Raw genomic sequence first — 72089 nt, 5'->3', positions numbered from 1 at the left:
GACTATTGTAGTTGCATTAAAAACTGGCAAGAGAAAAGAAGTTTGAAAGAAATACCTCATAGCACTAAGGAAGTCTTTTCTCACAATCTCTCAGGCAGACTTGAAAAACCAAGATGTATAACCATCTGGCCCTGGACTCTTGTCTTTCCCCTACCTAAATAAGGCTTCCTGGATTTCTTTGTCTGAAACCTCACCAATCAGAACTCTATCAGCTCCAGCAGGCAAAGATTAACTCAAAAGATCGCTTAACCAGTCTTGTTGACAACCTTTAACCAAAGGATCAATTGCACCAATGAGTTTTTTTGTAAAACTCCAGTAGAACAGCTGCCATTCCATCGAAAGTCTCAAGAAACTGCCCATCATCATTCTTGATAACTCTTATAGTGTTGATTTTCTTGCGGGATTCAACTTTTTGATGAAAAAATTTTGTGCTAAGATCCCCTTCCTGCAACCAATGAGCCTTAGCTCTCTGCCTGAAGAATTCCAACTCTGCTATCCCAAGTCCAACCAAGTCGGCCTGAATTTTCCTTTCCTCCTCAATGCCAAGGTGATCAACATTAACAAGATTGGATAATTGAATATGCTCTAGTTTAGCTCTCTTAGCAACAACCCTAGAAGAAATATCAGAATAATGTCTCTTATTTAGATCCTTTAAAACTGGCTTCAGCCTCTTCATTTTGCAAAATAACACCTGCATAGCATTCCCTCTGCTGCAAGCTTGCCAGGAACTCATCACACTGCTTAAATAGTCTTCACTAGCAGTCCAGCAATTGAAAAACTTGAAAGGCTTTGGCCTGTGAGCCTGAGTACCTTTATGTGTCCAGATAATTCCAAGACAATGATCTGACACTCCTGGAGCTTTGTATTCCACAAATGACTCTGGAAATTCAAGTAACCACTAGGAATCATCTGTTTTGGGATTCTCTCTTGCGTGCTTGTGGGTTGCAATTACAAGGACTTAACTGGGAGAGCCATCTTGGTTGGATGATTAATAATTGGAAAGGCAAGTCCTTGTTGATTCATGTTCTCAAATTAGCATGGACTGGTTTCGTCTATTTTACATGGGAGGAGCGGAATTATCGTATCTTTAGAGGTTTGTCGCGTTCAACGGATTCAATTGTAAATATCATAAAAGGGGCAGTTAGGATTAAATTGTATAGGCATAGAGTGGATAATGTAAATAGACAACTTTGTGTTGACTGGGGGCTTATATAGCTGGTTGTACCTGTGTTTTTTTTTTGTAGCAGTTATTTGCTTTCTTTGGATAAATAAATTTGATTATCCAAAAAAAATATGGGATATAGTGTAGTTACTTATTCAATTAAGCCGAAGAATTATGAGACTTGTTCAACTATTTGTGATATGATTTTCTCGTTATTGCAGACTATGATCTTAGCAGCTTCAGATACAACAATGGTGCACTGACATGGGCTATGTCTTTGCTACTCGACAACAGGGATGAACTGAGGAAGTTACAGCAAGAACTAGACATTCATGTTGGAAAAGAGAGACTGGTCCATGAATCAGACATTAAGAACTTCTACCTTAAAGCAATCATCAAAGAAACACTGCATTTATATCCCGCCGGACCTCTTACGGTGCCCCATGAATCCATGGAAGACTGCACTGTTCAGGGCTACGACATTCCTACCGGGACCTGACTGTTCATCAATCTTGCTAAAGTTCATCGCGACCCACGAGTGTGGTCCGATCCTTGTGAATTTCGGCCCCAAAGGTTCATAACAACCCACAAAGATATTGATCTTAAAGGACAGCATTTCGAGCTGATTCCATTCTTGAGTGCTCGTAGAATGTGTATCGGAGTTTCGTTTGCCGTTCAAGGGTTGGAACTGGTACTGGCTAGTGTGGTGCAAGGGTTCTCATAACTCCACGCCTTCCTTCTTCTCGCTATTAGCCTTTTAAATGATTTTAAAATTTGTTTCACTCAAATCATGGATAGTTCAAGAAATTTAAAAGCTCATTCTGATAAACAACTTAAAATTTTAAAAGCTCATTCTGCTAGATCAATCAATAATTGATAATATTTATTATTTTAATTAATACATAATAATAAGTTAATTATGTAAAATCAACGCTCTCCACCAGTTGATCCTCCCCATCTCTTTATACGGCTTTCAGCTTCTTCAGTCTGCATATGAGAAGATCTGGATCATAGCTTTGCTTTGAATTCAACAAATCAGAATTAACTAGAGAAGAGACACTTAAGTTGGATCAAAGTACTAAAAGACAATAAATCATATGATATAAAACATACAAAAATATAAATGTGGTAGAAATATTGTATAACATGAATTAGATATATATCTATTTATTAAATGCAATAAATACAAGAACTATCAATATATTGGCAGGGATACTTACTTCCTTGTTCCAGTTGGTAAGTGCAACCACCAATACCAAGATTAGAGTTTGCAAACCAATACCCGCAATCATTCCTGACCAAATACCCTGCATCGTTTCACAAGTAAATTATAAAGATATGCTCTTGAATTCTATTATATTCTCGAAAAAAAGATTTTGTTTCAAGTCTTGTGAATGAAAAAAATAATGCTGAACGAGTTTTATCCTGTTTCAGAGTTCTAAAATACTAGAAAATTTACCATAACCCCAAAGCCAAATGTGAACCCAAGGAGTATGCCAGCAGGTAATCCAAATATATAGTAACACCCGATGTTTATGTACGCCACAAGTGATTGCCATCCAGCTCCAACAGCAACACCTGAAAACGAATCAAACAGTTATGTTACTTGGACTCGAATGTCAGTATCAGATACAAGATAGATATTGAAGAGTGGGGAAAACATAGCCAATGCTCACCTGATAAGACCGGTTGGAGGCTGTTCAAGAGGACCGTAAATCCCAATAATAGAGCTAGCTTAGTAGTTTCTTCGGCAACTGCATTGCTGCTGGTGAAGAGGTAAGGGAAGTAACCTCTGGTTGCAAACACCACAATCATGCAAACAATCCCGATGATCACAGATGTCATCGAAACAACCAGCACTGAAAATTTAGCAAGCCGAGCGTTTCCAGCTCCAAGTTCATTTGATACTCTCACACTGTTGACAGCATCATAATCTGTTAAGTTCTCAGTTCAATTATAAGAGTTCATATTTAAAAAAGTTCTGCTTCCAGGAAGAAACAGGAAAATGAAGAGAAATGCACCTTATAGCAGCATTGAACCCAATTGCTATCATTGCATCCCATCCATTTATGTTCATGCTGGAAATAGGAGAAAACGAAAGTTGAGAAAAAGGTAATTTCTACCAATGCTAATAACACTTCTGTTTCAATTTTGTTTTCGATTTCATGTTCGAAATTATCGCAGATTAAACCGTTAAGAGAGACAATGGAACACCTACCAAATGGAAATGGCATCAACTGCTATCAGAGGGTTTGGCAGGAGACCTGTCATGACTATCAGCACCATTAAATACCAAAACTCCAAGCTGCAACACATTTTCCACAACTGTTGTAAATATCGAAACCTTATATATGATTAATATGAACATAAAGTGAAGGTGGGAGAAGGAAAAAAGGAAACATGCCATAACATGATAGCAGAAGCCAAAGAAAGCTTGACAAAACCAAATAGATCTACAAATGCTAGCCATGAGAAACCAGACCAAGCACCATCCGACTTGGTAATAAAAATGTACAACAACTGTCCAATAACTATGAGCCACCACGATACGTTCAAAGTTACAGCCGCACCGATCAAGCCCCAATCGAGCTTAAGCATCAGCAGCCAGCTGAAAAAGGCATGAAGAACCAACACCAGTGCTGAGACCCAAGCCATCACCATAACTTTGCTCTGAGCTTGTAAGAACTTTTGTATAGGAAAGTTCATGGCATAAGCAAATAACTGTGGCATCATCCATATAGCAAACTTACCTGCATCAAACAAACTTACGATGTTACTAATTTGTAGATTGATTTTCAGTCAAATTTCTTTCATTCAACAACCTGCAGCATCAGAGATTTCAGTGGTTTCCCCAAACAGTTTAAGAATTGGAGGAGACCAAATGTAAATGGGAGAGATTAAACATGATGTAATCAATAGAATAACCCAAGATCGCTGCATGTAAACGCCCAGCATCCTTAGCCTCCCAGCACCATATGCTTGACCACATAAAGTCTCCAATGCGCTCCCCATTCCCAACTGTGACAAAATCAAATCGAATAAGACCATCATTTCTACAAACCAATCCAAATATACTGAAATCAAAGAGACGTACCATAACACCGAAAGCAAGTCCAGCTATAACAGAGTTCTCCACAGACACTGCAGCAAGGTCTAGTTCAGTAAGTTGGCCGGAAAAAGTCTGGGTGAGGGCTCCCAGTGAATACTGACAAATTGCTGTGAAAATTGCCGGCGCGGCAAGATGCCATAATCTCTTCGACTCGTATCCGAACTCCTTAACCCAGTAAACAAGCGTTTCGCTTTGGTTGCTATCATTGTCATCACCGTTGTTGAGAAGTGGAACACTGTCAGCAGCCATAGCCGCGTTTTCCGTTGAAAGCTTTCACTGCAAATGAACTAAACTAAACGTTTACAGTGACGGGTACTCAACTCAAATCTCAACCGTGTAAATTATCGTTGAGATGAGAGAATTTGTTTGGGATTTTGTTGTTTGTTTAAATAGGAACTGTCGGCTGGAAGATGTGGATTTTGCCCTCAACAATTTGTTTGAACGGTGGTTCTTAAGAGAAATCTATGTTTCAAAAATGTTAATATCATCACTTTTTAGATACCGAAACCAAAAGATAAAATAAAAAAATTGGTGATGGGTGCAATTATATCAAACCACCAGCCGCCATTGAATCAAAAAGAGCATTTAAAAGAAAGGTGATTATTTTAATATATCATGTTAGAATAAAAAATCGACTTAAATTTAAAACTTAATCAATTAATTATTAAAAATTTAAATTCTTCAAATAATTTATGTTATATTTTATAACTTAAAATTTATTTCTAATCTATAAAATTACAAGTAAAATCTGAACACTTCAAGTTCCCATCTTTTTCTAAAACTTATACTTAAATTTTTGAATTTTAATTTAATATTTTAATTCAAGAAACATTTAAATAAATATTTAATTTTAAATAATATCAGATTAATTATTTAAACCGATTATGTTAAATTTGTATAGAGACAAATACGTACAGGAATAGTGCTTAATCATATATCATCAAATTATTACATATACATCCTTTTATGTACACTTATAATGTAACTAAGTATCTAACTAATCAGCTAACGAGCCTAACTAACTTCCTCAAGTTGGTGGGTAAAAAATATATTTTATTTTGAAACCCAACTTGGACAATAAGGAGTGATGTTGATGCATGCCCAACGCTTTGGTGAAGATGTATGCTTGTTACTCTATCGTTAAAACATGTTCAGCAATTATTTGTCCATCTTAAATTTTTTATCTAATAAAGTGACAATTTATCTCAATATATTTTGTACGTTGGTGGAAAATAGAGTTGACAGCAATCTACAAAGTCAGGGGTGATTTATCTCAATATATTTTGTACAAAGGCTAAAAAAATAGCGTGATCGGTTAAAGAAGTGATCGATTAAAATTTAGATCGGTTATATTATATCATTTAATCGGAAATATTATCAAGCACAATAACATATTAGGTAGCGCTTATATAATGTAATAAGTAGCGTTTATATAATAAAATAGGCATTTAACCGGTATATTTATACCGGTAGCATTACAAATTTACTTATTGCATTATAATTATTGGTTTCGTTGTTTTTTAGATCGATACAATTTTAAATGTATCGACACTTTATGCTTGCACCTCGTTGGGCATTCCTAATTCATTCTGGAAAAAAGTATCGACACAAACTATAAAGGTGTCGATACATTATTTAGACATATTTTCTCATAAAATCGGTATATTTATACCGGGTACATTATAAATTTACCTATAACATTGTAATTTTTGTTTCGATGTTTTTGGGATCGATACAATTTTAAATGTATCGACAAGTTATTCTTGCACCTCGTTGGGCATTCATTATGGACAAAATGTATCGACACAAGTGTCGATACTTTATTCTGACTTATTTTCTCATAAAACCGGTAAATTTAAACCGGTTTCATTGTAAATTGACCTATTACATTATAATTATCGGTTTCGATGTTTTTGTGATCGATACAATTTTAAATGTATCGACACTTTATGAGTGAACCTGTTTGTGCTTTCTTTTGGAAAAAAGTATCGACACAAACTTAAAAAGTGTCGATACTTTATGTTGACCTGTTTTATAACTAACCGGTATATATATACTGGTTACATTGTTAATTTAAATATTACATTATAACTATTTGTTTCGATGTTTTTGGGGTCGATACTTTTTGAAAATGTATCGACACATATTCTTACATATGTATCGAAACAAATCTTTGTGTTTACTAATTTTGTCATTAAAAAAGTATATTTTTACCACCTACATTGTAAATTTACCTATTACTTTAAAGTTATTGAATGTTTTAGTTATTGTACATACCTGAATATGTCCTGCAAATTTAATGTTGTACACACCCTCCAACTACCACTACCAATATCACATCCTATTTAAAGCACCACTGAAAACATGTTGTTCAATGAACCTTTACTTACATCTCCATCAACTCCTGTTGGGACCACTGAAATTGCACAACAAAAATTTTGTCATGGATCATATTGATGCAGACAATGTTAAGCCAACCGATGAATGCCATGAAGTACATAATGTTGATGAATCTGACATATTGGTTGGTAAGCTCTTCTCTTCACGTGATCAAGCTTGGTACTTTTATAAGGGATTCGTACAAGAACATGGGTTTAGTGCACGTCGGGGAACAACACGGCTTGACATGGAAGGGAATGTGAAGACACAAGAATTTTGTTGTTCGAAAGAAGGGTTTCGAGAATCAAAAGTCAATACCGTTGATCGTCAACGTGCTCATAAGCCAATCACAAGAACAGGATGCAAGGCTAGAGTCATAGTTATAACAACAAATGCAAACGATCAGTGGGTTATAAGTAAGTCTTATCAGAAACTTAATCATGCATTGTGCACACCTACTATGACACAATTTATACGTTCTAATAGAGCTGTAAGTAAGGTTGATATCGATGAGGCAACAACATTGAAAGAGGCAACAACATTGAAATAGGACATTTGAAATTAGTTTTTATTCTCGTACGGAAACTCTAAATTGCTCATACAGAAAATTCGAGACCGTTGGACTTCCATGTCGCCATCAACTTCACGTTTTAAAGCACTTGGATTACACATATTTGCCCGGGTCTTTGATTCAAAGTAGGTGGACCAAAGATGCGAAGGCTTCTGTACCCAGTTTTGTTGATTTGAATGTGCTTCAAGAAATAATGCAAATGGTAAGGTTTGCTTCTCTACGTGCAACAACAAGTATGTTATGATACGCTGCATCAAAGACAAACACGTCTTTCAAAACCGCAAGAGATGAGATGAAAAGACTAGCAGAAGAATTTGAGAACTCGTTTGGTTTGAATGATTCAGTCAATCGAAGCAGTGTCTTAAACAACGTTCACGACCCTCAACAGAAACAACGCAAGCGAAAACAAGTAACAAAGAACAAGGTCAAGAAGAAGATTAGGCGATGTGGGTTCTGTAACGGTGAGGGACATAACAAACTAACATGTCCTCAAGTCAAGCTGGGTTTGAATACAAGCACGCAGTCTACTTTAACTAATTTTTTTTAAGACGGAATAGAATGGTTATGAACCTCCAGCACATGATGTTAGAGACATTTGGTTATAATTATGTTTTTCGATGTTTTGGGGATCGACAATTGTTATAAATGTATCGAAACTTTATTGTGCACTTGGTTTTTAAAATATAGTTTGGACAAAATGTATCAAAACTTGATGTATTTATGTCGATACTTCATGTATACTTGTTTTCTCATAAACCGGTACATTTAGACCAGTTCCATTGTTAATTTACCTATTACATTATAATTATAGTTTTCGATGTTTTTGGGATCGACACTTGTTATAAATGTATCGACACTTTTTAGTGCACTTGGTTTTGAAATACATTCTGGAGAAAAAGTATCGATACTTGTTATATTTGTGTCGATACTTTTTGTATACTTGTTTTCTCAAAAACCGGTATATTTAGACCGTTTACATGAATAATTTACCTATTACATTATAATTATGTTTTTCAATGTTTTCGGGATCGACACTTGTTTTAAATATATCGACACTTTTATGTGCACTTGGTTCTGAAATACATTCTGGACCAAAAGTATCGACACTTGTTCTATTTGTGTCGATACTGTTTGTACACCTGTTTTCTCAAAAACCGGTATATTTAGACCGGTTATATTGCTAATTTGCCTATTACATTATAATTATGGTTTTCGATGTTTTTTGGAATCGACACTTGTTATATATGTATCGACACTTTTTAGTGCACTTGGTTTTGAAATACAGTTCTGAGAAAAAGTATCGACACTTGTTAGATTTGTGTCGATACTTTTTGTACACATGTTTTCTCAAAAACCAGTATATTTAGACCTTTTACATGAATAATTTACCTATTACATTACAATTATGTTTTTTGATGTTTTTGGGATCGACACTTGTTTTAAATATATCGACACTTGTTTTATTAGTGTCGATACATTTTGTACACCTGTTTTCTCAAAAACTCGTATATTTGAAAAAGGTATGTAAGTGTTACCTTAGAAATACATTATGGACAAATTCATTATGCACATTATCACTAATGTTGATATTTGAAAAAGGTAAGTTGTTACCTTAGAAATGGAATTTGATGTTTTCTCCCGATGCATCCATTGAGTAAGTTGTTTTTAGGATGGATAGAATTTCGGTTTAGGAATAAAATTTACATTTAAATTCAAACTATAATTATAAATGAAATGAAAATGAAATGCCATGTTAAATTGAACATGGAAATTGCATAATTGATTCATACTGTGTAATCAAACCAAAACATACATACACAATAAATTTATAGATAACAATGTTCAAATAATGTACCTACAACGAAATTAATCCGATGGAAAAGGGTTATCGCTAACGAAGTCCGGAACATTAGGCGCCTTCAACAAAATTTCCAAATACTTGTGTATTTTACCACCTTTTGCTGAGAACATAAATAAATAATTTCAATTATCAAAGTAATCAGGTGCAATTTTACTAACAAGAAACTAATTTTTTTTATAAGGAACAAGAAACTAAATGAGCATAATCAGGAATAAATTTGTGTCATACTTAGAGCATCGTCGTCCGAATGGGAAGCAGCGTCGAAAGAATGTGGACATATGTAATTGTTTATCTAATAAAAAACATAAATTATTAATCAATCAATCTATGAACAACTGTTTAACTATGAAAATATGGCATGAATGTAACTTACCGGATTATGAATCATTTTTCGCGGTGAATCATCGACCAACAGTGTATTTAGGGCGTTAAAATCAGTAAACTCGTTCAAAACATCATTGAGATCTTTACAGTAGGTAAACTTATCTTCTGTTTTGCACTTACTTTGATCCTGCTTACAAACAATCGAACATAAATATGTAGGAATCTTAGAGAAATTAAAGTTAGCAAAGCGTAATGACAATCATCTTACCCAAACGAATAGAAAGTGGTCAGAGAACAAACGTAGTTTATCAAGTACACGGTCCATGTTATGCCTGAGATTGTAATCAAGTTTGAATGTTAACATTTAATTGTATATTAACGATTTTGGCTATAGTAATTTGAATTGCTCAATAGTTCTAACCTCATCTTGGATGACCAAATGGCAACAACAAAATTCTGTAAACAAAATTGCATAAATTCATATAATCCATTTCTGAGGATAACATCTGCAACATGAAGAAAATGAGATTAAAGTTGTACGCTTATATGTTAAAATAATGGATACAAATTAACAGAATTGAAACCTTTTGGATGTCTTGGGATGTAGGCAAGGACACCATTGACATAAAAAATTACTAGTTTTCTTGCAAGCGGCGTTGTAGACACAATATACTTCTTTGGATCATCATTATCATCATCGTCGTCGTCGTCGTCATCTTCATTGACCGCTTGGTTGTCCACATATGTTAAAAGAAAAATAAAATACATTTCAGAACGTGTAAATGTTTAGAAACATAAATAATTAATTACCTAACTCGTTTGACGTTGTTGCCGTAATTCGTCACGCAACATGGAGACTTCATCGTGCAATGATGAAATATCGGCTCGCATTCCGCTCACAAGGGAATCAATATGCTCCTGAAAATTGACCATGTATTCCATCACTGTTGTAATTGTGACATCCTGTCCAACTTGAGCTTCTGGAGCTTCTTCTATCATTGCGTCTCCCATTGGTTGGTCATCTTCATTGTCCTCCATCTCTAGATCTAATCCGACATCCTTGACACGTTTCCAACCGACTTTTTCAACAAAATCATATCCCGTTTTTTTAACAAATAACATATCAATCTTGCGGGTTAATAGAATAGGGGAGTCAAACGAAAAATCAACTTCTTTTTTATTCAACAGATGGGTGATGACACATCCATATGGTTGTGAAGTTGAAATTGATGTTCCCTTTGTGACTATATATACAATTGTATTAAAAATCAGTTTAGCAATGTTTGGAGCCGTTTTGGCTTTGGATTTATACTTTGCTATCCACCAATAATCGTTGTCTCGAAGCATTGAATTTTTCCCCCACTAGGCCGAATAAACCAAGTCAGCATTTTGTGAAACACTCTGTACTCTAGATTTAGGTGAATTGGGCTATTTCTAGCAACCCGTTTAATTGTAGACCAATCTACATCATTTTCATCTAAATCCCCTTTATTCGCTACACCTAAACCCTTCGCAATAGTTTCCGGAGATATATATATCCTTCCCCATGACATGTGTATTAATTCATATTATATTACTCTTATTAGGCTCATACTCGAAGGAAGCATTGTTGTAGAAGACTCTAACTAGGTTGGGGTAATATTTTGGTTCTACACCAAGGAATTCAAGCCAACCCCAAGATGTAAACGTGGATTTAAAACTAAAAGCATATTTATCATCGAACAAGAAACCCAAGTCAATGAGACGTTCGGGACGAATCCTCCTTACTTTAAAACTAATTTGCATCTTTCTTTCTCCGCATCGGATCTAAAGTTGTCAGTTTTGAACGACCTGATTTCCTCAGAAGGGGCGATTGTTTGAGAAGGAGGTTGTGGTTGAGAAGAGCTGGGTTGGGAAGAGGTGGGTTGAGAAGAGATTTGAGAAAGACCCCGCTTCTGACGCTGACGTTTTGGAGCCATTTTGGGTGTGGATGCTGTTACATTGGAATAAAAACACATTAAGGGAAAAAAAGACTAATCTGCAAATCAAGTAAACCCTAATTTATGGCAAAATATCAACAAATCTACCTGAATATATGATCGTAACAGTTATGAACGCTAGTATTCATCGGAGTCGATGTGTTCTTTTCTGTCTTTAGGTTTAGGGTTTTTCGATTTGGAGTTTGTATCATATTTATAATAAATGAAAAAAACGAGTAATTTAAAAAGGTATCGACACAAGTTAATAATGTGTCGATACATTATGATAACCTGTTTTCAATTTAAACCGGTATATTTAGACCATTTATATTGTTAATTTACCTATTATATTATAATTATAATTCTGGATTAACATATCCGGTATCTATTTACCGGTTTTGTCATTTTGAGATCGATTTTATCATATTTTTACCTGCTATATTGTTCTGGATTGATACATTTTCATAAAGTGTCGACACTTTTTAAGCGCTATAACTTCTTTTCTTTTAAATTCATAAAGTGTCGATACTTATATTAAATTTTCGACACTTTCAACATATCCGGTAACTTTTTTCGGTTTTGTCATTTTTGAGACCTGTTTTATCATATTTTTATATGTTATATTGGTAAAGATCGATACATTTTAATAAAGTGTCGACACTTTTTAAGCACTATAACTTCTTCTCTTTTAAATTCAGAAAATGTCGATACTAATATTAAATTATCGACACTTTCAATATATCCGGTAACTTTTTCCGATTTTGTCATTTTTGAGAACAATTTTATCATATTTTTACCTGTTATATTGTTATGGATCGATATATTTTCATAAAGTGTCGACACTTTTTAGTTTAATTTCATAAAGTGTCGATACTTATATTAAATTATCGACACTTTCAATATATCCGATATCGTTTTACTGATTTTGTCAAATTTGGGACCTGTTTTATCATATTTTTACTTGTTATATTGTTGTTGATCGATATATTTTTTTAAAGTATCGACACTTTATAGGCGCTATAACTTATTCTCTTTTAAATTCAGAAAGTTTCGATACTTATATTAAATTATCGACACTTTCAATATATTCAGTAGCGTTTTACTGGTTTTGTCAATTTTGAGACCTGTTTTATTATATTTTTACATGTTATATTGTTATGGATCGATACATTTTCATAAAGTGTCGACACTTTTTAAGCGCAATAATTTTTTCTCTTTTAAATTCAGAAAGTGTCGATACTTATATTAAATTATCGACACTTTTAACATATCCGATAACTTTTTCCGGTTTTGTCATTTTTGAGACCTGTTTTATCATATTTTTACCTGTTATATTGGTAAGGATCAATACATTTTCGTAAAGTGTCGACATTTTTTTAGGCGCTATAACTTCTTTTCTTTTAAATTCAGAAAGTGTCGATACTAATATTAAATTATCGACACTTTCAATATATCCGGTAACTTTTTCCGGTTTTGTCATTTTTGAGACTAGTTTTATCATATTTTTACTTGTTATATTGTTGTGGATCGATATTTTTTTTAAAGTATTGACACTTTATAGGCGCTATAACTTCTTCTATTTTAAATTCAGAAAGTTTCGATACTTATATTAAATTATCGACACTCGACATATATCCGGTAGCGTTTTACCGGTTTTGTCATTTTGGGACCGGTTTTGTCATATTTGTACATGTAATATTGCTATGGAGCGATCCATTTTTCCATTTGTATCGACACAAACCGACAAGCTAAGTTTACCGGTTGCCAAATTTTTTAATATTTCTTCATGATTTAGACCTACTACATTATTATTACTCAACATTTCCGGTAGCGCTAAACCGAATATTGTAAATATATTATAATGTATCCGCTAACACCATATATTAACCGTATATTAGCCTACCTTTCCGAAGACAAACTCACAAAGTCAGTTTGTTGTCATTGTACAAATTGGATGGTCCCAACTCCAAGTTCAGCGAGAAGACATTATAATTAGGGATAGTTATGGGTCAGGTTAAGTTAGATTTTCAGTCAATTCGATTCGATTAAAAATTATATACCCTCCATCAGAATCTAATATGACAAAAAATATACATCATTCACTTGACTCGATTTTTTAAAATAAAATCTAAACCCTAACCGATCTGATCTAAAATAATACATTTATTAAAAAAATATTACTTGTATTCAATAAAAATATGAATTTAATTAAAAAATAATATATAGAGGGACATTATTGTAATTATCTTTGAATATAAATGTAAAATTATATGTTTTTCTTAGGTCGGGTCGGGTATTTTTCACCCAAAACCTAAACTCGACCTAACCCGAACACAATCTCTAAAAAAACCCCTACTCAACTCAATCTGAACTTGAATTTAAAAAAAACAACCCAATTGAATATGATTGGGCTGGAACGCATCAGATTCAAGTGTCATCTCCATCCCTAATTGTAACCATATGATTTATGGCCACGCTATGTACTCTACCTCATATGTAAATATAAATTATTAATTAATAAATCATTAACATTTTATTTATCATAAAATAAATATTGAGAGTCAACCATTTAAAAAAAAATTATCTTAAGATAAAATGTTATTGTTAAAATATTTTACATAAATAAATATTAAAATAATTATTTAAATAAACATGGAAGATTAATTTTAACCTTAATGACTTCATCATTTAAACCAAGATAATATTTCAAGGGTGATCGGGGATACAAGTGACCAGATATATATTTATGGGGTTAATATATGTTGTTGTCAGAGAGAGCAGAACTTTTGTCATGTTGAAACTTCCCTTATCTTTCGATTGTCCTTTTTTGGACCACATGCTTTTAACTTTGCCCAAATACCCCCCTAAAAGCCCTTCAATTCTATCCCATCCATCTACCCCACATCTACTTCCTAACCACGTTCTTGCATTTTTCAACTACTTCAAAATTCAGTGTGCTCACTTAAGACGAAGACACCGTTCCCCAATAGACCTCCTAACAGACTGTAGCATATGTGAGAAGATATAATAAACGTGTGATGGTCTTAAATTTTAAGCACTAAAAATTATAACGGTGTTTGAGTTTTTAATGTTAAATGATTAAAATATTTAGAGTAAATATTATCTTGTAATTGTAATCACCTTAAATTAATAAAAAATTATTTATTTTGATTAATTTTAGATATTAACAAGGTAATATATATTTTAAATATTCTCAATAATTAAATAATAAAAGTTGATCACCCTTGTAATATTTGATGCTCGAACTTTATATCTCTAAAGATTACAATCGTCCCTTTAACTACTGAAATAATGAGTTTGAAAAAAAAAATACTTTTATCGAATATTTATAGATCAATCCATTGATTGAATTTGAATCGTTCAATTTGGATGGGTTAATATGAACTTTATTTTATCTTTTGTCGTTTTTGTCAAAGCCATCTTCTATGTTTGATTAAAAAAACTATACATATTTTTATAAAATAGAGTCGCTGTCAATCATTCTAGATTATATATAATTGAATTATCTTAGAATTATTTATTTAAGAAAATAAAAAAGTCTTTTTAAAAATATAAATTTGAAACTATACAATTAAAATTAGAATAAAATTATATTTGATAGTGGATTATGTGTAAGAAATGTTAAAGAATAACCCTACAACATTAAAAAAATTATTATTTTAAAATCGTGAGTTGTCTCGTTTTAAAATTTATAAATTTAAAATATGACCCCCTAAATGAATGTAAATTTAATTGACGGGTGAACCTTTTGAAAATAAAATATTTTTGTTGATTCTCGCAAAAAAAAAACTTTTAAAACATATTCACCTTATTTGTAAATGATTTCACAAGTAATTAACAATGTAAAATATATCATTTACCACTTAATTATTTATCTTTTTTACTTTAAATATTGATCTTTCAATTTTGTCAATAAAACCACTTGATTATTTAATTGTTATCAATCAAGTCGCTATTCGTTAACGTTTAATGAAAGTATTGATATGTCAATTAATAAAATCGATATAATTACACTTTTAATACTTAATATTATATATCCTATTAATTTAATAATAATTTTAATTAAATTGAATAGATTAAGTATTCAATTAAGAGGTGATACATGTTACCATATGATTAAAGTGAAAATAAAAAGAACACATTTACACTAGAGGGAAATTGAACAAAAGTCAGCAGGGAGAAAGAGTGAACACCCTAAGTCCCTAACCACTGGGCTAAAGGCCCCGTTGGTTTAAAAGTTACAACAAATTTTATTCATCCTAAATATTGTTAATGATTAAATAAATAAATAAAAAGAAAATAAGATTTTAACCTAGATAAATTATAAAATAAAAGATCACATAAACAATTAAATAATATAATATTTTATTTATATCTAAATACATTATATATATATATATATATTAAATTGTAATTAACAAAAAATTTACAATAATTTTTTGAGATTTTTATATTTCAAAACTAAATTTAAAATATAATTTAAAATGTGAAATTATAAAAATAAGATATTAAATTTAATTTTAAAATATAAAAATCTTAAATTTATTTTTATCGTAAATCTTCCATTAATTACAACTTAAATATATATATGATGTATTTAAATATAAATAAAATATTAGATTTGTTTAATTGTTTATGTACTATTTTATTTTATAATTTGTCTAGATTTTTAATTCTAATTTTGTTTTTACCATTAACAAGAGTTTAAGATAAATAAAATTTATTGTATCTTTTAAACTAATGGGGACCTTTGGCTTAATGGTTGGGGCATTCACCCTTCCTCCCGTCTGACATTGGTTTGATTCCCCTAAATGCGAATATGTTACCTTTATCTACTCTCCAATTGAACGGTAACACATGTTATCATTTGATTAGATAGAAAAATTATTTAATTAAATAAATTAAAATTAATAAATAAAACTTTTCAATCATGTATTAGTACGGGTTACCTCTTGATTGAATCATTAATTTATTGAATTAAATAAAAACTACGATTAAATTGATAAAATATATAAGTATTAAGGACTAAATGTGTAATTATACCAATTTTATTAACTGCGACATTAGCACTTTCGTTAAAGGTTAGCAATTAGTGACTTGATTGACAACAATTAAATAATTATGTGGTTTGATTGACAAAATCGAAAGAGCGGTGATTAAAGTAAAAGGGATAAATAATTAAGTGCCAATGGTATAATTTACCCTAACACTCCACTAAATTAAGAGATTACCTCATTAATTATTGTAATATAGTAATATTGTTTTGGAAATTTTAAAACATAAAAATGATGTAAGCCCATCACAAATAATTAACTAGATAACACTCTTTTGTTTTGACAAAATTTAAATATAATCTAATCAGATTTTAAGAGAGGAGAATAGGACTTTAAAGGAAGGAAGATATATGTTCCTGGTCAACTTAGAACTCATGATCTAAGAGAATATGATGGAACAAAGATGATCAGCTTGATTATCTGACCAAATATACTTGTTAAACTAGATAACATTCTAATAAGTTAGGAGGCCACAATATTAAATTCGTGATACTATAAGATTGCCATAGTTATTTGAAACATGAAAAGAAAAAGAATATCCTTGTATTATGAATAATTAACAAAATATCACTCTAATTTAAAGATGATAGGTAATTAGAAGAGGGAAATCATACATATTTGGTAATGTATGTAGTATGAATAAATTTATTGTAGCATAATTAACAAAAATATAAATTATATAGTACGAATAGTTTAGGTAAATATGATAGGTAGAAAGGCATTATGATTTCGCTAGCTATATATGTTTGACCTTTTGGATCAATTATTTCCCAGCAAATGTATGGAGAATACAGATGAATCCGTAATATATATATATATATATATATATATAATATTTTTTTGACAAAATCATATATTAAAATTTAGTATAAACTGTATAACTTATATATTGAATTATTTAATATATAAAGTGTATAAATTAAAATCTTAAATGTTAAAATTTAAATAAGCTTGATCGGGTCATATGGAAACAAGATTTAAGTCTATCAATTTGTTAGGATGTCTCAGCTACATATATCACTACACTTCTACTTGACAACTAGCGTAATGATAGACGGTTCGTCTTGTCGTAAAATTCTCTAGAATTCTCAAAACTTATGTCACTTGATTCTTGCAGGGACAGAAAACCCCTAATTATATGTTTGCTCTAATTTTTATTATTTTTTTATGCTGAAATGATTTTTCTTTATTAATAAGTAACGAGTTTCGATGTATTAAGAGTAATTGTATTCATAGAAGTTTTCATTTTTGTATTTATCCTAATTGTTAGTTTAGTTTATGCGTGATAAAAAAGAACATTGGAATGATCTTAGTCAATATTCCAATAATAAAATGATAAAAAATAAGAATAATAATAAAATTGAATGTGAATTGCATGAAATTTCTCTTACTTCGCCCAAAATTCAGCTATTTCAATATGACAATATATAAAATTAATATATAAAAATATTGATAAACGTTAAAAGAGAAATTTAACTTTTTGAAAACAAACAAGTCGTTTTTGTTGACATTGACTTGTTAACAACCACTGTTGCAACTCAACAGAGTATTTAGTTTTTTTTCCCTTTAAAAATATTAAAAGAAAAAACAAACAAATCTATCTAATCATTGGCATCGTCATATTGCTCATTTAAGCTAATATTTTTATAAGCTAGTTTAGTACAGCACATACCAATTCTTATGTTGGTCGAACACGTGATGACTGTAGCACATAAATATAGATTTTTTGAATGAAGCAAACTTAAAGAATTGCAAAATCGTTGAAGTCTCGAAGAAAGGTAGATCATGAATATCCCTATCAAATATATTTGATACTTTTTAATATTATATTTGGGTAAATTACATGTTTAGTATTTGAATTATTACTTTTGTTCCGTTTTAGTATTTATTTTTTTCTTTAAAATCATACCTAAGGTTTAATTTATGTTTCAATTTGATACACCGCCGTTAAAATTTTTGCAGCAACGATGATGTGGAATTATTTTATCTTTTTCAATATTCCATGTGTATTGTAATATAAATTCCACGGTATCGGTGTCATTAAGCTTTCAACGAAGAGATACCAAATTGAAACCCAAATTAAATATCAGGTATAATTTTGAAAGAAAAATAAATTTTAGATGCTAAAATGTGTAGTTTACCCTATATTTTTGTAAGCGTTGCATCATATACAAGTGTAGGGTAATTTAATGGAAAATGGGCTCACGTGCTTTTGAGTTTAGTTTGCTCTCCTTGGTAAAATGGGCTTACATACTTTTGTCCTCCCTTTTCCTTCAAGGTTAGCCTCCATATTTAATAACAATAAAAGAAAAATAATCCACATACAAGGTTCATATATTTAAGATCTTTTTTTTAGCAGATTGTGATATCGGACCAGAATCTTGACATACAATACCCACATATGGTTATTTTAGATTCTATTGGAGTCATTGTAGTTCCCTTAATCCCACCTCAATTTTCTCAAGTAATCACCTTAAAATCATAGGTTTAAATTTTCTAATAAAGCTTCCAAGTTCCTCGTATGGCCTTCTCCTACCGATTCACCCTTAACAAATCACAAACTAAAAGTATGCAACATTAATCTATAATTCAATGACTTAATTATAAAACCCAGAAGCTAAAGGACCAAACTATCAATTTAATTGCAACATTGGGACTAAATTGAATAACCTATAAAATAGGAATGTCACAAAAGATAATTTCCCTTATTTGTTTGAAAACATGTGGGTTTCATTTTGAAGCGGGTTGGGTCGTGAATCATCACTAAAGGCCTCTTTTGGAAGCCCAAAATTATATTATGTTAGGCATGTATATAAGCCTTATTTTCACCATTTCCCCCTATTTTTCTTCTTTCTCTTAAAATTTTTCAAAATACAACATTAGTTATATTATTTGTTTACTAACCACTGTTACTCACGACTATCTCTTACTAAAGATTTAAGGTTAAATCTTTTTAACATGTAGAGCTCTGATCTGAAGTCCGTTTCATCAAATCATATATCAATCATCATATATTTAAATCAAGATTTTTCGACATTAAAATCTATGATCTCTTTTGTCATTGTATGATAAAACAAATTTTAATATATGTTGTTTTTATCGTCATGAAAAATCTTACCACCATTGAGATTGACGGTTTCATGCTTTGGTGTCATGAATGGATATTTATGAAGTAAAATTAGTCCAATAATTCTGGGGGATTATTTAATTGGGCTTATAATACGGTTCAAAAATTAATTAACAATCTACAATGTTTAATTTACAGTACAGGACAAACTTTGAACCAACTTCAAGAGCTTCTCAAACTCCCGAGTGACAGAAGGCTGATATGGCAGCTTAACAAACCTTAAAATAAAAAAGTAAAACAATGAGTATTTGTCAAGCCTATTCAATCCCATTTTAATTGACTTGTAGGTCAAGGTATCTTTGAATTTTCATACGTAACACCGTTCAAAGCTTACTGCAGAAAACCAAAGGGTTTGATCTGTATGATCCCATGACAGATTTCTGAAAACTATATATAATCTTTATCTAAATAGAAGCAATTTATTGATTGATGCTTCTGAGATCTTCATTCTCCCGCAGAGAAAGTCGGCTACACCATTTTCTTCGATGGAAATCGACGGTTGGAAAGCTTAAAGAACAATCACTTTGCTGTGACACTGAAAGTGCTGAAACATTATTTTCATGTCAAAAAGAAAGATCACACTGTATGTGTTACAATGTGAAACGTTTCTCAAACCCCAGTATCTTTTGGCTGCTGCATTTCAGGGAAAAGTTCGCTTTCTTTTTCCTTGCTTTCTTAAGGCTCTGTTGTAACATTATTGTTTTCATATGCCAATATAAAAAGTGTTAATAATACTTGCTCTAAGTCTTCCTTTTTCTGTGAAACGTTTTCAAGTCACTGCTGGTTGCTGTTTTTTTCATGCAGAAACAAAAGGTTAAGAGTCAAGGGAGCCTTTCTTGGGGCATCAAATACACTAATGAAAGCTGCCTATGGTTCACTATTTTCACACAGATTTCAATACTAAAGATTGAAGATTATGATTTGGTTTTGAGTGTTCCAGATTCCAATTTTCATCTTAACCACCCTCTATCACCATCGCCTTTAAAATATTTATCACCCATAAAAGCTAATGCCAAATCCTCGGTTTTCTCTTCACACAGTTGCATGTCTCTATTATTTCAGAATCAGGAATTTCACATGGAGGAAGTAACATCTACCTAAGAACCAGTTCATCCTACAATTCAGCAAACTCTACATTCTAACCTCCTTCTCCATTCTTGTTTTTTCATTTTTTTTTCTTCACGAGCTTCTTCTATTCTTTTCTATTTGAAATTGGAATTTATAAATTGAGATCCTCTTTAAAGTTGATTTTTTGTTGTTGTTTTAGTTAAATTTTCAGTCAATAGTAGTCCGACATGGGCAAACAATGCCAAATAAGTCAAGTAAACATGCCATATCATCCTTCTGTGATTGGAGTGACGGCTGTTAACAGCTGAATGATTGATATGTTATGAAATGATAATATTAGTGTCTATTTTATAACTTTTTAAAACTTCAATAGTGAAACAAAAAATATACTTAAATTTTATATATTTTTAAGAAATTTTTTGAGGGGTTTGGGCGTTATAGTTTATTCTTTGGAGCCAAGGAAATAAAGGGACTGTTTTTCTTGTTTTTTCTTGTTTTTTCTTTTTGCACGGTTGAATATATTTTTCAATTTCTATGCACAAAATAGAAAGAAAAAATGCAAAAGGGTGAGAGGGAATATATATAACTTTATAGAAGAACTAAAAAAAATTGCAATTTTTTTGGGTTAATTTTAAGATGATGATCTGTCTTTTTTTAGCAATTTCTTCCACCCTTTGCTGCAGGCTGTTGATTTGTTTGAGGTAAGTCATTTTCTCCACTTGTTTGATTCTTTACCTTTGGTTCTTTAAGAGCCTGTAATTGGGTCCCTATCATGAATTTTATTGGAATCTTTAGCTAGAAATATTTTGTTTTTCTTTTTCCTTCCTTTTCTCTTTATATCTACTTGGTTTGGGGGAGAAATTTGATGTTTTAAACAAATTTTTAGCTTAAGCATTCTGGGGTAGAACAATGCTAGGTTGTTGGTTTTGATTGCCATTTATTTTTCCTGGTTTGACTTTTGTCAGCTGAACTGATGTAATCCATTGTAGGCATTGGGATATGATTTCAGTATGTATGAGGACCTGTTATTAAACATAAAATAGCATATTTGCTTAACTTGTACGATTAAATTAGCCTTCTTCTCTTCTTGGCTGTTTCTGGTCCACTTTGATTTATGATCATCTGTCAAGCTGTTATAGATTGAAAGAAAAGAAAAGGTTTAGGAGAAGAATTTAGACGAAAGAGAGAGTTGATAGAGAAGAAAAATGCATCATTCATTTCATAAGGGAAATATTGTTTACACATCAGTTTTATTTTTATACAGGTTGTTACAGGAATCTAACAAATGCCAGCTGGCATTCTTTACTAACAGATTGCCTAACAAACTGATTCTTTGTTATCATAGGTACTGGGCCATCCGGTTGGGCTTATCCTCCTTGTTCTGTCTTTAGCCTGCTTCAACCCATTCTTTTTCCCCTCGTGCTTCATTTCTATCTTTCAATTCAATTCCCAATTTACTTCCCAGAATCCCTAACCCTCGTTCCTCCTCCATCCCCAATTCATGCTCATTCAAATCCCGCTCACTTCCTCGATCTTCCATTTCTTCTCCAACTACAACAATACCCACCCCACGAGATGAGTCTTGTCCCCAAGGATCAAACGTAGGAAACTGCCCTCGTAAGACCGAATAATCTTCCCAAGTATCATTTGCTTCATCCAGATTTTTCCATCGAACCAAAAGTTGAGTGATTGGTTTTCCATTTCTGTTTACGATTCGTCTCCCAACAACTTTTAAGGGTTTGATTCGGAACTGACCATCATCTTCTATGGAAGGAGGATCTGTTGCAGCACGCGATGAGTCCCCGATGAATTTCTTCAAGAGACTGACATGAAATACTGGGTGGAGTCTTGATGAGACTGGTAAGTCTAATTTATAAGCAACTTCCCCTATCTTTTCCAATACCTTATAGGGGCCATAATATTTAGCTGCTAATTTCAAATTTTTTCTCAAGGCAATTGAAGACTGCCTATATGGCTGCAATTTGAGGTAAACCAAATCTCCAACAGAAAAATTTCTTTCTGATCTACCTTTATCTGCTTGCTGCTTCATTCTGTTGCTAGCTAAGTCCAATTGATTTTTAAGCAATTGCCTCATATGTTCTCTGCTATGCATGATTTCACTGACTGACTGTAGAGCAGTATCTGTAGGCCAAACCATAATAGGTGGTTTGTACCCATATAAAGCCTGAAATGGAGTCAGTTTTAAAGCAGTATGGTAAGTGGTGTTGTACCACCACTCTGCCTGGGGTAACCATTTAGCCCACTGTCTAGTTTGATATAAACAAATACCCCTTAAATATTGTTCCAAGCATTGATTCACCCTTTCTGTTTGTCCATCCGTTTCAGGATGATAAGTAGTGCTGAAAAGGGTCTTAGTACCCAATTGCTTCATCAATTCCTTCCAAAATAAACTAGTAAAGGTCTTGTCTCTATCAGAGATGGCCATTTGTGGTTGACCATGTAATTTATAGAGATTGTCTAAGTAGAGTTTAGTTACCTCTACTGCAGAATAAGGATGTGATAGGGGCAGAAAATGACTGTATTTTGTAAACTTATCCACAATAACCAAAATACAATTTTTCTTAAAAGAAGTAGGCAACCCTTCAATGAAATCCATAGTTATAATCTGCCAAGCTTGATTAGGAACAGGTAGGGGTTGTAGCAAACCAGGTTTTGCTACATGTTCAACCTTAGTTTGCTGGCAAACTTCACAACATCTCACATAAGTAGCAACCATAGATTTTAGGTTTGGCCAATAAAAATTTGCCCTGATTCTGTAATATGTAGCTTGTGCCCCAGAATGTCCCCCCTGAGCAGAATCATGTAGAGATTGTATAATCTTCACTCTAAGGCTCCCATTAGCTCCAACATAAACTCTCCCATCATATCGAAGAACAACCTTAGAATATTTCCACTTACAGTCAGCAGAAAGAGTAATAGTCAGAATTGAAATCCAATTCTGAGCTAAAGAATCACCTTGGTAGCTTTCTTCAATATCTTGAATCCAAGTAGGCACCAAAACTGTCACTCCCATAGCCAAATACTGAGCTTGCTCCTCCCATCTCCTAGATAAAGCATCAGCAGCTACATTCAATTTTCCTTTTCTATACTGAATAGTATAGTCTAATCCCAACAGCTTTGTCAACCCTTTTTTCTGAATAGTGGTAGTTAGTTTCTGTTCTAGAAGAAACTTTAAAGGCTCATGGTCAGTCTTAATCACAAAAGGTTTACTTTCCAAGTAATGTCTCCATTTAGAAACAGCCAAGAGAATAGCAAGATATTCTCTTTCATAGATAGATAAAGTTGAATGTCTAGGACTTAAAGCTTTACTCAAATAAGCAATAGGCCTACCCTCTTGTGATAGAACAGCCCCCACACCTCCATAAATAGCATCTGTTTCTAGATAAAAGGGCTTAGAAAAATCTGGTAGAGCTAATACTAGAGTAGAACTCATAGCCCTTTTAAGTTCTTCAAAAGCAGAACAAGCAGCAGAAGTCCATTGAAACCCATCCTCCTTTAACATATGTGTTAATGGTCTGCTAATAATGCCATAATTCCTTATAAATCTTCTATAATAACCTGTCAACCCTAAAAATCCTCTAAGAGCTTTAAGGGATTTAGGCTTGGGCCAAGTATGCATAGCTTCCACCTTACTAGGGTCTGTAGACACTCTTGCAGCAGAAATAATATGACCCAGATATTCCACCTTAGTCTGTCCAAAAAAACACTTGGACATTTTTGCAAATAACTGATTCACTGCCAAAACTTCCAAAACAAGCTGTAAATGTTCAACATGTTGTTTCATACTGCCACTGTACACCAGAATATCATTAAAGAAAACTAAAACGAATTTTCTAAGAAAAGAACTGAATAATTCATTCATGAGAGATTGAAATGTAGCAGGTGTATTAGTAAGGCCAAAAGGCATTACCTTAAACTCATAATGCCCCTGATGAGTTCTAAAGGTTGTCTTATAGATATCATCTGGTTGAATTCTGATCTGCCAATATCCTGACCTCAAATCAATCTTTGAAAAAATAAACTGCCCCATGTAACTCATCCAACAAGTCTTCCACTATAGGAATAGGAAATTTATCTTTGATTGTCAAACTGTTCAGTTTTCTATAGTCCACACAAAACCTCCAAGTACCATCCTTCTTTTTAATAAGAAGGCAAGGAGAGGCAAAAGGACTCCTGCTAGGTTGAATAATAGAAGAAGAAACCATATTAGCTATTTGCTTTTCAACTTTAGTCTTCTGATTGTGAGGAAATCTATAAGGCCTTAGATTAACTGGTGTGGCAGTAGATACCAGTGGAATTGTATGGTCATGTGTCCTTTGAGGAGGTAGTCCTTTAGGTTCAGCAAAAACCTTGTTGTATTTATCCAAGATAGGTTGCAATTCAATAGGAACAGAGGAATAGTTTCCTGCCATAGTTAATAGGACAATATGACCCATAACATCAGAATCCCTTGCAGTCATTTTAAGTAATGTAGCTCCTGATATTTGATGTAATTCAGTTGAAAGCTGTTGACCTTGAATACAAATTTTTTCTCCTCCATGATCAAAACTTAAGGTCATATTATTGAAATCCATCAAAATTGGACTGAATAATTTCATCCAATCAACTCCCAAGACCATGTCACTTCCTCCCAATTTAAGCAACCTAAAATCATGTAAAAAAAATATGACCCTGCATTTCCCATTGGACCTTGTTACATCTAGCAGAACTGAACAATTGTTGTCCATTAGCCACAGTAATGGCCAAAGGATAAGCAGTATTAACCTGTATGCCAACATCAACCCATTTAGGAGTCAAGAAACTGTGTGTACTGCCACTGTCAATTAAGTTACTCAATGATTTTCCTTGAATAGTACCATGGATTCTTAATGTATTATGGCCAATGCAACCAGTAATAGCATTCATAGAGATTTCTAGATTCTCCTCTTCTTCTTGTTGAAACTGCTCTGTCTCAGTAGGACATACTTCTACTAGAGAAGTATCAATTTCCTCAGTAATCATATTTAACTGCCAGGTTTTACACTGATGACCTGGAATATATTTTTCACCACATTTAAAATAGAGACTGTTTTGCCTTCTATAATCAATCAGATTTTGTTTTGGATTTGACATAGAAGTAGGTTTTATGGCTACTGGTAAGGCTTTTATCTTGGATGTAGGTATGGGGTTTGGATAGGGTGGGACCTTAAAAGAATGCCTGAATCATCTACTTTCAAATTCTACTGATAGTTCATATAGCTTGGCTTGTTTACATGCTTTACACAAGCTCTTAGGGTCTAAGGCCTTAACCCTATGCTTAATATCATCTCGGAGTCCACTAATAAAAAGTGACACAAAAAATTCTTCAGTCAAAGTAGGATTCTGTAAAAGCATATAAGGTTGTAGCTCTTCAAACTTCTCCTGATAATCCTCTACAGACCCCTTCTGTATCAACTTAGTAAACTCCACTACAATATCAGAAAATGATCTATCACTAAATCTGTGACATATATCAGCTTCAAATTCATGCCAATTGACATGGTGTTTCTGCATTATATACCCATCAAACCATATTTCTGCTTTTCCAGTTAAATACATATTGGCTACCTCCACTCTCTGTTCCATAAGCACACTGCAAATAGAAAAATACTTCAAACATTTCTGGATCCACCCTCTAGGATTAACTCTCTCAAAGAAAGGAAGTTCTATTTTTGGTCTGTGCCACATACTTCCTGAACTGTTAAATGAGCCCCATGTACCCCTTTTTTCAGCTTCCAGTCCCCACATAACAGGTCTAGTGTTACTGTTTTCCCCCGTTTGATTCTCAGGCCTACAACTGTTCTTAAGGGCTAAACAAGCATCAGGCTTATCCTTCAAAATTCCAGGTTCATCAGTTTTATAGTTGAATCGTGATTTATCCTTCACTACCGTCACCAAAACATTATTTTTCTCTCCATTTTTAGAGTTATTAGGAGTGTATACCTGATCACATGCAGATTGCTCTTGTTCACCATTTCTGCCCGTTAAGATCTTCAAAATATCCTCCACATAGCCATGATTCATGTTCATCCTTGCCTCCAGTGCAGTAATCCTATTTTCCTGAGTCTCACACCATTTAGGTGGATTTGTCTTATTTTGGCCTTGTTTCACCAACGCAGCTAGGTCCTCAATCTATTTCTGAATCCCAGCTAAATCAGTTTCCGCCATAGATTGATTCTTCTTTGGCATGCCCTTAAAAAATTTCCCTTGCCAGAATCGTAGCTCTGATTACCAATTGTTATAGATTGAAAGAAAAGAAAAGGTTTAGGAGAAGAATTTAGATGAAAGAGAGAGTTGATAGAGAAGAAAAATGCATCATTCATTTCATAAGGGAAATATTGTTTACACAGCAGTTTTATTTTTATACAGGCTGTTACAGGAATCTAACTTTACTAACAGATTGCCTAACAAATTGATTCTTTGTTATCACAGGTACTGGGCCATCCGGTTGGGCTTATCCTCCTTGTTCTGTCTTTAGACTGCTTCAACCCATTCTTTTTCCCCTCGTGCTTCATTTCTATCTTTCAATTCAATTCCCAATTTACTTCCCAAAATCCCTAACCCTCGTTCCTCTTCCATCCCCAATTCATGCTCATTCGAATCCCGCTCACTTCCTTGATCTTCCCTTTCTTCTCCAACTACAACACAAGCTTCGTTCATTGATGATTCTTCACTTAAAGCATGAATTGCAAAGCTTCCTCTTTTGGCATATATTTAAATTGACTTCAGTTTGAGAACATATATTTTGCAGTATCTTTGTGTTTATTTCCTTGAATGTATGTTCTATTTGCAGGCAGAAACCTTATTGATTATGAGCGGTTAACACCTTGCATTATGGATTGGATTAAAAAGATTTTTAAGGGCTCTGGCCAAAAGAACTCAGAGGAACATTATCATGGAGATTATGCAGAAGATCCTCAATTTAATGCACCATCTGGCGCAAGGGTATATATCTTTTACCATTTCTATTTCTATGTGTTCTTGAATTTTTTGATGATCAATCCCGTCCTACTACATGTAATGTTGCTGCTGGTACATGCATAAAGGTCCTATCACTTGCTGGATTGGCTAGGTTGTGTCGTAGACATGTTGAAATTGGATTATGAAGCATAGGTTGCATCGAAGAATACTTTCTTGCACAAATAGGTATTGGAGTTAGTTTAATTAACTTCTAATATGTTATATCTTGGTTTCAACCTCGATGTAGGATGTGTGGCAGGAGCATGAAAATGAAGAGATAGATCGAGCTATTGCCCTATCCCTTCTAAAGGGAAGTCAGAAGGGGAGAAACATGATATGCATGTTCTTTTTTTTATGTATATTATGATATAAGCGAATTAGTTGCCAATAGGATGTTCTTTCTCTTCCATACTTATCCTTGTAATCTAGCATGCCATAAGTTGAATTATTAAATTTCTCAAATTATTGGGTAGATGATGAATCTCAACTAGAGGAAGATGAGCAACTTGCAAGAGCTTTACAAGAAAGCTTGTGCTTTGAATCTCCTCCCCAATATGAAAATGCAAATAAGTATCTACCTATTCCAGTCCATTTTCCGATGGGATACAAGTATATGCAAATAAATATTTTACCCCAGCTTATACAATCAGGGTTTATCGATGGATTTATCTTTGAGCTTTTATCCTAGCAAATATATTCTAGTAAATGGTTTTCTTTGGCATCAATTATGCTGCATCTTCCAAAGATTTGTTGCTATAACTTGGACTCCATTTCTTTCTTTTCTTCCATGACAAAATTAATCTTTATGTAGGATTTGTGCTGGCTGCAATACTGAGATCGGTCATGGGAGATTTCTGAATTGCCTCAATGCATTTTGGCATCCAGAATGTTTCCGGTGCCATGCTTGCAACCTTCAAATTTCTGATTATGAGGTACAAAGTTACATTTCTAGCGGACCTTTTGGTAGCTATCAACGTTGTTGTCTGTGGTTCTTTCACTAGATATTTCATTGATGAATAAGCTAATTTAGATGTCCACATTTTTCTGCAGTTCTCTATGTCTGGGAATTATCGTTTTCATAAATCTTGCTACAAGGAGCGTTACCATCCAAAATGTGACGTTTGCAGCCACTTTGTAAGCTTTTTTGGCTTATTTTCTATTTGTTTTAAATTTCTTTCATCTGTAAGTCACTCTATGCATAAACGTTAAAGGTGGGATTATTATGAATTCTGCATATGTCACTGAGGTTATATATTACAAATGTTAAATGCCAACAGCACACTTATAGTAATACCAAATTATGAATGTGTGTTTCATGTTCTCCATATGTTTTTACCTAATAATGAAACACCAAGTGCTAAATAAACCTAAACCTGAAGGTCATAGTACAAGTACATATGAAAACCATTCAATAGACTTATGGATAAATGGTGGCGTCAGGAGTAGGTCATTAGTTTATATCACCAGATGTAGTGTTGAGTTTAAAGGATGGAAAGTAATTCAAGGGAACTTGGAGTTTTGAAATGAACTTTGATATATAGGAAGCCCCTATGTGCTTATCACATACAAATCTTTCATTTTTTACTTCTTTTTAACTACTTTTAAAATGGAAGAACTTAAATTTACTACATATTGCTCATTGGTGGTTGGTGTCGTCTCTCGGCATATATACTTTTGACAGATTCCAACAAACACTGCTGGTCTTATTGAATATAGGGCGCATCCTTTTTGGATCCAGAAGTACTGCCCCTCTCACGAACATGATGGTACTCCACGATGTTGCAGCTGTGAGCGAATAGAGGTGAGTATGATGATAGGATCTTATTTAATCTAAGAGTGTGTTTGATTCATGAAATGTAGCATTACCTCTATGAATATGATTACTGGAATGTAATATTACCTAATTCATTACTGAGAATGTTTCATTATTGTATTTGGTTTGTTTAGCAGGAATGCAAGATTATAGTGTTTGGTTAAATAAATAAAAGATTACTGGGATGTATATTTTACCAAATTGTCCTTATTATATATTTATTTTTTAACAAGCTGAATTCTAAATATTCAAATGAAAATATTTGTATAAAAGATCATAGAAAATATATAATTTTACTATTTTTAATTTATATATTTTCTTTATAAAATTTAAATTCATAAAATTTATATAATTTTTTACAAAATTTAAAAGATAAATAGGTTTAATGAAAGGGTTTAATTTTATTTTAACCTCTGAACTTCATATAAAATTCTAATTGTGAACTTTTTTGTAAATCTAAAACAATTTAATGATAAAAAATAATATTTTTTAAAAAAATGATTTTAGGACATTTAGTTCAAAACCATAGGAAATGATAAATACTTAGGTAATTGGGGGAATGATATTCCGGTAAAATATCCCAAAGTGCCACTGTTGGGAAAATGTAAAAAATTTCCCCCAGGGAATCTTCTTTCCCCAATCCAAACACCCCTAACAGAGTAAAATCATGGCTACTATTTCTGAAGACGGAGAGAACAAAGGTTGAATGCATGGCACTTTTGCTCATCGTATGCAGCCACGAGACACTGGATATGTTGCCCTCGATGATGGGCGGAAGCTTTGCCTGGAGTGTCTAGATTCTGCAGTTACGGATAACAAGGAATGCCAACCCCTTTATCTCGATATACAAGAGTTTTACGAAGGGTTAAATATGAAAGTCGAGCAGCAAATTCCATTACTCCTTGTTGAAAGGCAGGCTTTAAATGAAGCCAGAGAGGGAGAAAAGAATGTAAGTTATGTTTTTAGATTTTAAGATGGAATGAAAGGCTTTAAATCGGACGGCTCTGGGCATGCTTCTGCTTAATATTTTTTTTTTTGAAATACCATGTTTTCAATCTTGTCTTAGTGCTAAATGGAAACGCTTTCAAGCTATGTTAGTATGACTTGGGTGTGAGTGTTGGATATGGATGTGTCCAGCACGGATTTGTACAATCTTCTTAAGTTTTTTCATGTATTTGAAGGGTCTTCGGAGGATCATATCTCTATACTCATTTCTGGATGTGTTAGATATGGGGAATTTAAGAAAAATGCAGAGTAGGAGCATTATAGCTTGTGAGAGAAAGTGTTATCACTTCTTTGTTTGTGTAATGATTGCATTCTATAATTTTTGTTATGCAGGGCCATTATCATATACCAGAGACGAGAGGACTCTGCCTTTATGAGGAACAAACTGTCAGCACTGTAAGAATATTGGAAATTCTTTTTTGCTTTAACATTCGATATAACCTTGAAAATTTCCATTGGTGGATTTTGTATCGCTCAAAGATTTATACCATCTTCAACATGAAATCATCAGATTCTAAGGCGACCAAGTTTTGGGATCGGAAATCTTGCCTTGGACATAATAACAGAACCCTACAAATTGACACTTAGATGCGAAGTGACTGCAATTCTCATTTTATATGGCCTGCCAATGTATTGTATTATTTTCCATGGTTGTTTCCACCTAGCATTTTCAAATCTATAGGAATTATGATGTTCGTAGTTTAAAAAGTAATGAAGTGAACCGAAAAGGGTGAACTCAACAGGGAAACTGCTTGAAAGAATTGTAGTATTGATAGCCTCTTCTTTATCTAACTTATGTGCCCCTTTCTCGAGTGTCGGATATTTGTTGCAGATGATGCTAACTTCGATGTTACACTTAATCTTCAAGTTGATGTAGTCGATGAAAGATCGAAAATTTTGTTCACGCAGGTTACTGACTGGGTCAATCTTAGCTCACGAGATGATGCATGCATGGATGCGACTTCATGGTACTTTCCATTTCTATCTTAATACGTACAAAAAGAAAAGATATTTCGGTTTCGAATATAGAAACATTGGCTGAGAATGTGCTCTACTTGTTTGTCAGGTTTCCAGACTCTCCGTCAGGACGTCGAAGAAGGAATTTGTCAGGTATTAGCGCACATGTGGTTAGTTACTCAGCTCGATTCATCTCCTAGTAGCAATGTCGCACCGACATCATCCTCAAGCTCTATTAGATTAAGAAAAGGGAAAAGGCCTGAATTCGAGAGGAAGCTAGGGGAGTTCTTCAAGCTTCAAATTGAATCAGACACATCGCCTGTATATGGAGATGGTTTTAGAGCAGGCCATTCGGCAGTTTACAAATTTGGTCTTGGAAGAACCCTTGAACATATTCGGATGACTGGCAGATTTCCTTACTGAGAAAGTTGAAACACACAGCCATTCCATTTTGATTTTCTTTCTTTCTTTCAAATGTACATGAAATTAGATCAAGTGTTTGATTGATAAAATATAAGATTATCATAAATATATATTTTATTAGATTATTATTATTATTTATATAAAAATAAATTTATTTCATTTAATATATTTTAGACTCAATCTCCACAAAATTATTGTAATTCTTTTTTATTATAATTTATATGTTAATAAATAAAAAATATAATATTAAAATAAATTTGTAAATCATAAATTATAATAATCATTAAAAGTGATTGCTTCCCTATATATTGTAAACATATTTAATATACTGGTAAATAAATGATTAGAGTAAATATAATAATTAAAATTTTAGAGTAGGATACATCTACTTATCACTACTAAGAAAAAATATTGATTTTTTTAATTGGACTGAAATTTACATGAAACAAAGGATTGAACGGACTATAACAAGAAAAGTAAAAGATAAATTGAGTCGATTTTACTTATCAGAGTGACGCAGGTGGAACATGGGCGAAAGTTTTTGGAAGAGGAGCTGTGCCTGTCATTCGACTGCTTTAGCATACAGCCTTTGTTGTTGTGACCTAAGAACCCACAATGGTAGGAAGAGCCCGGTACTCTCTCATAAGCAAATTGGACGACAATATCTTTATTTTCCGTTTTAGTTTGAGCCCTACTAGCAGTGGTCCATCAACGTTGACAGCTGTAGTTTATTCATAGTTAACGTGAATAACAAACCTTCTCTCGTTGTAGTATAGTGGCAAGTATTTCTGCCTGTCACGCGGATCCCCAGCAACGGCGCAAAATTTTAATTTTTCCTCCTTTTCTATCGAAATAAAAAATGCTTGAAATGAACATAACTGGCGTCGCCCGAACTTGAATCGGAGACCGGCAATGTGTTAGACTAACGTAATAACCAACTACACGACAACGCCTGAATCCACTATGTTTTATAATTTCTCTACAACTTTTCGTCTTTTTCATCAATACAAATGAAAGATGGAAATTTATTCCCTATTGTCATTGAGTTCAATGGTCAATTATGGAGTCTGACCCAAAAGTCCGAGGTTGAAAAATCAATTTCAGGGAGTGGTGAAATGGAAGGCCATTTCTTCAGAGCAAGGTGTGCATTCATGATGTGTTTCTGAACATTCTCATTAACAACGTTGTATGGTTCCAGGTCCATGAAATCAAGGTTGAGGATATTATAGTTTTTTGCATCATCTCAAGTAATTTTCTTTCTCCTAATATCATTTTTACATAATAGTAGAAGAAGATTAGCTGAGATGAAGCAAAAACTTTCAAATCTGCAGGTTCACCAGACCTCCTTCAACCCATGTGCTTAAAGCTTAATCCGATGAACTAAAGAGCCATAACAATCAACAACAACAACAAAAACTTTGAAATTGGTGGATCAGATAACACTAGGAAGCTGAAAAAATGAAGCCACTTTAGGACCACATGCCAGTAAATGAAACAGATACCAACAATTCAAATCCACAAGTATAACGGATAAAAATAACACTTGCAATAGCCACAAATCATGTGGTGGTTGTTTGAAAGTATCTAAAGGACTAAACAATCACTGGACGCCACCATCATTTTGATCATATAGATCCTTTTCCAGTACCAACACCACCAACTTATGCTATAGCCTGCATGTGTGTACACATGACAGGAGAAGATCCACAGAAAGGCATTGCTTCCCGTTTCGAAAAGGTAGAGTTCCATGTCCCAACCAGCGGACCGCTGACAACAAGAAACGACATACACCATCATCTGTAGCAATACATAACTACTGATGTGCATATCCATGTAGACAGGCGAAAAATAGCAAGTAAGCTAATATGCATTGTTAGCAAAAAAGAGCAATGAATGCTGTATTATCTCTCTAGTTGATATTCGTAGTCCATGGCTCCATGCACAATTAGCACTAGAATCACAACCTGGGTTTGCAAACTCAAGCGGTGTCGAGCAATATGTGAACAACTATGCAAACACATGGAATTGCTCTATAACTCCGGTCCAAAAAGGGAACCATTTCTTTATCACTGCATAAATAAAACCATTTGTTCATAAAGTCTCAAATGAGGGGAAAGAACAGTGGAAATCAAACTTTGAGGATGTGTTGATAACTATGCAAATGCTTATATCAAAGCTTTAACCGCAGGGAGAAAAAAACTCCACCTACACTATTGATATTCAACCATCTATCTAGTTCAACTCTGCCATCCCCTTTTATATACTAAAGAAATAACCAGTGACCATGAAATATAGAAGGCAAAGACAATCTATTTAAAATGCAGGAAGCTCTAACTTATGAATAGCTAGGCAGTAGGCACATAAAATACCACTGCATTTCATTTTCACCTAACACTTGAAAATATTGTGACTAGAATTCCAATAAATAAGCTGAAAATACATGACCTTGCTCTCATGACTCAAGAATTTTGCTGAAACTGTTATAAAAGAAGGCAAAGATGCACAGGAGGGAAAAAATCAGAGTATATTGAAGATGCTATAACACAATGATACTTTTCAACCATAGAGGAGCAAAATATTTCCCAATACACTAACACAAAAGCAAACCAACAGCATTCCACATATTAATGGCAACCATCAAATAAACAAAAATGGATATCGGAAGTACTATACAATAAATTCCCAAACACCAAGCAAAAAACAAAAACGAAAATGCATTTGATAGATTTACACAAGATATCGGACTGACAATCCTAAAATATGTCAGCAATTCATGCTTTGATAGCAGATTTGACCTATTGATAAATCATTGCAAAGATAACACACACAAAGATAACCAAAAACAGCATCTTCAGATAATGATCCTGCTGGCCTTGTGCGGTACGATGGTGGTGGTGGTGGTGGTGGTGATGGTGATATCCATGAGCATGGCCACCATGATATGAATGTTGAAACCCAGCAGCTGGACCAAACATGGCCGCTTCAGGAAATCCATGGCCCTGAAGATTAAACAGCGACGGGAGAAGTCCACCAAAAGCAGCAGATAGTGTAAAATTCCCAAACCTCGCTGTTGTCACTGGTGCAAAGCCTCCAAAGCCTCCCAAGCCTCCCATGAACCCGAACCCATTTTGGGGAAACTGATTTGGATCAGGTGGAGGAGCCGTTTCAGGTCTCTGTCCAGCTGGACGATTCGGAATATTAACACCCGGGATAGATTTCGACCTAGGATCGGTAGATGATTTTCCCCTTCCATACAAAGGGACCAATTTTTCTTCCTCAACAAGGGCCTTACAAACAGGACATTCGTGAGAACGGGAATGAACATGAAGCCATTTGTAAAGGCAAGGCCAGCAGAAAAGATGACCACATAAAGTGACAATGGGGTCTTGTGCTAAGTCAAAGCAGATATTGCACTCAAAATTACCAGCATCACCATTAGCATTGTTGCTAGAGCAAGATGGATTCTGGGGCGAATGGCTCGCTGGTTCCCCATACCCACTTGCCATTTGTTCCAAAATTAGGATTCCTATAAAAATCATATTGAAACCAAACCAAACACCAAAAGTACAATCCACTAGTATCAGTTTCACCAGAAAATGCAAGAATACAATATAATTGGATTTATAAAAAAAATTGGAGGACGCCATATCAAAATCAAAGCCTCTAAAGACTCATTTGATTGTTGAGAAATTAAGTAATCTCAAATGCAAAAAACATCAGATCTCTTATGAAAATCAGCATAACAAACGAAAAAATATAACGCAGAACAATTAATCAACGAGGAACATCGGGATTCAAGGGTCATAAAAAATGAAGGAAACAAATCTAGCATTCAAAACTAAAAAGAGAAAAAAAATTACTGACCTTCAAAGAGATTGAGGAGATCAAAGGACCTATCGATTAGGCAATCGACCGATCCAAAAGAGTCAAGATAAATAATAAAATTAGAAGAAAAAAAATGGAGATCGCAGAAAAAAGAAATGTCCTTGGAGAAACTTAGTAGCTATTTATTGACGCGTTTACAGCGGAGAGATTCCCATAATTCTTCGTTTCTATGTTTTAATGCGCAATAATAACGTTTGGGTTCTGAAATCTCCACGTGGCGGTTGGTTAATTTCTCTTGACTAGTCGTAGACCTGTGTGGTTTGTATCGGCAAGCTAACGGCGTTAGAATGTGGATGCGAAAGTTGCACGCTTTGAAAAAAAAGGCTTAATGTATCTTAGGCCCTCAAACTTTTCAAAAAATTCAATGTGGTCTTTAAATATTTTTTACGCTCAAACTCCGCGGCGAGGGGGGGGGGGGAGGGGGGAACTCTTAGTGGACCCAATTTTTATAAGTAACAAGGCTAATACCTCAATGGCAGAAACCCAGACTTTCCACTAGCAATAAAATGATTAGATATATAATTTTAAATCTGGCCGTGGTAACCAAACCATGAAATGGATTTTTTTTAAGTCATAATTTTATTACAATAATCAAATGGCAAGAAACAGCTAGGTTTAAAGTAATAATGTTACAAATAATCTGCAAAGACTAGGGAGATGACAATTAGGACCCTCATTGTACAAATACTTAACTGGTTAGCTAGATGAATACAATGGGAGGATGAAGAAAGATTTATAATACCATCTGCCGGCCTAAATAAGGACCCGCCAATATTTCAGAACATCTGGCCTTCATTCTCCTGCTACAATCTTTCTCGTTACTAAGATTGATCTGTGTGATTAATCAAGAAAAGGATAAGTTGCTCAGATGAACTTATTCACGAGATAAGCAGAAGTTCTCCACATATTTAGTTACCATTTCTGTTTCATGATTCTTCTTTATATCCTTTTTGACATCGGCATTGCAGCACTGTTGGTATCTGAAGCAAGTTACAAGATGATCGTTAACCATTCCCGCCACTTGCATGAACGAATAAACAACAGTAGGTCCGACGCATCGGAAGCCTCTCCACATCATATCCTTGCTCATGAGTTCAGCTTTTGAGGTCTTAACTGGTACTTGACGTGCATAACGGAATCCATTATTTAATGGTTTGTGGTTCACAAATCTCCAGCAATAGCTGCTGAAAGACCCAAATTCTTGCTGAACCTGCAATATTTTAACAAAACCTTAGGGTTTTAACATACAACTACATCTTGTTTTCTGATCACGCTCACGAAAGCTGCCATAGGAAACTTAAGTGCTTGGTGTGCGAACAGAGGGAAGGGAAACAACTTTGCAGTTTGCAGATACAACAAATTAGCAACTATCATCGATAACTTGCTATAATATCAAACATGAAACTACTATAACAAATACGGCACTGGCATGCACCTAAGTAAGGATGAGAGACTGATAATCATATAATTACCTTAAGTATCTGTTTAGCATTCTCCAGTGTTGCACGTAGCTTTGTTTCGGAAAGCAATAGGCTACCATCATCTTTCAATGACATCATCTTCTTCTCGGTGAGCTGCGCAATTGATGAAGGATCAAAATTGTTGAAAAGCTTCCTGCAAAAAGAATCCAGCAATAAACAGAACACTCATCAAACTATTTCTCATCTCCTTTTATAGTTGATAGCTTTAGATATAAATGAATAAATAAAGAGAGAAGAAAACGAGAGACATAAGGAGATGTACCTGAATATGTCTCGCTTATTGAGAATCGTTGACCAGCTGAGTTAGGCTAAGGCTTGTGAAAAGACCAGTAGTTCAAACAGCTTACCGTCATCATGAACTGGAACACCCCACTCTTTTTCATGGAAAGAAGTATACATAGGGTCTGCAAAAATAACAAAATTGTATATTTCTTTATTAGCTTTAGACAAAACCAAAGGGTTTTCTGTCGACACAACTGCTTGAACCCTTCAAACATATCCTTCGTACACAATTGCTCAAACCCGAGAAATGAGTTTGAAACATATTTCAATTAACATGGAAAGGAAATATGCCTGAATTTCCAGACATTTATTTCACTTTAGTGTCATTTCCAAAGAACCAAGCGATGTAATAAAAGCTTTCAACTTCTCCAGCAAAGAAAACTTGAATGAACCTTAAATAGTTAAACCACCAACGTCATCATCATTTATTAGGCACCACCATGTTCATATATCTAACAAAGCACAACTATGTTCAAATAAAATAAACTAATGGTCTCAGTAAAATCAAATCTTTATCCCAAAGCAATAATATCTCCCTCTTGTTAAAAATAAAATAGCTAGCTCACCAGAAAACAGAGTGATCCAATCACATCGTTTTAACGGCGGGGACATTGCCGGAGAAAAGTCCATGACGGACTCGTTAGAAGTTGGAGCAACCTTGGCTTCGATCGGCTTCACTCCGTTTCGCTTAACGGTTTTCCTAGAGCTTACCATTTTGACGGAGGAGTTGCTTGAAGAGGAGTCAGAGGAACAAGAACTGTCAATGGAGACATTTCTTTGTACAATCGACTGTGTGCATCGGGAGACTGCATTTTTCGGTCTTTGTGGAATTTTTAGACCTTCGTTTCTTCTCTTAAATTCGCCCAAAATCCTAACCCTGTTCCCGGCCTGACCGAGAATCACCCGCGGTTCCGCCACCGGTTCTTGTGATGACTTAAGCTTAGTAGCAACCGACATTGCTTCGAAAAGTGAGAAACCTTCAAATGTGAGCTTGTTTCCCGCCTGATTTGAGTTCCAAGAACATAAAGTTTGAATTTTTACAACAAATACCGGCAATTTCACCGTCTTCGGTAAGCGTGGAGGGTAAAACGGTCAGGAGAGATTAACAGATATTGGGTTTTTTGAGAGCTGGGGAGCGTAGGACGTGTAAGAGAAAAGAGCAGAGCAAAAGCTAAACGACAGAGGGCTTCTCGAAGGTTTTTGAAAACAGAGATACCTGTAAATTGTAAGGTACCAGTGACATGGCCCGCTTGTGGGTTAAGTTTTACCGCTTTGGTTTCCACGGGTTGGATTGGATATTTGCTCATGTCTTTACCAGTTTACCTTCTTAATTATGATAAAAATATGTGTTCGAACTAATTACGTAATCTTAATGATAAAAATAATTATTTTTATTTTTTTCAGATCTTGAATTGAAGCGTGAACATGCTAAAATTATACTCATATTTAATTTCATGTGCATAATGATTTTTTCGTTAAAAATAAGATGATAATATTTTTTACGTTATATTTTTAAGTGTTTGAATTATAAAGATCTTTAAAAAATACAGTTATCTAATACATGTCACTAATATATTTTTTTAAGTTTTATTTTAGAAAATTTAAAAATATATTATTATTTAAAAACCTCAAATTTCTTTAAAATTTAAAAAAAACTAAATCTTAAAACCTCTAATTTTATACCTCATTTTCAGCCATCACTATTCATTTTCAGTCATCGCCACCACTTTCAGTACCATCCACTCACTGACCGACTATCATTTTTGTGATGATTGCAAAGCTCCAAATACATAAACTCTTAAAACCCTAGTCCTTAATTTAATGGGTGGTATCTCAAATCTCCTACCCTAAAACTAATGGGTAGGGTTTTAATTAGGTATTAAGAAGACTAGGAGTTGAGAGTGATGGACTGGAAGAGAGGAAGATGAATGGGGTAGGGCGGTTTGCGTAGGGAGGGAACGACGTGATTTTTAAAAAAATGTTTTTTCTAATATTTTTTTATTAAAAAATAAAATTTTCAAATAAATATAAACGTGACACATAACAATTAATATTTTTTGACGACTACCACGACGTACACACGTAAAAATATAACGTCTGAAACGTTAAATACTTAAAAATAATGGAGAAAACATTAGACACATATTTTAACAAAAAATTCTCTAGAATCTAAAATTAACTTTGGTTATAATTTAAACACTTATTTTACATTAAGAAAAAAATATAAAATATCGTTTTATTTAAAAACATAACAAAAATAAGTTTACTGCTTAAACTATTAATTTTATTCTATTTTGATACTTAATCTTTATTTTTTTTAAAATCATACTTAACGTTTAATTTAGATTTTAATTTGATATCTCATTGTTTAAAAATAATATAAAAGTTGATGTGATATTTTTTTTTAAAAAAATCAATGATGATATGATATTACCTTATGATCACACGTTAACATTACTGTTAAGATTTTAATAATGTATATTAAATTGAAACTTGAACTAAATATTAAATATAATTATGAAAAATAAAAAAAGTTTAAGAATCAAAACGAAACAAAAATATAGTTACCCTAATATGTATTATAATCGAAAAAGTATTTGCATGTTATATATAGAGTTAATTGAATTAAATGTCCTTAAAGTACAATCCTCATTTTAAATTAATCTATAAACTTTTAAATGTTTCAATTTCATTCCTAAACTATGACTATCATTCTAAATCAATCCTCAAACTTTTGAATATTCCAATTTTATCTCATAATTTGACATGCATTTTAAATTTGTCCCCAAACTTTTTGAACATTTCAATTTCATCCCAAACAATACATATATTTACTAATCACGTCCCTTGATAATAAAATCGTTAGGCCAAGTTATATTATTATATGTTTCAAAAAAATAAAATTTAGGTTAAACTATGGTTGAAACTAATTATACATTTGGATGAATTTGAGGATGAAATTGGAATATTTAAAAGTTTGGGGACCAATTTTAAAAAAGGGTCATAGTTTATGGATGAAATTAAAATGTACATAAATTTAAGGACTGATTTAAAATAAAATTCATAATTTGAGGATGAAATTAAAATATTCAATAATTTAAAATAAGAATACTTTGGGAACATATAGTGCAATTAACTAATGTCACCCAAATATCGTAACTTGTAAGTTATCTCAGGACCTCTTGCGTCGCATTCGTTTGGTAATGAAAAACAGCTGATTGGGTGGGTGGCGTTGTGTCGACACTTGGCAGTTAAGTCCTTTTTCCTTTATTTTCTCTTTCTTAATGTTGAGAAAGGGTAAGAATCCAAAGCTTACATAAGACCATGATTGTACAGAATTGGACCAGATACATTCAGATTTGGTAATATGACCGGTTGAATCAATGGAGTAAAATTAGAAATTATGTGTTATTATAAAATCGAAAATCTGAATAGAAAATATAATCTAACTAATCAGATTATATTTTAAATTCCTTTTAGTTTTTATTTTTCATTAAGTTTTCAAATTTCATTTAATTATTTTTTAATCATTATTTTTGAGAGAAAATTTTTTGACAAATTTATTGTTTAAGGAGATAATATTTTATCAACAATCAGTGGTCTACTAGAGATAATATTTTATCAACACTCAATTTATTTTACCAACAATCAATTTTCTAGTGAAAAAAAGTTAACTGTTTTATTTACTCAATTTAAATAGGATAAATAAAAAATTTCGTCACTCAAATTTTCACTCTTATGTTGATAATTAAAATTAAATTTTTAAATATTTTAATTTACCCACTCGATTTTCAATTTACTTTTACTTTAGTCATTCTATCGTTAATACTTAACGGTATTATGGTCATATATTTTTCTTTTACAAATTATGAAACAAACACAAAATATTTTCTTATTTTATATGAAAAATAACCTAGTTTTATTTTTTTTATTTCTAGATGATAAAAATGCATCTTTTTTCAAATCTCAACGGTGAAAAAGTTGAGAAAGAGAAAACAAGATGTATATCTTAATTCCACATTATTTAAATGTTGGATATTATAGATCAAAGTGGTTTGAGAGTTAACAAGCTTTGAGATTAGGATTAAATTTTATGAGTTTTAGAATGATTTTAGGTAAAATATAAATTGATTGAGTGATAAAAGGCAACGATATGAGTGTGTCGATATCTTGAGTAGTTGAAGAAGACTACAAAAAATGATAATTATAGTATTGATATGACATATAGATAGAACTATAAAAATTTTACTTTTTTGGAGGGGAAAAAAAGAAAAAAATGACGTAAAAGACATATTGGTTTCATATAATAAAAATTGTTTCACATCAGCACATCTTGCATTCTATCACTATTAAATTTATGATTTAATCGAGTGATCAAAATAAGAATACATTGAAAGTTTAATAAATAAATTAAATTTTTTAATTTTAATAGTCAAAATAGAACGAGGATAAAATTGATGATGAAATTTGTAATTTACCTAAACTAGAGAGCCTAGATGGCGGTCCCACTGTTATTGGAGTCGAAATCAAACGGTTAACTCCATCGGCGTTTCATTAAACGACTGCCGTTCGCTGCATATTTGTTTGTTTATCAACAATAAATAAATAATCAATAATTTAGAAAATTCCAATTTTTTGGCATTTGGTTTTCCCAGTAATAAACCAAGGCCTTCACGAGGGACGTGGCGGCCGATGATCAGAGATTTGCAGAAGAATCCATGGCGGTTTTCCCTGATCTAAGGAAAGCTTTCGTTTCCGATCCTAAACATTCATTTCCTCCGCCGTACATTTCTGATCAAATCCAAGTCCCATATATAATCTATTAATTATCTCTGAATATAACAAATAAACATATTTAGGGAACCATTAGATTCGTAGAATCAACATGGGATCCGAACTCAATAGCATTAATACAAAACCGGCCAAGACCGGAGAATCAGACCCCAACGACGACAGCCCTCTCCTTGAATCCGCTGCCGAAGATATCCAGGAGCTCGAGAAGAAATTCGCTGCCTTCGTGCGCAATGATGTGTACGGTTCCATGGGGCGTGGAAAGCTGCACTTGAAAGAGAAACTCCTGATAGGCATCGCCCTCGTCACGCTTCTCCCTATACGTCTCGTTTTGGTAATGGCTATTCTGGCCGTATATTACTTGATTTGTAGAATTTTTACGCTATTCTCGGTTCCGAATCTGGAGGAAGAGCAGGAAGATTTTGCACACTTGGGTGGGTGTAGGCGAGCCGTGATTGTCCAGTCGGGCCGGTTTCTATCTAGGTTGCTGCTTTTTACGGTAGGATTTTATTGGATTAATGAAACTCGTAAGGACTCAGCAAACACCCAAGAGAATTCAAAAACTGAGGTAGGATTATACTTATCCAGCAGTTTTAGTAGTCCAATTTGACAACTTTAAAGATATTTATATGCATTTAATTATGCATAAGAAGTAATTGCTTTATATTTTCCTGATTTTTCTATTTATCGGTGTTTGATTTTTCTACGAAGTACCAAACAGTCAGAAGAGCAAGAAAGGCCTGGGGCAATCGTATCAAATCACTTATCATATTTAGATATCTTATATCATATGTCCTCTTCCTTTCCAAGTTTTGTTGCCAAGGTCAGTTTACTTTAGCCACTCTTCTCGTTTTGGTTGTTGATTGTGGTATAAAAGGTAAGTTTTTGCTGGTTTAACTGACACATCTCTTGTTTGGTTTTTTGAATTGAAATGCTTGGATTTTATTGCTGAAGAAATCAGTGAGTAAACTTCCCTTAATTGGTCTTATCGGGTGAGAGTTCATTTTATCCATGTAAATTTCTCCCGTGGTTTGGTGCAAAACAATCGGCAGTTTGGTTGTCATTGTTGGTTTTTTTGTTTCTTATTAAATTGATAAGTTGTTTCCTTTTTTCCTTTTAATTCTTGATATAGTTATGGGAGTTATGGCAATAGTTTTTTCCTTTATTTCACTATAAGCTCCTAATCTACAAGGTTCATATCTTATGTTGTAGCAATGTCTAGCGAGCGAACCATTTATATTAGAATAAGAATATTCAGTTTTGGTAAATGTTTTGAGTGCATCAGTTTATCCATTTGCTTTTGACAGTTATATGTTTCTTTTGTGTCGTATGTTTCCTACCATTTCTATATTTTGTGTTGTTTGTTGCATTCCTAGTATAAATAGATTGGTTTGAGTTGGAGCGATGAATGATATTTGGCTTGTTCTTACAGAAAATGTCTTGGTTGTGTCTATGTTCAGCGAGAGTCGAAATCATCAGACGTCAAAGGTGTTGCAGGTAGAAAAACTTACAACATCCAACTTGTTCTTTGCCTTTAAGTGATCAAAAGTACAATGCCTTACTTTTTCTCTTTCAGGCATTGTGACCGACAGAGTTCGTAATGCACATCAAAATGAATTGGCTCCAATGATGATGCTCTTTCCAGGTTAATCATCTTATGTATTCTCTATGCATTTATCACAAGGTTTAATTTATGGTACCTGCACTACTGTCTGAGTGTATATTTATGTGTGTAGTTGGTGTTTCCTAGCATTCTAAGCATCTATTTTCCTATACCCATCCAGAACTAGTAAAATTTGATTTATATTCTTCTCGACAACAGAAGGAACAACAACTAATGGGGATTTCCTCCTCCCATTCAAGACTGGTGCCTTTTTAGCCGGAGCACCTGTAGTGCCTGTTATATTAAGGTACCCATACCAAAGATTTAGTCCAGCCTGGGATTCAATATCTGGGGTGAGTATCCATTAAGCAAAATCAAAACGGCTTTGTGATTTCTGGTAATCAATTGTTTTTCTTACTTATTAAGTAGCTGATCAATACATGTAACTGATCACCGGGTATAAAAAGACAACACATGAGAAATTTTGGTTTGCTTTTGTTAGTTATTCGGCTGTCTTAACACAAATAATTCGTGCACTATAGTTACAAAGATGCTGATTTTGTTCGTAACAGTAATATTCTGGTGACGTTTTGTTGGTTTGCTTTGTTTTACGAGCTTTTTTGCTTCCTGTTGGAATTAATGCTGGTAAGCTGGTCTAAATTGCCCTTTGTAGGTGCGTCATGTGGTTTTTCTTCTGTGTCAATTTGTTAATCACTTGGAGGTAACATGGTTACCTGTTTACCACCCATCGCAGCAAGAGAAGGATAATCCACAACTATATGCTAATAATGTCCGAAAACTGATGGCCGCTGAGGTATGTATGTACCATCAACTTTGTTTTGAAATTGTCATGTTATTTGCGTGAACTCTTAGATATGTCTCTCACATTGCTCTCCACGGTTTGTATAAAAGCTAAACCAGGGCCTTTGAAGAAAATATTCTATGTTAATAAGTTCAGATAAATCATAAAATGCAACTCCATTGACATTCATCAGAGGCTTATAGTATATACGACACTATTGCTTTAACTGCCTTCATTTTTATGTTGCTTGAACTTGGTATGGTATGAAGAGTTGAAGCATTATAGCTTTTCTTTTCTTGCCTACAGGTTGGTTTGATACTTTCGGATATCGGGTTGGCCGAGAAGCGAATATACATTGCCGCTCTCGACGGTAATAATAGTCTTTCTAGTGTTTTGCATCAGAGAAACGATTGATAAATTCTTCAACCTTGCTTCCGCATGTTTATCTATTCTCAGTTAAGTTTTTCGTAGTTTACACTGACAACACCATTGCAATTATGTTGTGAACTTTATTCATGAAAAGTATGGCCATGATCATCTGCTATAAGCCACCCCTAGGGTTCTTTTGTTGGTTTCATAGCTATGTATCTTACTGAGGCTCTTCTTTTCTTTTTAATTTGTGTTGAAATATATCTGAACATGGGAAAGATGTCTGTTTCGAAATATATACAAAATATGTTAAAATTTGAAGTAAATCATCTCGAAAATATATATTTATATCCGACACTCATTTGGAGCCCGAGTTTTCTAATTACGCATTAACAGTTAGTTGACTACTGTAAATCTGAAATGTCTTTTTTTTTTTTGGTTCCTGCAGGTTTACTTGGTCAAAGCTAGTTTGGATTCTCCATCTGTACAGTCATTGTTTGATTCTATTGTTTATGTTAAAAAAGAGAGTTTCCTTTATTATCGGATATAAATATATATTTTCCTGAAATGCTAATTGTTTTTTTTTGGATGATATTAATGTAATTCGTACAGTTGCAAAAATTATCTTTTAATTTTTTTCCTCACTGAAATTTATTAAATTGATTATTTTGACTCATTTTTTAGAGTATTTTGACCCCAACATATTTTGGCGTAGAAAAGCCCCACTATTAATGAAAATCTTTAATTAACACATGATTAATGTTTTAAAATAGGGGTCTTTTTATCTTAAAATAAAATGTTGAGAGTTAAAATGTTCCACAAAAAAGAGTTAAACTAATTATTCTATCAAATATTTGAGTATTTTTATCTTAAAATAAAACGTTGAAAATTTAAATACTAAAAAAATTTAAAATATACCATTTTACTAAAGGTTGAGCTGATTTTGGACATTATACCTTATTTTTACTGTATTTTATTTAATATTTATTTAGTATTGAACTTTCTTCGGTGCAATAAATATTACTTATAAATGTTTTTTTTATTTTTTTTTAAATTGAAATAATAATTTTAATAGATAAGGTAAATGAATATATTAAGAATCAAAATCTGTTGAGTGATTTAACAAATCTTTATTAAAAAAAACTAGAATCATTGGATCATTTATTTGCTTTATTTTTACTTAATATCACGTTAATTACCTAATTTAAAATTGAAATGAGAAAATGATAATTTAAATAAAAAGTTGAACAATTTAATTTTTCTAATAAAATCAACAGAAGATTTAGAAAAACTATTACATTTATTATTTACACAGCATTTTTCTAAGTATATTTTAGTGTAGTTTTTTTTCTTATTTTATTTCATGAAATTTCAATCACTTAATTATCTACACATAATTTTTTGATTAAAATTATCTACACATAATAAAATTATGGATACTGGTTAAAAAAACTTTATTAATTTAGACAATTACATTCATTGGTCTGTCTCAGAGGAATAAATAAATCAGCATCTCAAATTAACAATTTTCAGCACATTAGTGTTGTGTTACAAACATGACAACATACTGAGAAACAAAACAACACCAAAACAAATCTTCAACCATCAAAAGCCTTTTCTTGGAGCTTGCTAGGGATGCACTCAAAATGCCAAAGAAAAAAAACCCTTAATTCTTACCTTTCCTTTCCACAAAAAACATTGTTCCATCTATTTTTTCGATTCCGATGATGGTAGTAGGCAGTTTTTTGAGGAAGATTGAAGTTGCAAAGATTTCCGCTGCCTTGACACAAAAGCCAGGCAACTAAAGGCAGATCGTAGTCTCTTCTTCTCACTATCTTGCGGTTCGTAATTTGGATCGTGTCTTACAACTGAAGTTCTAAGGCCTTCAGGAAGAATGCAGTTGAGCATTGAACCTGGCACAGAGACAAGTTTGAGACGGGTAACAAATACAACATTGTGACAAGGAAGACGACATCAGAAAAACGGTTTACGATCTTGCTCGATGGGGAGGCAATAGTTTACCTATTATTGCCAGTCAATTTACCCATTTAGGAATTCGTTTCCCTGTCAGCTGCTTACAAATATCTGCACAGAAATGGTTGCAGTTCTTGACAATCAAGTGATATGTATCTCCATTGTACCTTTCCGAGTAGTGCTCCATGAAATCTCTTACCTGTGCAGGGTCCATTGATGTGGTTCCAATGAATATCGATTTCTTAAACTTGAATCCCGGGCACTGTCGTGGCTCGACCTCGAAAATACCACTGGTTGGGTAGTCATGAGCTCCAAATGCATACTCAACGCCATGAACTATACATCAAAAACCCAATAGCAACGACATGAGTTTCATGTCTGTATATTGCATATTTAATTTAAGTGCATTGCTTCATCTTATGACATAATTTAAGCGCACTGCATTCATAAAATGTTATAATGCCGACTACTTCCTATTGTTTCTACCATTATATTTCCAACTCAATTAACTAGCTGGGAAATTATATATAAGGAAAAATTAGAATTAAAATATTTTATACTAAAACCCGTTATCAACCAACCTTCGACACCAGAATGAAAGATACCAAGGCCTGCCCAGTAAAAATAACCATTCATGGGCGTTAGGTCGTATACGTTGAGATACACAGGCGTACTGCTCGGACTTGAAGTAGCCGGCTTAACCTTTGGGAAAAAGCATCGAGAAGCTGATTTATTTTTGAAAAGGCGTGGCACCGCAGATCTCCATCTCTTCTTTTTTTCAAATTCCATCACTCTTGAATGATAATAACAGACTTCAATTAATGCCTACACAACCTGGGGTAAAATTAGCAAACATTAGCTATCTGTCTTAAAGGACGTAAGCTACTTCATAATCATCATATAGGAAAAACAACACAAAGACAGATACCGGAAAAGAAGAAGAAAAAAAAAGGAAAAAACCTCTAATAGAATTGACCGCTCTTGTATTCAAAGACTGCACAACATCTTTTACCTAAGACAAACCACCGTGTTGTGTGGAGATACCATAACAATATAATGGGGCATCCGTGCATACACTGCCATGAACTAACAAAACCAATATCCCTATGTTTAATTTGTTGACAGTTCAAATTCCCCATTCAACAACGAATACCAAATATCAGAAACCGTCCCGAAGCAAAGGTAACGTGCAATGGTTAATGGTTATCCTCTGGTTAGAGCAATTAACATCCGTAAGGCTATGCTTGGTAGAGAGAAGAAAATTAGAAAGATGGAAAATGGGATTATAAAACTATAAAGAATTCTTTGCATTGGTTTGCTTGGTAGGAAAGATGACGAAATTGAACTACGGTCATTTTTATTCTATTCATTGCTTGGTAGAATTGAAAAATGTGAGGAAAGAAAAAGAAACTTTTAAACTAACATCGTTTTTTTTCTTTCTTTTTTTCTCTTCTTGATTTGTTTTTCGGCATTAGGATGGAAAATGGTTCTCTATCTTATTTTCTTTCCTCCCACTTCTATTCGCATCAAATTTTCTTTCCAACTTTCTACTCAACCAAACACGCCCTAAGACCAGCAGTGGAACAAGTCAAATAAAAGGAGAAGCAAAATGGTTTATCATATGACAAAGAAAAAATCACATATAAATGATTGATTTTTTGTATACTCTATAATTATTGTTACCATAAAAAAACCAAATCCATGTAAAAGATAACATATAAAACTCCCGATGCAAATTAATTAACCCAACATTTTATGCGAAACTTTCCCAGAGATATCAACGAATTAACACCAATAGCCATGAAAAAGAAAAAGAAACACAATACACAATGATCCAAAATAAGGGGGTATAACCATAAAAAAAACAAGGGGGATAGTAAATTTTAGCGGCAAATTTAACCATCAAACCTACATATTTCCAAATACATTTCCAGATGGAAATATATTTATTTATTTTTATATATGGGAAACATGAGAAATCGTTATTGGTACTCTGCGAAAAGGAAAATAAATAAATTTGACAAAAGAAAAGAATCACTTCAGATATACTGAAAACATTCCATATCCAGAAGAAAACACAAAACAGAACAACAACAATACGATAGGTCAGAGAATCACACATTAAAACTCATAATTTCATCAAATGATCATGGCCAAAAGCATATTTTCGTAAAAATGAAAAATGGGAAACGTAGATAACGCGCGTACGGGTCGAGAGAAGGCCATTCGGCGTTGAACAACGAAAAGAAAGCCGCCACTACAGAATCGAAGGTGAGTTGCCTTTAAAGGAAACGCTTCGAGATTCTGTATGGCGGCGAACGGAGAGAAAACAATACGAAGAAGATGATGATGAGAAGTTTATTGTTAAAGAGAGATAAAGGACAAAAGCTTAAGCTCGCCCCCCGCCTGAAAACTGGAAAAAGCTCAGAGCGTTAAAGGAAGACGAGGAAAGAGAATAGGCAAAAGCTTTTCCTCTCTTCCCCCGTCTCCCTCCCTCCTGTGTCCAGCGCCGTGGTTAGGTATAAAGGCCTTTGCAAATTCTTATAAAGGGATTTTTTTTTGTTTAGATATATTTGATTTTGAGACTTTTATTTTTATACTTTTTAATATCAATAATTTAATTTCGGAACTCATATTTTTATTTTTATTAATAACAATAATTGATAAATATATTTAATTTCAATATCTCTATTTTTATATTTATTAATAGCAATAATTGATAAATATATTTTATTTAAAGCCTCTATTTTTTAAGACCATGCGCGATCGGTAAAACTTTCGAGATAATGTTCTGAAAGAAATTAATTCACGAGCTAATGCACTCCCAAGATTAATTGCTCAAATAGGGTGAAATTCACAGTGTTGACCGTAGGTCGCCATGCACTCCGGGCGACCTACCCTTGATCAAACAAAGAGAATGAACGTGAGAATGAACGTGTTGCATAGCACATGCACGTCCCAACACATAGGTCGCCATGCCCTCCGGGCAACCTACCCTCGCTCGGCTTTCCTCGGATTCCCTCGCATAGCTCGCTCGGTTGCCCTCGGATGCCCTCGCATAGCTCGTTCGGATGGTCTCGGTCGGATGGCCTCGATCGGATGGCCTCGGATGCCCAGCGTGTTGGAACGTGCATGGCACATGCAATCTCTTGTAGCTCGCCGAGAAGACATGACGACCTAGTAGGTCGCCCGAAAGGCATGGCAACCTACGGCCAACACTGTAGATTTCACATTATTTGAACAATTAATCTTGAGAGTGTATTAACTCGTGAATTAATTTGTTTCGTAATATTATCTCAAAAATTTTGCCTGCGCGATCCCACACCTTACGCCCCTCAACCACGCCTCTGCCTGTGTCTCTCTCCCCCATTTCTCTGTTCCCCCTCCCCCAACATTTTTTAATTACTTTTTCATTAAAGTTGTGGGTCGAATTATTCAAGGGTAAATTACGTAGTTCATCACTGAACTCTATCTCTTATTTTATTAATCAAATTTTTAACTTTTTTTAATTTATTCATTAAATTTTATAGATTAATTTTTTTTATAATTCAACTGTTTTCTTTTTAACTCTGTTATGATGTAGTATTTATTATTATTATTATTTTAATTAATTAATATTTTATCAATATTATTAATATTTTTTTACTATCTACCTCCCGTCCACTTGATTCGTAACCTCAAAAAAAAACCCCCAAACCTCATCAAAGTCATAGTTAGGAGTGTACAAAAAATTCGAATATTCGATTTTGTGTAAAAAATATTTGAAATCGGATTTGAGAAAAATCGATTTTTTTAAAACCGGATAGTATAACTGGTTTGAAAACAAATTGGATGACCGGTTTTTATACCAGATTAAAAACCATTTTTTTCAAACTAAAACCGGTTACACCAATTACACTATCCGACCCTCCAAACCAGTTAGGATCCGAATCGATTTTTTTAAAATCCGGTTTTTTGGTAGGTGAAAAAACTGGATCAGTTTTTATCCGATCCGGATCAGATTTAAATCCGATTTTTTTCATCCCTATTCACAGTATACCCACAAATCCCCACCCTTGCCTTTTTTTTAGAGAACCCAAAAACTGTAGCTGCTGAAAATTTCCCCCATTTCTTTTTGTTTTTAAATAACAATTTCATCACATTTGAGATTATTGAAGCTAAAGCTTGGGAAGAATATGGTGGTTGAGGCCATTGTGAACGCACCACCATATGCGTAATTGGGTTTGACGGCAACAACAGCCGCATTGGGTCGTTCTTCTTCTTCTTCTATTATCTCTATATCATATGCGTAATTGGTTTTATTCTCGATTTGACGGTATTTTTTGCTTTCAAAAACGGGACCTGGAACGAAGCTTGAAGAAGAACCCAAATTTGGAGCTTTAGCTTTTATAATTTCAGAAGACCTTATGTTTCTCGTTGCTTTTTTATGTGGGTTCCTCTCGATGTCGTGATGAAAGACTAACCAAAGCGTATTCCGAGCCCTAACGTCACAAGATTTTCTTTGAGGTTCAAAACCCCCTGAGAATCCCTCGTTCTTTGAAGTAGTGGCGGCGATTGAAGGCATACGAGAAAAAGATGAAGCAATAGAAGAAGACTCGAGAATATGGAGATGTTCGCAGAGGCATAAAGGACAAAAGCCAGTGAAATGCTCTTTAGGGTGGCGATAACGGGAAGTAAAAGGACAGTGGGATTGCGGCGGTTGTAACGGCGACGCTAATGTTGGAGGAGGAGGTGACTTCACGCTATAATTTCTATTTTCCTCATATATTTTTTAACCATTTTCTTTTATCTGACATAGAATTTAATAATTTAGAAAATCATTTAATTGAACCACGTCATAATACAGAAAATCATTTAATTGAACCATGTCATAATACAGTTATAAAATTAACGACAAAATGATAAAAAAATCAATTTATAAAATTTAATAAGTAAATTAAAAAAATTGAAAATTTAATTAGTGAAATATAAAAAATAGTAAAGTTATGAACTGTGTAATTTACCCATTATTCAAATATCTCATTTAAAATTTAGTATCAGTTGGAATTTTCTTTGGTTAAATAAAAACAAACAAACTGTATCACATGATTCACGTTACACGTTCGCTTAATAATTTTTATTATTTTTTTACCAACAAAAAATTATTGTTATTTTTTGAGCGACATCATAAATGTCAGGAGTATGAACATTTAATGTTAAATAACTAAGAGTTTATATTTGAACATATATTATATTATATTATATTTACCTCAAATAAATAAATAATAATAATTAATAAAATTATAAGTTAGTTATGAATTATAAATCGGTTTCCGGTTATGATGTGATTCAACTACTTAAAACTGAATATATTATAAATTAATTAATTAATTAAATTGTTTTTATCTAATGTAAATGTTAATCTATTGAAAAGTTATACAATCCTTTAAATCTCATCTAAAAATAAAATAACTTTGAATCTTAAAAATAATTATTTGACATAAATACTGAAAAATTCAAAAGGTAAGAAATAATAAGAATTTTATTTGTGAATTGATCGTTATTGTAATAACAATAATACTAATTAAATTAAGATTGGATTGATATCAATGAATTGAAATTTATATTAAGCAAAGGACATTAAGATACTTTATACAAATATGGCAGCAAGTTGTATGTAATCCCCACAGTAAGAGGAAATATAAAACGACAAGCGTGTCACAGTCAAAACGGCATGAAAATTGAGGAGAGTGAGCGAGACTGCATATTTCTCATCTCTTCTTCACTAATCAGCATTGTTGCTGGCTCTGCTCACATGAAGCCAAACTCTGATGGACCCTTTCTTTCCATCTCCATTTTCCCCGTCCTAATTTATTCAATCAACCAATGATTTTTTTTATTTACTAAAGATTGAATTTGAATTCTTCTTTAAACTCAATTGCAGTACAGAAAAAACAGTTAAACAATAATAAAAAAAAGAGAGCCCTTTCTGTAGAACAGTGTTCAATTTTCAGTCACTATAAACATGATTTGTAAAAGATATCTCAGGATGTATTAATCATGTTCATTCTCCTCTTCTCCCGAGCTCTTGCATTTTGTTTTATTTTTGAATAGATGAAATGTCGTGATCGAACAAATAGTAAATCAGATCGAATCGAGCAAGTTGAACTGAGTCCATGCATCCTGCAATGGCAAAGAGTTGAACTGAAACCAAATTTGTCTTGCAACTCATAGATGTTAAAACTTAAAACATGATCACATGCATCCCGAAAGGTTTTTCTTTTTCATGTATTCAAAGTGTTATCGAAAGATATTATCCTTTGTCGAATACAAGTGTCGGACACAACTACTTCAAATGAAAAAACTCGAAGTCTGGACCAACATGTTGATAAGTTGCAGCTAGGGCTTTTGTCCTATAAGCAGAAATGTAGGTAGGTTAAACAGATTGTGGGGAAACAACCAGTCATCCCATGTGTATGAAACTTCAGCCTGTGCAGTTTCCTATGTGGTCTGTCTGGGAGCACTTATCCAGTTGTATAAACAGCTTGGGGATTATTTGAAGTACAATAATTGATCATACCAAACACATTTGGTAGGCCAACACAAATTCCATGGACAAATTTCTAAGCTTTCACCTCTGTTATCACAAAGAGTTACCATTTGGATGCAAGTTTTAGTTACGGGTAAGTTCATTTTTTATGTTTCGGTATAGTCGGATTCAGATATTTACTGCAATCAATATGAGAAGAAATACTTACAGGAATCATACATTACCTGCAGAATGTCGAAGACTTTTTCTACAATGTATTTTTTGTATGAGGCAGCTCCCTTCTGCTGTAGTTTATCTGGATGAAGATACAGTAGAGCTTTTTGGTATGATTTTTTAACAGCTCGTCCTTCGATTATATGAGTAAGTGGCACTGGTTTCCAACCACTATCGGCCCAAAGAACCTGTTTCATACAACTATGTTACTCGAGACTTCATTTCGAGTGTTGGATACAAGTATGAGTAGGCAAGGTATTTTTATATGTTTTTCAATGTATTTCGAGGATCCTTGGAAGTCGTATCCAATGTTCATGTGTTCAATACAAATATCGGACATAAATATTTCGAGAAAAAAGTTAAAGAGCAGGAGCAACATAACTTACATATTGTAAGGTTGACAACAGTGAGCGGATATTTCCTTGTTTTCCATTCGACCATTGCCGTATTTTAGCATCAATGGCCTGCAATGCAATGAAGTAGCCAGCTGAAAAAAAATGTGAAGCAACGTAGGTGTTTGTGGATATGTTTATAGCTGCTTTTAGAGTACTATTGTTACCTGGATTTCTTCATGATCCATGCCATATTCTGGAAAAATTTTCTCTTCCGAAACTAGTGTCAGGTCTTCTATCTGTTCATCACTCAAAGTGGAGCAGTCCATTAGAGGCTCAGCCTAAATCATATACCTTAAAATCTCAACATCAAAAACCGTTATGTATTCAAATATCAATTTTCATATATTGATACAACGCACAGTCGGATCAAAAACTGAACTATATCGACATGAAGTAAAATCATGAATGGCATACCGAAAAGTTGACCTCGGATGATTCTGTTGGATCGTCAGCAATACTCTTGGAGCCATCAGAAACTGATGCCAGCATGGAGTAAGTGGAAGATTAGTACTGAACATTTGAAAATTCATGGTATATTCATTAAAACAAAATGTCAAAGGATGTGAACATAGAGAAAACCAGAACTAACCAGTATCTTTTCGTGAGCCGTTAGTATTCATTTCTGATGCACTGTTCAACATACTACTGCCGACACGAACGTCTGGAGATATTTTGTTCTCCTTTTGCATGTTAGGCATGTGAGTTTTCTCGTCCTTTTGCGTCATACTAATTCTTGGTCCAGTCTCTGGCTCTACATTATTATGTCTTTGCTTCAATCGAAAGCTATGATTCTCAGAGACAATGTCAGCTCCGGGTTTTGGTGAAGTCTCCTGGTTGAAAATTTTAATGAACTCTTTGACCTTTCCTCTATCCCTGCCTTTTCTATTATCCCATGAATTCCTAGGGGAATACCGAGTCTTTTTTTCTTCCTTTGAACTAGGCAAGACAGTGTCACCAGAAACTTTCTTATCAGTACTTTGAGGCCAACTTTCTGACTCGGGCTTTGGAATGTTGTCTTCCTCGATAATTCGAACTGGTTCATTGACTTCATTCCTCCAATCAATGGGAAAGCTGTCTTTATTCTTTTCATTTGATGACATTCTATCAGTAGAGCTGAAATTGTTATGAAAATTCGCTTTTGGTTCTATTGCTATACTTTCACAAGGTATCCAACCATTAGCACTTGAGCAACTCTGCAGTTTATTATCCTTTTCTTTGAATCTATGACTTCCCCTTAGAGGAATTGCAAATGGCACACCTCCTTTGTCTGCCCATTTGTATATCGAGAAGTGAAACCGGTTGTCATTTCCAGTAATATCCAAACTGCTTGTATCTTCTTTCGAATCGCCTTGGAAAGAACTTCTTGTTTCCTGATCTTTATCTTGATTTGCTTGGACTGAGAATCTTGACATAGGAGAATATGCATGGTAACTTGAACCATTAGAAGAGCCATCCTTTCTTTTAGATATGGGGAGGTCCATTCCTTTGTTCAATTTGGCAGGAAGGCTGGGAAGTTAAAAGGTGGCAAAAGTAAGCTACTGGCTAACATAATAAAAATGTACCATGTTATTCGGATTTAGATGTGAATATCAGATTCGGGTATGTGTCTAATACGAGTATATTCGACCTTTTCTAAGTTTTTCAATGGCTTCATCGATCAAAAGCATATGGTAAGTAAATAAAGGACATTTTTTTTTTGAAACTATAAATAAATGACATTATTTAAAGCAGTTTAGGGACAATATGAAGCACTGTTACCTGAATTGAGAAGGAAATGAACTGCTGAAAGGTTCAGCCTTTGGTGGTAAAGGCCTACAAGGACTCAATAGCTGTGAAGCTGGTTCAAAAGGGTCCTTCACCTCATACTTTCTTGGAGAACAAGTCAAAGACTGATTCCCTCTAAAAATGTCATAAAAGAAGTCGTTTTTCGAGTATCTTCTTTGATTCGTCGTCCCTTCTTCTCCGAACACCGGCTTTTCGCTCAGAACTGACCATGGGTTCCGGTGTGCAATCACTGCTTCATCAAAACCAGATGATGATGAATCCAGGTTTTCACCAAAACTGTACCTTGTCTCTTGAACTGTTGACCTCCTTGGTGGACCACCGAAGACATCATTGAAATCTACGTCTGAGTTGGGGTCCATGAATGTTTTTTTAAAGACTATAGCCTAAAGGAAAGCTTTTCTTTTTGTGAAAATCCCTGAATCGTCTTCATTGGTGTATGGGAGATTGGCGGAAATAGGATGAAGTTCTTAAACTGCCAAAAGGGCAACCATAAATGAGCTTGAAGAACATGTTTTCTGTTGATGAAGCTGAGAAAGTTTCATGAAAAAAGAAAAAAAGGATTTTTTTTGAAATTTCGATAGAGAAAGTTGAAGGAAAAGTAAGAGATTAATCAAAAGATCTAAGCCACAAAAAAATGGTCAGTCTATTTATCTATGGATAGGTTTAGAAAAATGCCAAAAAAACAAAAGGTTTGCCTTTTAAGTCTATTTTGTAATTCAATGGGAAATTTTCGATTTTTTTTGTGATACAAGTGATTCTGAGTGAAGTTTCCCCAGAAACCCAAGTTATAATCTGCAAATCCAGATTTGACAACTATTATAAAAGGACCCCAAAACACTTGTCCAAAAGAAAACTAGAAACATGTCGCTCATATGTCTTCCCACCTCGCTTAAATCCTCTTGATTCAGACAAAGATTTAACCGATGCTAGAATCGAAACCAACTTTAGATTATGCCTCCTTTTGACAACAAAGAGACAACCTTTATTATCCCTTACAATTTCTCAGCAATTTCGGGGAACAAGAAGACAAATTTACGAGGGACGATCACGCAAACTATGCGGCGGACAATGCAACAAATTTTCATCATAAAAAAATGAAGGTAAACTACGGTCACACATTAATACTATTTTGATCATTGAATAAAAAAATATTAATTAAATCGTTAAATTTTTAATTTGATTTCAATTGAAGTGACTCGTTTTCTTTCTTTCCTGTTTTTTTCTCCAATGCAACTCCCTTTGTTCATGCAATTGCCGACTTTGCTTTGAGGTGTTGTTGCTACAACACTGAGCAACATTCGATTTGCAGAACTCCCCAGTGTGATCATCTAAAGCTATAACCAGATAATTACTTATACCAACTCTCTTGATGCTACAAAACCAAACCTCCAACGTCTCTTTCAGATTCTCGACAGCAACTTCCTTCGTGGTCTTAGCCAACCTCGGGTTCACGGATTTATCGGGAACCACAGTCGGGTTAGTCCGCGAAGCCATGACGGTACCGAAAGGTCCAGCTTTGTGTCGTTCACCCAACACCAAAAACTGCTGCTCTGCATGATCTTTTCCCTGTTCAGCCAGTTGCAGCTTATCTTTCAAAACCCTGATCTGCTTCTGTAATTTGGAATTCTTCTCCTATAACGAATACGGATTCATACTTCAGCTTCTTAATCTGCTTATGAAGTCTGAAAAACAGCAGAAAAAACAATGGTGTATCCATCAAAACAATAAATATCATAAAAATGCAAGATGACACGTTAGCAAGAAAATATCACTTAAAAAGGGAACATTAATCATCGGGGAGTAATCAAAATAAGAGGAGAACCTGGATATTGGATATGCCTATTTGACTACTTTGAACAGAGGGATAGGAAATGATGAGGCCATGAGGGAAATAGAAAGCGATGAGACAACCGACAACAATGCATATGGCAATACGAGATCCCCAAAGTGACGGTTCTTTGTCCTTACGCCCTGCCACGACCGCCGTTCTTTCTTTGTAAATGCAAGCGAAGAATGATGGATGAAGAAGTTAAAAGTCTTCTCCTTTAACAAGTCTATTTGCATCAACAGCAGCTTGAAATGCTAGCTTAGAATTTTATTTGTCCTCTTCGATTCTTAGTAGAGAAGACAAGATATTTTGATTTGGTGCTGCGCTACTATCTCATTTATGTATTAAGAATTCAATCCATTGATTTAATTAAATTAATATTTTTATATAAATTAAAACTGAATTATCTTTTTACCAATTAAAAGATCTCATTCTATGCGTCATACTAAACAAAACTTTCAATTCTCATTTGAACTGATCAAAGCTAACTTTCTAATCACTTTAACAAGAATTGGGACAGAGGAAGACCCTTTTTTTTATTAATTTCTCCAGCAACATTTAATTATAATAAACTCCCTCTGGTGTGGGTTCAAAATCCATTAGGACGAAACTCCCCTTCCCCCTCCCCCTCCCCCTCCCCCTCCCCCTCCCCCTCCCCTAGGTAGGAATTGTTAAAAAAAAAGTAGAAAATTATAATAAATTCGAGTCAAGAAATACAACTAGTAATATATATTTACAAGAATGTTGCGGTTTTGAACATGGATTCATTTGATAGACAGAGAGACCATAAAGGAATATGGAAGAAACAAATAGTAAAAGAATTCATCAAAAACAAAAGGCACAATTGATTCCTAACTATAGAACAAAAGATCCATCAGTCCATCCCATTGTCCAATTCCAACAGATCAACAATCCTTCTTTAACAAAATTACGATCGCCCAAACGATAAATCACGCAAACCCAGCTTCACTAACTTCATCGAGACTTGTTCTCCTGCATTAACTAAGAATTAAAACACAATAACAATCTTACAAGTAAATATGAATTCAAAACAATAAAGGACTTCATCAAGACTTGTTCTCCTTTTAATGGTTATGTAATCTAATCAATCGACATAGTGCAAGTGGATCTACATTTATTTTTGAAAACCAACCAAATGGAGTCCCCCTGATGCTTATTTCGACACAAGATCAAACAGTAAGGAGATAGCCCAAAACTCAGCTCTTCTTCCTAAAGCCTAGATAAATGCCCAAGATGCAAGGCTAGCTAGGAAAAGTCATTTGTGTTCGGAAAGAATAGCATACAAAACCAGGAGTTCTTCTAGCCAACTAAAAGAGAAAATGGTTTTTAGCATGAACTCTAAAAAGTAACATAAGAGAGTGTGTGTACCCCACTAATTTCTCTTTATTTACTTCTTTTTAGTTCCCTTAAATAAAGAAATAAATAATTAAGAGCAAATGCAAGAGAGAAAGAACATACTTCCTCGGAGCTAGTAATGTATGACACAACAACAGTGATATCAACAAGTTTTCCACCATAATAGCGGAATCCAGCATCTTGAGCGGCAGTTGAGAAAGGTGTTTGTCGATCTCTGTCCTGTGCTCGTTGCCAAGCTAACGCTGCTATCTTCTGTGCATTCACTTGAGGCCCCAAACCAGCTCTCACTGCATGAACCACCACTGCAGTAATTTCATTATTGTACAAGTTATCAAACAGTCCATCTGTACCAGCAATGACAACATCTCCTGGAGCAACAGGAACTGCAAAGCCCTGAGTTGGACAGAAGATTTAGGTCATTCAGATATTTCACAACAAAAGAATAAAATAAAGCATGACATAAACAAACAAGCTGGAAATTGTTCTTTAATACGGAAAAAATGATGTTGGGAGAGGGGGGGGGGGATAAAATGTGCAAAAGGAATCAAAGCATGGAAACCAGTGCTTAATAAATATTTTGGTTGACCTCTCAATTATCAAGAAATATAAAAGGATATCCTTTCCTATTTTAAATATTTAAGTTATTATCAGCAGGAAACAGTCAATAGAAACAACCATATAACATGCTAGGGCACACCTAAGCAAATATCCATTCAACCATAGATAAGATAACATAATTGAAATTTCAACATCATAAAGTCAAAATAGAAGACATATTTCCAGCAAGAGCACAAGTGGAATATGTGTTAACTACCCGAGCAGAGCTGGGCAAATCACCATTACTTCCACTCTCAAGTTGATATGTGAAGTTAAAATCGTGCTGCTGAACAGGGGACCTAAATACAGTGCATCCATTTCAAACCACCATAAAACCACTGTCCCCCAGATTTATAGCATGAAGACCCTGCAAGTCAACAACCAAAAAATTCAGTCATCCCAGAAGAAGGTTGAAGTACAATTTTGCTCAAAGACAAAAGTAGATTAATACCAAAAGTCTCGAATTTAGGTTCTGACAACATTTCAAGTTTTACCAAACTAAAAGTCACTGGCGCAGAATTTTACCCCATATTAAGGTAATTTGTAAGGGGGAAACCTCTGGGCAGGCACTATGACAGATCATTCTCCACAAAGAGGATGAAACCACTTACAAATTCATTTGGACAAAAACATTCAATTGCGAGTTATTAATTCCTTAGTTCATAATAATTATTTCATGAAACCTCTTACAAATTCATTTGGACAAAGACATCCAATTGCAAGTCATTACTTCCTTGGTTCATGTTAAGCACAGAAAGCACAATTTAGGCTAAGATGAGTACTCTTGTGTGTTCATAATAATTATTTCAGGAAAATCAACCCATGATGTAAATAGAAACCAAACATCATACCCAAGCCCAGAACATGAACAATTTACCTGGTCTGTGAGTGCTATGATGCATGCTGTCGAGGAACCTTTAGCTTTTGTGCTAGAGTGAGCTTTCTCTAAGACCCTTGCAGGTCAACTGAACCTTTGGGCTCCTCTTGAATAGCAGATACAGAGTTAGACATGAGTTCCCTAGAATACTGCCCTACATCAACACCTAGATCAGCCCAGCCACCAAGTCCATCTGCTACTCCTATTGCTTGTTCATCCACACATATGAAATGTTCATCCTCTCCTCCAGTATCTTCTTTGTCAGGGTGGGGAAGATAGCATGATCCTGAAAGCAGCTTCAGAGTTTTTCCAGAAGAAATCTTCCTGTCACAATTTTCAAACATGGCATAAATATAAATCGCAAAAAATACTGAAATAATTTAGCAAAAGAAGATTCAAAACTGCACAGAGAACATACTCTTCTGACGATGCGGATGAATTGTTAACCTGCTCTTCACTTGCAGAATTATCAAAGGGAACATCACGCGCAGTTCCAGCTGACAAAAAAGAAGGCAATGAGCTATGGAAAGCCCTGGAACCTGAACCTGGCAAAGTATTGAAGTTGCACCATTTTTTTCAAAAACTATACATGAAATATCCATATATTAGTGAATTGTTAGGTTTCTCAGGGTTTTTCAAACTCATTTTAGCTTTTATGCAGCTATTCAAACGTTTGTTGCCGTTCAAAAACTATACACGAAATATCCATATATGATATATATTAGTGAATTGTTAGGTTTCTCAGGGTTTTTCAAACTCATTTTAGCTTTTATGCAGCTATTCAAACGTTTGTTGCTGTAAAAGATGTCAGCACTACTTGTTGACAATGAAAGGTTCTCGTGCTTTAGTTTTGCTGTATCAACAAGATATCCCACGATTACAACTCTAGAACCAGAAACAGCCATAGGTTTACTCAGTAGTTTCCTCACTGAGGATGGTATTTGACTAGCATCAGCAAGTGCGCTATCAATATGATAGCTACAAACCTGGAAAGCAGGACCTAAAACAGATGGAACAGAAATGGTTCGAGAAACTGCTCCCACAACAGAAATGTTCCTTCTTCGATTCGCTAGGAGAAAATCAGATCTTGCGGCCAAAAGAGTCCCTGTTTGCAGAAATCCTAGCAAATCTGCAGAGTGTCGAAAATCCTAAAGAATGAAAAAGCCTATAATTGCCAAACCCTAGCGTCCCAGTACCTATCAGAACTTCTATTGAATCCTGAATCCCACATTCTGTTCTCTGAATGCGACTCTGAACTGCACTCTTCAGTCTCCAAAAACAAGTAAGTGGCATCTTATCTTCCTAGGCAAAGCAATTTTGCTTCGAACAATCTATTACAAAGAACACTAAAGTCACTACTATATGCAGAAAAATATCTCATAACTTTTTAACACATATAATCCTTAGATTACTAAAACAAAATAGATAATTCCTGCTCTCCCTTGAAAATATAGCAGGAATTTAGAAACCTGGAAAGAAACACAAAAGTTTGCAGATACCAAGTTAATAAACCAATTAAATAAACAACGAAACAAATAGACCAAATAAAGTTTGCAGATACGTCTTAACTATTTCCAAATCCACTGGAAACCAAATAGAAAGAAATCCTAAATTCAAAGAAACCAAAAATTGAATAGCAGAAAGTAAAAAATTCAAAGAAAGAACAACAAATTAACAAGGCAAAAAAAAAACTCACCTTTACAGAGCCATCAAACCAAAAACATCAAATCGAAAACACCACTCCCAAAAGTTTTGAAGAGAAAAAAGAGGGGGAACAGAAATGAATCGATCGGTTTAGAATTAACCGCCAGAAACCAGTTATTCTCAGCTACCCTTATGATGAAACCCTTAAAGAAACAAAAGAGTCCAAATCTTAGAGATGCAGAATCTTCTCTAAAGTCGAGAAAATTCTGGGGGCGGCGAAGCTCACCAAATGCAAATGAAACCCTAGACACAGGTAATAAGGGAAGTCACCATAAAAAAAGGCAGCCGTGCTTTCCTAAAGCCGATCATTTAGGGAAAATTTTGACCTAAACGTGGCAAAAATTGAAAGTAACTGACGGATTTGACTTTCTGATAACCTAAAATTTACTACGGGTATCGGTTGTTTGGGGGATTTCGATGAGGGTAGAAATGTCTTTATGATGCTTAACGGTACTCCGTAGGCTATTACGTATTGCAGTTGGAATTGGCATATTTAATGATCATCCAAAGTAGCTGGAATCTAAAGATCGGGAGATTTTCCGTTTTAACTGACCTGCCATCTTCTATTAATGGTAATCAATATTACACACTCATATATATATTTTTTAATTTTACTTGAATATTCTAGATTTGAATAATATTTTAATTATTTAAATATTTACAAATTTCAGTATAAAGTAAGGGTAAACTACATCAGATATCCTAAAAATTGGATTATATATCGTTTATACCCTAAAATTTTCAATTTCTTTAATTATAACATTGAACTTTGATTTTAAATTTAATTATTCTATGAGATCGTTAAATGTTAACTATATGATAACATGGGTGGATCTTTATTCACTATAATGATATCAGCAAATTACGTCATTTCAACGACGCCTATTGATACCTAAAATAACTTTATTTTAAACATTAAACTTTAAAACTATTTCAATTTTATCACTAAATTTTTAAACCATTTCATTTTTGACACTATACTTTTTTATCATCACTGACAGGCAATCATTCCAGTTACGGATTATCATTTACACTAAGATTAATACCGAAACATTTACATTCCACTCATCTTCCTTCTCTTCTCCTAAGATTGATTTTCCACGGAACTCATTCAAAATCGATGAAAATCTTATTAAATTTTTATTAAAAAATAAAAAGATACCAATAATTAAATTAAAATCCATTCATAATTAAGTGATCATATGTATAATTTACCATATTTTAAAAGTGTTTGATAGAATGAAAAATATTTACTCAATTAATCACCAATTTACCGTATTTGTACTTGTATATTTAGAATATTACATATTCGTATATGTTTATCATGTTCACTCTTTTTGTAAAATTTATCCTAATAATTTAATTTAAAAATAATATATATACCATGAAAAGTTTATATTCTCGAACTTTTTAAGTTTTCAGTACCTCGCTCCCAAATCCAAATACTTGTCAAACATAAATTTATAATTAAAAAAAAGGACGACATAGAATGGGACTTCGACTTATATCCTAACTGCAAGTTTGACACAAATATAAATTGTTGGGCGAGTAACGAAGCTTGTCTTTTACTGTTGCATACTGATCTAAGAGTACAAAAAATGTCTAATATATAAAGGAAGATGGGATCACAAAAATAAAGGAATAACATAAAATGATTTATGAACCTGATGATGATCTGCAGGCGTTGAAAATCTCACCTCGCATCATGTCAATTGCCATATGTTCCATGGTGTATCGCTCCGGACCTAAATAAACACCTGTCTTCTCTAAAAGACCAAGAGCTTCTTCCCTTCCATATCTTGACGCGTAAAGCTTCAGGTATTCGAAGTCCTATTCAAGCGGAATAAATACAGTTATAAGTGAATTGGTTGCAAGACTGGTAAACGAGAAATTAACCACACTTTTATCTTACTAAATTTAAAACACGGCACTGATAAAGATGTGGAAATTTGGCTTACCTGCAAGCCACTGAGAATTCGCTCTAGTCTAAGCAAAGCAAAGCAACGGGTTAACTTGAGGATGAGAACACCTCACCTGGGTAGTATAAAACGCCATCACCTGGGGGAAGGCCTCGCCTAAATCTTATCTGCGCAAAAAGAAGTGTTTTGCATTTTCAGGAATCTTTTGTTTTCTTTGAAAGAGTTCAGATATGTTATTGTGGACTTAGATGCTGACTGAATATAAATAAAGAAAGCCTGTTCCACCTTCCTTCCATACACGCCACATAACAGCACGATGCTGTGTTCCTCGCATTCCCAGATGCCAGTTTGGATGAGGATCGGATGGACCCATGCAAACATATGTCCACCATTCCTAACATAAAAGGTCACTCCCATCAACATCACATTTCATAGTGCTCAGAACTTTCATGCTGGGACATGGTTATGTTTTTAACAAAAAATACAGAATATGAACTCTGCAACCCCGCAGTACAATGCCACACTTGCAGGACAAAGACACAACTCAACCGGTGGTAAGCACACTAAACATTTTGAGGAAGAAGCCAGTAGGAATTCGTTCACTTTGCTAGGATGAAAGTAACTACATAACATTTTAATCCTAAAATCTTGATAGGAGGAAATATTCCCACAAAGAATCATAAGAAAATGATTAATTTCAAATCATGACAATAATTATAGAGAGACTTGTTTGTTAACCCCACTAAACAGACAAAGAAATAGGCAGAAATCACCAGTAAGTGCATTACCTCTCCATTTTCTAGTTGCAATTCAGAAATAACATCCTTAACAAGATCCTCCCGATTACCAAATACCCATTCACTGCACACAAAAACAAAAAGTTTTACTTATTCTTCAGGACAAGGAAGAGCCCTTTGAGCTATAATAAACAAGAGATACCTTGTACAATAGATTTGAGTGTGAGGGCGTAGGAACTTTGGTACTTTTAGAAAAGCCTCAAAAGTAGTTGGTGCAAGAGGAGCATCACCTGGTCCTGCATGAAAGAAGCAAACCAGGTGAAACATCGCAACAGTTAAGAAAAGGATGCCTTGCTAATTCTGTAAGGTCAAAATAGCAACATGACTCCTGAAATACATAACCTTGATACTTATAGCCCGTCAACTAGGGCAGCAGATCAATAAGCCTTTAGAAGTCAGACCATGACCATGGCACCTCTTTACCACATGCAGAAGTTACTAAGTATCCTCAGAGAGAGGGGGAAACTTTACACTATCATATCAGGTGGTTGCAAATATTTGATTCCACATACAAACAGTTAACAAAAAATTACTCAAGGGCAAATTATGATATATGAAAGAGGTAGCTGGCATGTTAATAGAAAACTTAACAAAGAGGAGCATGAAATCTTAACACAATAGTAAGTTGTTAAAACACAAGCATCAGGAGCATAAGCATGAATCCCACTCGCAAGGTTGCAAAGAGATTCGTATTGTTCCATGTTCAGTGGCTGCAGAAAGAAATACATTCTCATCATTGTGTCAAGAGTATCATATAATGCTAATATCCAGCACTCAATTTGCTAATGACTGAAACAACACCAACTACTGGATATACAATAATTATCATAAAAGACTTCTAGTACATCAAAAAGAAGTCTAAAGATGCAGAAATGCAGAGACCAAATATCACAAATAGAGAAAAGTCAAGACGTTATGTCCTTTCAAGGACATATAAGTCTCATTAATAGGGCATAAAACAGCTAATTTTCCAGCCAATTGAAGTACAGGTAATACCTCATCCCAGAGGTAAAAGTAAGCTTTTTTCCAATGACTTTTTGTCCTCAATATCTCGACTCTTTCTGCAAATAATCCTTTGCCGCCTCATTACTGTTGCACATCAATAAACATATCCATCAGTTTCTGTAACTAAAATACCAGAGAGAAGTGAGCATGCAACTAAGTCTATACCGTGAGACCACTGGACTGTGTGGAACAGCATATGCTGCTAGCCGTGGGTCTGAAAATAATTCATCTGATTTTGGATGATCCGCTGCAGAGTAGAAGTGGTAAATATATATCAAAGAGGGAATAAGAGGAAGCAATCACAACTGTAAAGGTCAGATAATGACAATTCTATGTTACCTGGCCAGGGAGATGTGTAAGTCAAAACACGCATGCTATCACCCCATCTACAAAAGTAGGGGCTGATTCTGTACTGAAGAAGCCACTTAAAATGCTGCTCCAATGCATCATACCACTCACTGCTCCCATGTTCAACACCAAACCGATCCTCAATTACTGTGTCAGATATCTAGATACATGGTTAAGCACACAACGAGTTTTCTAGAGAGGAGAAAATGAAACACCTATAACTTGTCATCAGCCATTCCAAATATAATCTGAATTGAGTTATTAGACAAGGGTAAAGGGAAGACTAAAACCCTTTAGTCTGTGTTCTCAGTCATAAGTGGCAGCCTAAAAAAATCATAAATACAGATAAAAAACAGGATACACCAAATACAGCAGGAAGTGAGGGAGTTGTTGGAATAACGAAGTCCCAAACTGTCAAACTTAACTTGACTCGTACAGAAAGGTTTGATATGGCATCTTCATCCATCACATCAACTGGCCCGTTATCCTTAAAGAACTCAGAAAATGAAGGAGAAAGAAGAGCTCTTTTTAAAGATGTAGTTGCAGATTTCACTCTCTCAATCTACGAAGCAATTAATCATATGAACAGTTTGAAAAGAGAAAGGAAACGTAAATTTATAGGAACCGCAAAAATGAACAGATTCGGATATTCACCACTTCATCCAATGGCTTTCCATCTATACGCTCCACAGCATCAAGACAATTATGAAGTTCTGTGAATAGTTGACGCTTCTCAGCCTTGCCCAAGCATTGTGTTGAAGATCTGAATTATAGGTACGAATTCTTGAGATTACATGTTTATAATAAGAAGTATGAGATAATATGGGAAACACTACTCGATTCATACAAATGGCATACAAACTATTGAGCACACTCTGTTAGCAGATGCAAATCATTGATTTTAAAGAGCAGAACAAAAGCTAAGGTAAACAGTGTAAAACGAGGAAGGAATGTTACTCTGTATCTGCCTTTATAGCATTAATGATGATCTCCCCTTCATATAAACCTGGAGGCTGTGTATTTGGTACATCTATTGAATGCCAATCAGCACTTGTCTCCCTGCAGCAGGGGAAAAACAAACACAACCCTCTTAGTGCTGAGCAATAAGGACCACTCAGCATTTGTTCATGCCACCAAAACATGCACTATTAGAACAGAGCCGTACCCAGGTTGTAGGCTTATTTGGTTAATTGGGAGATCAAGAGGTACAAGAGCATCAGGTACACCCAATATGGGAACTACTCGTCGCAGTTTTACTGATTCACCAATAATCAACCTGCCAACAGTGGAATATAGTGAGAATATCATCTAAAACTATCACAAAACAAAGAACTGTAATTGTCTAGAAACTAACCGATCACCAGATGCTGAGCATAAATCACAGCATTGAATCTGCACAATTCCAGCAATACAAGAACCACTCCAAGAGACTTTTGGACGGATAGCTATTTGAACACTTTCCCTCTCATTTCTAGCTGCCAGAAGGTTTATCTTCAAGATTAAAAATATCATTAGAAGTCAAGAGGAAGATATCCATTCAAAGAACATCCGAGTCATTTCTTGTAGTAATCAATCCTTAAATTTGTTCTTCGTACTCAATTTGTCCAAAAACAAAACTAAAAGGAAAGAAAAAAAAAGTAAAAAAATCAATTATGCACAAAAATCCAAGTGTTTATTTCAGCCTACATGTTATACTACTAAAAGGAAATCTCTTGAGAAGGAAACATAAACTTATAATATACAAATCATATACAATGAAATCTATTCTGAAGTCCGCCCCATAGACTATAAAGATGTGAGGATGAACACAGAACTGCAAAACAGTAGTATGGGAAATGAATTCAATTTGTATTTCTATTTGGATGAAAATGAATGTCAAAAGAAACAATTTCCCCCCATACAAAAATTAACAGGTCAATGAAAATGAGCACATTAATTATTAACCATAATTTGATAATGATATAATATATACAAACATGTGAGTCTAAATCAAAACAAGAAGCTGTGACTAGCGTTAGCATGCATGTAGTGAACAAACAGAGTTGTAAGCCTACTCAAAATATAAGATTGTAAAATAAAGACTATCCATATCTACCCCTTGGACCTGCATGAATGTACCCCTAAAACAAACTGCCTATGAGATGTTAAACAAAAATAGGAAGGTGTGACAATGACTTACAGGCTCTAAGTTTCTAGGCACTTCTTGTGGTCCAACATTTGCTGTGCTGGGGAGGCACCACACGTGTACTAAATCAGCAGTTTGAACTTCTGCTGGGTCAGTTGAGCCCTTGAGTGAATTTGAAACATGTAAACCAGCATCATTCCATCCATATGCTGTTCCTCCCCCTGCAACACCTTCAACTGGTGGAACATCCATATCTTGCGAATTTCCTACAAGTTGTACAATTCCAAAAAGTGCACATTAAACCAATATAATGCTCCGAAATTTATATTTGCAATGCCGTGGAAGTTGAAATTGACAAGAAAAGGATAAGAATGAAAACGAAACTGTTCCTCTGTGTCACTTGGTATCATACCCTAACTTAGTTCATCTCAAGAACCAAGTTAGAGAGTATAAATTAGCCATATAAAGCATTATATACCATCCTCTTTCTGGTGTAACCAATTGGTGAATATGCTCATAAGACATCACATAATGGTTTTAAGTTCGTTTGGAGTTGATTTAATCGATAATCCGCCTGTATTTCTAACATATTTATCAAGAACGATCAAACCCCAAAGAAACCTCATATTCAATAATTAACAATACCTAAAGCGTACTTCAAAAACTAAAATGATACCTAGAGTTAGTTCCTCTGAATTCAACCTTAAATTACAATCATCGGACCTATAAAGTTATAAGACGACTTTCAATTGCATAACCGCCACATATCTCCACTAAACAAGACGCAATTAAGCAGGAAAAAAACAGAGAACCGAAAAGCAACAGAAGAAAAGAAGTAATATATACATATCCATATATATATAAGCAAAGAATATTGTACTGAGTAAGCATAGCAGTTAGCTTCCGAGTTCGGTTTTAATTTATCTCTTATTTCATTTCATTTCGATTTTCTCAGCTACCAAAGAAAACACTAAGAATCGGAGACTAACAAATTAAACTGTTGGAAGATGAATTAAATGAAAACGGCACAGAAACTCGGAGGTAGGGAAGTGAATTCGTGAAAGTAATAGAAGCATAAGGAAAACAAAATACGGAGACTAACCAGGATGACAGTCCATTTTCTCCGGCGCGGTACTTGCAACTACTCCGATCCTTGAAATCTTGTGTTTCCTTTCGACAGTTGGGTTTGTTTGGGGGATTTAATAGGGAACCAAAATTCTCCCGAAGGAAATGATCACTTTTCTCTTCTTTTGACAGACGGAACACAAATAAGTTGCAAATTATAGGAAAGCCAAAAGATTATTCCACTACCAAATTTGCTTCTTACACACATATATAAAATACTATCAAATTGCTTTATTACAAAATGATTGTTCACGCTATTTAATTTTTTTATATTTAATAAGTTTGATTTTTAATTAGATTGGATTTTGCGATTAAATATTTGATCTACTGATGAAATATGTTCAGGTTTGATTGGCTCTTTGAGAATACCAATTTTTAAGAAATTATTTTTATAAATTTATTTATAAATTATCTACCGAATAAGTATCTTTAATGTTCTAGATTTAATTTCATCTCGGATATTTGAAGGTAATTTTATTTTTAGTTTTATTATTTTTTAGTTGAAATAGAAAATGAATAAATTATAAAATCATTTATCAGTGAAAATAATACTCAATAAAATACAAATTATAGGGGTGAATTGATTAAATTTTGAAATATAAAAACTTAATTGGATGTAAAAAAAAAAAGTTTAGATGCTTAATTGCTCTATTTTCTAAAAAAAATTAAGGCTTTTGGAACCATTCAACCTATTTTATTTGATATAAAGGCTTATTTAGGCATAAAATTTTACTCTTGAAGGACTTAATTGTATATCATGAGTAAGGATGTACATGAATAGAACTTGAACGAATAAAGTTATGTTTGTCTTTATTTATTTATTTTTTAAGGTGTTTATGTTACGAAGTTTTTGTTTGTTCGTTTAGTGTTGTTGAATATATTCATTTAGTTAAATGTTTAGAAACATACACTTATTTCAAGCCAAAAAAATAGTGAAATAACAACACTAGTCCTTATATTTCTTAGGTTTCACAGTTTGAACTTCAAAATTCATCTTATGTTAAATTTAGTCTCTATCTTAATCAATATTTAAAATATAAAAAATTAAAAAGAAAATGAGGACCGAATAAACGAGTTATAAACAAGTCAATAAATGAGCTTGTTCTTGAATATAAAAGAATCGATAACACTTCTGTTTATGTTCGTTCATTTATTAAATGAGCATAAAATATTTGTTCATATTCATTTATTTAGCTTAATAAATGAACATAAATAAATATTATACGCATAATTCACAAAAAGTTTGTTAAACGCTCTATTCTTTTAGACTCCAAATCGTGAGTTGACGTAGAATACGAACCAGATCAACACAACCACCTACATATCTGTCATAGTTTAAGAACTGATACATGAACATAAAAACCAATGTGATGAACAAATAAGCGAATAGGATCCTTTGAATCTATTATGAACTCACAGAAAACAAAGCCTAAATATCTCGAATTATCAAATTTCATTAAATTAAGCAGCCGGCTGTAATACCCCAAAATTTGTCTAGTGACTAAAGTGTAAGTTTTGAAAGTTTTGTGATTAAAGTACAATTTTGAAACAAAAAAATTATATAGTTTAGCCCGGAAATGAATAAGTTGGTCTAAAATAAGGATTTTCGTGGGAATCATATTTTTGGTACGAGAATTGTGATAAAAGCTATAAAGCAGTAAATTTCGGTATTGAAATCAGATAATCGGATCGAACCGGAATTTTACGAAAATTTGAAGGGTGTTATAAAATGATTGGAAATATTATTTTCATATTTTCGATCAGAGAAATTTGGCTCAGAACAGTGCAATTTTTCAGATTTGACCGAACAATGGAATTTTAGTGACTAAAATGCAATTTTTGAAAATTGCATGGTCAATTTTGAAAGTCAAAGTCAAGTTGTATCATATTTGACCAAGGAATATTTTATTGGAAGATAATACAATGGCATTTGGTAATTTTCAAGATTTATTAAGGGCAACATGGTAAAGTGTATTAAATGAATTTAATATTCATTTATATTATATAATGACATGTGTATTAAGGGATAAGGTCTAGCAAATTGAAGAAAATTTCAGTTTCTTCTTTCTCCAGCAGCCGTGAGACTCAAATTACAAGGTGAGAGAACTTGCTTTTAAATTTTTGGTTCATTTTATTAGAATTTTAAGTTAGGTTATTAAAGATAAAATAGCTTACATGAATTTCTCTTTCATTTGACATAAAAATCTTCATGTTTTATGCTCAAGTTGGTAAGATATTGATGAAGGGGAAGTGTTATTTTTATGATTAAAGATCAATTCTTGATATTAGAAGTGTTGTAAGAATTGAAGAAGAACCAAAGATGCAAATTAATGAAAACAATTTAGATTTTCGAATCTGACAGTGAGTTTGAAAATTCACCAGAAATTCTATAAAAATTATTTGGAAGTTATTTGTATATATTATGTTCATATATCAATCTAGTTTTG

At 33.7% G+C, this 72089-nt stretch overlaps 4 protein-coding genes and 6 pseudogenes across 5 annotated transcripts; 3 read left to right on the top strand and 7 right to left on the bottom strand.

The window, feature by feature from the left end:
• LOC120160855 overlaps positions 1-1479 on the top strand; it is a 7245-nt pseudogene extending 5766 nt beyond the window's left edge.
• A 524-nt stretch (positions 1480-2003) lies between these two features.
• LOC120160845 (protein DETOXIFICATION 33-like) lies at positions 2004-4637 on the bottom strand. The gene is made up of 9 exons (XM_039171166.1): positions 4257-4637; positions 3985-4180; positions 3567-3912; positions 3381-3467; positions 3184-3240; positions 2839-3077; positions 2622-2740; positions 2383-2469; positions 2004-2149 (listed from the first exon to the last, which is right to left on the bottom strand). The coding sequence occupies exons 1-9, from the start codon at positions 4518-4520 to the stop codon at positions 2090-2092; spliced, it is 1455 nt and encodes a 484-aa protein (XP_039027097.1). The 5' UTR covers positions 4521-4637; the 3' UTR covers positions 2004-2089.
• A 22717-nt stretch (positions 4638-27354) lies between these two features.
• On the top strand, positions 27355-31831 carry LOC120160801 (annotated as a pseudogene).
• A 2699-nt stretch (positions 31832-34530) lies between these two features.
• LOC120160883 (E3 ubiquitin-protein ligase RNF185-like) lies at positions 34531-35806 on the bottom strand. The gene is made up of 2 exons (XM_039171208.1): positions 35696-35806; positions 34531-35357 (listed from the first exon to the last, which is right to left on the bottom strand). The coding sequence occupies exon 2, from the start codon at positions 35335-35337 to the stop codon at positions 34627-34629; it is 711 nt and encodes a 236-aa protein (XP_039027139.1). The 5' UTR covers positions 35338-35357; positions 35696-35806; the 3' UTR covers positions 34531-34626.
• Positions 35807-36325: 519 nt separating this feature from the next.
• LOC120160836 lies at positions 36326-38534 on the bottom strand (annotated as a pseudogene).
• Positions 38535-42087: 3553 nt separating this feature from the next.
• On the top strand, positions 42088-45590 carry LOC120160848 (lysophospholipid acyltransferase LPEAT1-like). Of its 2 annotated transcripts, XM_039171170.1 has the most exons (9): positions 42088-42838; positions 42992-43093; positions 43225-43262; positions 43703-43767; positions 43847-43915; positions 44093-44226; positions 44547-44687; positions 44982-45045; positions 45493-45590. In XM_039171170.1, the coding sequence occupies exons 1-9, from the start codon at positions 42365-42367 to the stop codon at positions 45510-45512; spliced, it is 1107 nt and encodes a 368-aa protein (XP_039027101.1). In that variant the 5' UTR covers positions 42088-42364; the 3' UTR covers positions 45513-45590. The 2 variants fall into 2 exon arrangements, with proteins under 2 accessions (XP_039027101.1, XP_039027100.1); XM_039171169.1 differs by lacking the exon at positions 45493-45590 and having other exon boundaries at positions 44982-45252.
• Positions 45591-46714: 1124 nt separating this feature from the next.
• LOC120160820 lies at positions 46715-48886 on the bottom strand (annotated as a pseudogene).
• Positions 48887-52964: 4078 nt separating this feature from the next.
• On the bottom strand, positions 52965-56556 carry LOC120160874 (J domain-containing protein required for chloroplast accumulation response 1-like). The gene is made up of 7 exons (XM_039171200.1): positions 55914-56556; positions 54745-55661; positions 54570-54631; positions 54320-54391; positions 54147-54224; positions 53772-53948; positions 52965-53180 (listed from the first exon to the last, which is right to left on the bottom strand). Exons 1-7 carry the CDS (start codon positions 56297-56299, stop codon positions 53142-53144), a joined length of 1731 nt encoding a protein of 576 aa, XP_039027131.1. The 5' UTR covers positions 56300-56556; the 3' UTR covers positions 52965-53141.
• A 1918-nt stretch (positions 56557-58474) lies between these two features.
• Positions 58475-62599, bottom strand: LOC120160876 (annotated as a pseudogene).
• A 1274-nt stretch (positions 62600-63873) lies between these two features.
• On the bottom strand, positions 63874-69826 carry LOC120160829 (annotated as a pseudogene).
• Positions 69827-72089: the final 2263 nt, after the last annotated feature.

The sequence above is a fragment of the Hibiscus syriacus genome, unplaced genomic scaffold (assembly GCF_006381635.1).
Source record: "Hibiscus syriacus cultivar Baekdansim isolate YM2019G1 unplaced genomic scaffold, ASM638163v2 tig00111393_pilon, whole genome shotgun sequence".
NCBI classification, from domain to species: domain Eukaryota; kingdom Viridiplantae; phylum Streptophyta; class Magnoliopsida; order Malvales; family Malvaceae; genus Hibiscus; species Hibiscus syriacus.
Note: the sequence above shows the minus strand (reverse complement) of the source record. Positions and strands in the feature narration are given on the sequence as shown.

What these genes read in the sequence shown, in the direction of transcription:
- LOC120160845 (XM_039171166.1), bottom strand. Translation starts at nt 4,520, where the DNA reads ATGGCTGCTGACAGTGTTCCACTTCTCAACAACGGTGATGACAATGAT. An exon ending in GACTTGCTTTCGGTGTTATG is followed by an intron (nt 4,181 to 4,256) that starts GTACGTCTCTTT and finishes ATTTTGTCACAG; the next exon opens with TTGGGAATGGGGAGCGCATT. An exon ending in GCTTCTGCTATCATGTTATG is followed by an intron (nt 3,468 to 3,566) that starts GCATGTTTCCTT and finishes AATGTGTTGCAG; the next exon opens with CTTGGAGTTTTGGTATTTAA.
- LOC120160883 (XM_039171208.1), bottom strand. Translation starts at nt 35,337, where the DNA reads ATGGCAAGTGGGTATGGGGAACCAGCGAGCCATTCGCCCCAGAATCCA.
- LOC120160848 (XM_039171169.1), top strand. Translation starts at nt 42,365, where the DNA reads ATGGGATCCGAACTCAATAGCATTAATACAAAACCGGCCAAGACCGGA. An exon ending in AATGATGATGCTCTTTCCAG is followed by an intron (nt 43,916 to 44,092) that starts GTTAATCATCTT and finishes TCTCGACAACAG; the next exon opens with AAGGAACAACAACTAATGGG. An exon ending in GAAAACTGATGGCCGCTGAG is followed by an intron (nt 44,688 to 44,981) that starts GTATGTATGTAC and finishes TCTTGCCTACAG; the next exon opens with GTTGGTTTGATACTTTCGGA.
- LOC120160874 (XM_039171200.1), bottom strand. Translation starts at nt 56,299, where the DNA reads ATGGACCCCAACTCAGACGTAGATTTCAATGATGTCTTCGGTGGTCCA. An exon ending in CGGCTCACGAAAAGATACTG is followed by an intron (nt 54,632 to 54,744) that starts GTTAGTTCTGGT and finishes TGCTGGCATCAG; the next exon opens with TTTCTGATGGCTCCAAGAGT. An exon ending in TGGATCATGAAGAAATCCAG is followed by an intron (nt 54,225 to 54,319) that starts GTAACAATAGTA and finishes ATTGCATTGCAG; the next exon opens with GCCATTGATGCTAAAATACG.